A 69,775-nucleotide genomic window follows, 5' to 3' on the forward strand; every position below is an offset into this window, starting at 1 on the left:
GATGGGGGTGCTCCCGGATCCGGGATTGGGAGGAAGTAGAAGTTAACAGGCAATATTAACTAGGGAAATTGTGTTACTTCTCTTGCGTTCAGTGCAAGCAGAGTCAGGGTATATGCAACAGTTTGGGCCGCCTGTCTCGTTGCGAACTGTGTGACCGTAATTAATTTGCCAGAATTTTACATAATTATGACATAACATTGAAGGTTGTGCAATGTAACAGCAATATTTAGACTTAGGGTTGCCACCCGTTTGATAAAATACGGAAAGGTTCCGTATTTCACTGAAGGAATAAATGTTTTGTTTTCGAAATTATAGTTTCTGGATTTGACCATTTTAATGATCAAAGGCTCGTATTTCTGTGTTTATTATATTATAATTAAGTCTATGATTTGATATTTGATAGAGCAGTCTGACTGAGCGCTGGTAAGCAGCAGCAGGCTCGTAAGCATTCATTCAAACAGCACTTTACTGCGTTTGCCAGCAGCTCTTAGCAATGCTTGAAGCACAGCGCTATTTATGACTTAAAGCCTATCAAAGCCCGATATTAGGCTGGCAATACTAAAGTGCCTATAAGAACATCCAATATTCAAAGGTATATGAAATACAAATGGTATAGAGAGAAATAGTCGACGCGTCATAATTCCTATAATAACTACAACCTAAAACTTCTTAACTGGGAATATTGAAGAACTGGGAATATTGAACCACCAGCTTTCATATGTTCTCAGGAACTTAAACGTTAGCTTTTTTACATGGCACATATTGCACTTTTACTTTCTTCTCCAACACTGTGTTTTTGCATTATTTAAACCAAATTGAACATGTTTCATTATTTATTGCAGACTAAATAGATGTTATTTATGTATTATATTAAGTTAAAATAAAAGTGTTCATTGTTCATTCAGTATTGTTGTAATTGTCATTATTACAAATATATATAAAAATCAGCCGATTAATAGGTATCGGCTTTTTTTGGTCCTCCAATAATCTGTATCGGTATCGGCGTTGAAAAATCATAATCGGTCAACCTCTAATTTTTACCTGGAGTTTTGCCTTATTTTAGGCTACTACTTTCCACTGTAGTCTTGAAATCTTTGGTTGTTTCCTACAATACCTTACTCAGTATGTTTAGCACATGGCCTCATATGTAAATCCTTAAAGAGATGGGTGGGGCTAATGCTTAAGAGTGTGAATGATGCTGAATGGGTGTAGACAAAGAAGAGCTCTCCAGTAGGGCCATTTTCTAAAAAGTGCAGTTACAATTTTATCAACTTTCAAAGCAGAATTACTTTCCCATTGTTCCTCAACTGCAGTGTATCATACACCATTTTGTAGCTGAGTCTCTACTTTTATCCAATGTAAGAAACACCATTTCAAATGCTGCTATATAAGACGGAATCGAGGTGGTCAGTCACATTTCATCAATTGAATATCTAGCACCCAGCTTGTTGAGAGCTCCATAGAAGTCATGATCAGAGGCTTGTTCACCTCTAAACTGGCTGCTGCTTACACAGAGAACTGCAACAACACAGCAACATACACCTTGAGCGTCTGCTCAATCACATCTCCCCCTCCCAGCCACAGTCAATAAGACTAGGGCAGGTATTGTCTCCTTCTATTGTCTCCATGGCCTCGCTATGGCAACATCTGGAAGGCTACACAGATGTACGTTTATAGATAAAGTGTATGAGTGAGCACTGGCTATGGGTTGTGTGTGTGTGTGTGTGTGTGTGTGTGTGTGTGTGTGTGTGTGTGTGTGTGTGTGTGTGTGTGTGTGTGTGTGTGCGTGTGCATGAAAGAGCTGTGTGCAGCTTGTTGCCTGTTGCACTATAGGCCTGTGTGGATCCATGGAGAGACTCGCAGGCGTCTCGCTCTGTGGCGCAGGGGAAAGGCACACGTTGCCGCAGCGCCCGCCAACCCCACCGCCAGCCCGTCTGTGTTGCCATGGCGACCAACCCGTGCAGAGTCTGGAGCTCTCTCTCTCTTACCCTCTCTCTCTCTTACCCTCACTCTATAGCAGCAGCAGCCAATGAAACGGTGCCATCCAATCAGACACGTTTGCATAACGAGCTTGTTATGCAGAGGCCTGTGGTTGCAGAGCCTGTGTTCCAGCACCCGTCTAGACAAATCTCATTTATGCATACGGAGAAGGAGAGAGAATGAGTTTGGAGGGAGGTCCAAATTAAAAAGGGTGGGGGGGTGGTGGAAGTAGTAGAAGCAGAGAAGCAGAACCTCCGTTAATCTAGAGAGATAAACTGCAGAGAAGTGACTTAACCCAACCACTGACGGCACACACAGGGTTGAATGTTACACAAACACATCACAGGATACATAAGACCAGCGTGGAAAGAAAGAGGAGGACTCTTCTGGGAGATCATGAAAAATAAATAAAGTCCTAAAGCATAACCAAATTGTTTATTCCTATATATAATGCCTTCCCTTTGGTATCAACTTCATTTCTGTTCAGCATCTAGTTTCAGTACTAAATTAAATTAGTACATACTAATTGTATAATGTGCAACCATTATGAATGTCAGATTGAATACACAAACTTCACATCCTAACGATACCATAAACACCCAACGGCGTACAATTGTACAGTGCAACAGGGGGGAAAACACTGCTGACTATCAACACGCAGTCCCCCCTAAAGGGATTTCTCTCCTTAAAACTGATCTAGCCAGTCATCAGTACTAACAGCTCTCCTGTGGTGTGCTTGGGTCCTGCTAGAGGGAGTCTGAGCACTGCTTGCTTTCTCAGCTCTGAGACTGACCTGGGGGAGAGAGGCCCACTCACAGGGCTGTAACCTCCATTGATCCGTGGCCTATGTCTGACAGTAGACTTTGGGGAGAGATTGTAAGTGAATAACAGCTAGTAGTGGTTTCCCTTAACAGAGAGTGCTGCCTGATAAACACGTACAGTGTACTGTCTAGCAGAGCTTGTGAACTGAGCATGGAAAGAGAGCGGTATGGAGAGAAAGAGTGTGTGAGAGAGAGGAAAGAGACAGGGAGACCCCTCATTAGCACAGCGGGGTCCAATGCTCAGTGTTTATCGTGGCCAGCCAAAGGGCCGGTGACAGGCTAGCCACCAGAGCTCCTCACAGTGCAGCTGGCAGCCCTGGACAGGGACATCCCTGCTCTGTCACCGCCACAGTTCAGAACACTGATCAACCGCGAACACAAGCAGGGGACACACAAATGAGAAACAGGCACCGCAAAGCCAACACAAACTGTATAAAGAGCAAGGCCCTCAAATGGCAGAGGGATGTTTTACACACTTTCCTCTGGCTCACTGTCACTGTGTTGCACCAAACATTTTCCCCTGACTTCACTATGATGTCTTTCAAGGCACACTTGTGGTTAACCTCAAATAGCCAAGAATCTAAGGAGCAGTCATGGAAACAAATAAAATGCAGGAGTGGTTTGTTGTCTGTTTTGATATATGGTGGTGGTGTGGTAGATGGAGAGCCTCAGCTCAGTGCTGCTGTTTAAAGCCTGTTGTCTGAATGCCAGGAACTAATGCCTGGTAGAGTTCAGCTGTCAGAATAGCTCTGTCACAATGTTGTTGTTGGAACCTACTGGCACACGCTCTAGCACTCCTGAGCGACCGCCCATTTTGACTGCCACAGGGACAGGCGCTTCTCCTGATCCACAATCTACACTCGCACTCAAAGCCCACAGCTTACACTGGCACTCACGCTGGCACTGGTGCCAAGTGCCCCTAAGCCAAAGACACTACTGTTTCTCCTTGAAATTAGAGAATAGTCCAAGAAACCAAATGTACCCCAGTAAAGAAATAAAGAGTTCAATCCCAGCCAATATAAATGGCTGCTCAAGGACTACAGTATATGGGACAACATCTACTGTAGCTTTTTAGAGGTTCTGTGTTATTGTGCATGATTGTAATCTGATAGAGTTTACCTCCTTTTTCCTCTTCTTGACTTTGGGCATCTTCCCCTCCTTCATCTTTTTGAGTTTCTTCTTCTTCTGTTGTTTGAGGGAGTCGTTGTCAGTGAAAAAGCTGTCCAGAGGTGTGAGCGGGACAGTGTTATGTTGACCCTCCTCATCCTCATCTAGACACACACAAACACAAACATGGCCTTCAGAACCACATGATACAAGTATTCACAACTTTGACTCTTATTGTAACATATACAGATTTCATGGGGCTTCTGTTAGTCATCACTTTACCGTCCTCCCCTTTTACCTTATATCCTGTTGGCCAGGCAAGACTCAAACCTTAACCTAGTGGGCTGCTAGTTCTCTTTCAATTGTATTGTCTCAATATTGTTGTATACATATAAGCATGCTGACAACAGTGTATAACGGTGCTCCAGACTTCAATGCTGCCATAGTGGGTCACAGAGGAGTAAGAGAGACAGCAGGGCCAGGGAGACTGCCTTAGACAGTAGACAGTACATCACTATAAAGAGACACTCCCACGGTGCCTCCTCACACACAAACACACAGACTGGAGGGCATGAAATATGCAGCACATGTATCAGAGTCAATCAGCCAGCCAACACTAGACTAGCCCTGCAGCCTACCACTCCCAGAGGGACACCGAGTAGGGAGGAGGGGTTCCCCGTCTCCATAGCACAAACATTGGCTTGCAATGTACTTATCCTCCATTTAGCCAGGCTAGTCAAGAGGGGCCACACAGACACTAGGGGCTTCCAAGGTCCATTATCAATGAGAGACCCATAGAAATGTCTATCTATACATTCCCATTCACCACTGGATAAGCTGGATGCATCTTCCCACGTGTGTCCAGCAAACGGTACCGGAGCATTTGCTCTCAGACCAACAGGCTCCAAGACAGCTTCTACCCCCAAGACTGCTAAATAGTCAAACTGCTAAATAGTCAATAATGGCACCCAAACTATCTGCGCTGACTCTATCTTGCTCTGACCCTACACAAAGCAAAATATACACACACCATATACAGTACAATCAGACCCCTTGACTTTTTCCACATTTTGTTATGTTACAGCCTTATTCTAAAATTGATTAAATAAATGTTCCTCATCAATCTACACACAATACCCCATAATGACAAAGTGAAAACAGGTTTTTAGAATTTTTGGCAAATGTATTAAAAATTAAAAACAGACATACTTTATTTACGTAAGTATTCAGACTCTTTGCTATGAGACTCGAAATTTGAGCTCAGTTGCATCCTGTTTACACTGATCATCCTTAAGATATTTCTACAACTTGATCGGAGTCCACCTGTGGTAAATTCAAATGATTGGGCATGATTTGGAAAGGAACACATCTGTATATATAAGGTCCCACAGTTGACAGTACATGTCAGAGCAAAAACCAAGCCACGATGTCGAAAGAATGGTCCATAGAGCTCCGAGACAGGATTGTGTCGTGGCACAGATCGGTAGAAGGGTACAAAAACATTTCTGCGGAATTGAAGGTCCCAAGAACACAGTGGCCTCCATCATTCTTAAATGGAAGAAGTTTGGAACCACCAAGACTATTCCTAGAGCTGGCCGCCCGGCCAAATTGAGCAATCGGGGGAGAAGGGCCTTGGTCAGGGACGTGACCAAGTACCATATGGTCACTCTGACAGAGCTCCTCTGTAGAGATAGAGGAATCTTCCAGAAGGACAACCATCTCCAATCAGGCCTTTATGGTAGAGTGGCCAAACAGAAGCCACTCCTCAGTAAAAGGCACATGACAGCCAGCTTGGACTTTGCCAAAAGGCACCTAAAGGACACTCAGACCATGAGAAACAAGATTCTCTGGTCTGATGAAACCAAGCTTGAACTCTTTGGCCTGAATGCCAAGTGTCATGTCTGGAGGAAACCTGGCACCATCCCTAGGTTGAAGCATGGTGGTGGCAGCATCTTGCTGTGGGGATGTTTTTCAGCAGCAGGGACTGGGAGACTAGTCAGGATCGAAGGAAAGGTGAACAGAGCAAAGTACACAGAAATCCTTGATGAAAACCTGCTTCAGAGCGCTCACGACCTCAGACTAGGGCGAAGGTTCACCTTCCAACAGCACAATGACCCAAAGCACACAGCCAAGACAATGGAGGAGTGGCTTCAGGACATGTCTCTGAATGTCCTTGAGTGGCCCAGCCAGAGCCCAGACCTGAACCCAATCGAACATCTCTGGAGAGACCAGAAAATAGCTGTGCAGCGATGCTCCCCATCCAACCTGGGAGAAACTCCCCAAAAACAGGTATGCCAAGCTTGTAGCATCATACCCAAGAAGAGTCAAGGCTGTAATCGCTGCCAAAGGTGCTTCAACAAAGTACTAAGTAAATGGTCTGAATACTTATGTAAATGTGATATTTCAGTTTATATATATATACAGTGGGGCAAAAAAAGTATTTAGTCAGCCACCAATTGTGCAAGTTCTCCCACTTAAAAATATGAGAGAGGCCTGTAATTTTCATCATAGGTACACTTCAACTATGACAGACAAAATTAGAAAAAAAATCCAGAAAATCACATTGTAGGATTTTTAATGAATTTATTTGCAAATTATGGTGGAAAATAAGTATTTGGTTACCTACAAACAAGCAAGATTTCTGGCTCTCACAGACCTGTAACTTCTTCTTTAAGAGGCTCCTCTGTCCTCCACTCGTTACCTGTATTAATGGCACCTGTTTGAACTTGTTATCAGTATAAAAGACACCTGTCCACAACCTCAAACAGTCACACTCCAAACTCCACTATGGCCAAGACCAAAGAGCTGTCAAAGGACACCAGAAACAAAATTGTAGACCTGCACCAGGCTGGGAAGACTGAATCTGCAATAGGTAAGCAGCTTGGTTTGAAGAAATCAACTGTGGGAGCAATTATTAGGAAATGGAAGACATACAAGACCACTGATAATCTCCCTTGATCTGGGGCTCCACGCAAGATCTCACCCCGTGGGGTCAAAATGATCACAAGAACGGTGAGCAAAAATCCCAGAACCACACGGGTGGACCTAGTGAATGACCTGCAGAGAGCTGGAACCAAAGTAACAAAGCCTACCATCAGTAACACACTACGCCGCCAGGGACTCAAATCCTGCAGTGCCAGACGTGTCCCCCTGCTTAAGCCAGTACATGTCCAGGCCCGTCTGAAGTTTGCTAGAGAGCATTTGCATGATCCAGAAGAAGATTGGGAGAATGTCATATGGTCAGATGAAACCAAAATATAACTTTTTGGTAAAAACTCAACTCGTCGTGTTTGGAGGACAAAGAATGCTGAGTTGCATCCAAAGAACACCATACCTACTGTGAAGCATTGGGGTGGAAACATCATGCTTTGGGGCTGTTTTTCTGCAAAGGGACCAGGACGACTGATCCGTGTAAAGGACAGAATGAATGGGGCCATGTATCGTGAGATTTTGAGTGAAAACCTCCTTCCATCAGCAAGGGCATTGAAGATGAAACGTGGCTGGGTCTTCCAGCATGACAATGATCCCAAACACACCGCACGGGCAACGAAGGAGTGGCTTCGTAAGAAGCATTTCAAGGTCCTGGAGTGGCCTAGCCAGTCTCCAGATCTCAACCCCATAGAAAATCTTTGGAGGGAGTTGAAAGTCCGTGTTGCCCAGCAACAGCCCCAAAACACCACTGCTCTAGAGGAGATCTGCATGGAGGAATGGGCCAAAATACCAGCAACAGTGTGTGAAAACCTTGTGAAGACTTACAGAAAACGTTTGACCTCTGTCATTGCCAACAAAGGGTATATAACAAAGTATTGAGATGAACTTTTGTTATTGACCAAATACTTATTTTCCACCATAATTTGCAAATAAATTCATTAAAAATCCTACAATGTGATTTTCTGGATTTTTTTCTTCTCATTTTGTCTGTCATAGTTGAAGTGTACCTATGATGAAAATTACAGGCCTCTCTCATCTTTTTAAGTGGGAGAACTTGCACAATTGGTGGCTGACTAAATACTTTTTTGCCCCACTGTATATATTTGCACACACAAATAAAATATGATTTTGCTTTGTAATTATGGGGTATTTTATGTAGATTGATGAGGGGGATTTTTTTTTTTAAATACATTTTAGAATAAAATGTGGGAAAAGTAAAGGGGTCTGAAAACTTTACGAATGCACTGTACATACACATTACACACACACGCACAATCACACACTTTTACAGTAATTGTTTGCTGCTGCTACTCTGTTCTATATTTCACTCTTATTATCTACCCAGCCTAGTCACTTTACCCTGCCTTTATGTACATATCTACCTCAAATACCTCATACCTCTGCACAATGATCTGGTACTTGTACTCCCTGTACATAGTTCCATTCTCATGTATTTTATGGTATTATTCTTGTGTTACTATTTTATTTGTATTATTATTTATAAACTCTGCATCGTTGGGAAGGGCTCGTAAGCAAGCGTTTCAAGGTAAAACACCAGTTATATTTGGTGCATGTGACAAATAAAACTTGATTTGATTTAGATTGAGTCTTTCTCCTAAACATACATCATGGTAGCTACCCACTGGGCGCATTCAGTGCCAGTCAAAAGTTTGGACACACCTACTCATTCAAGGGTTTTTCTTTATTTTTACTATTTTCTACCTTGTAGAATAATAGTGAAGACATCAAAACTATGAAATAACACATATGGAATCATGTAGTAACCAAAAAAGTGTTAAACAAATCTAAATATATTTAATATTTGAGATTCTTCAAATTAGCGACCCTTTGCCTTGATGACAGCTTTGCACACCCTTGGCATTCTCTCAACCAGCTTGGGAAGTCACCTGGAATGCATTTCAATTAACAGGTGTGCCTTGTTAAAAGTTAATTTGTGGAATTTCTTTCCTTCTTGATGCGTTTGAGCCAGTTGTATTTACAAGGTAGGGGTGGTATAGAGAAAATAGCCCTATTTGGTAAAAGACCAAGTCCATATTATGGCAAGAACAGCTCAAATAAGCAAAGAGAAACAACAGTCCGTCATTACTTTAAGACATGAAGATCAAAGAACTTTGAAAGTTTCTTCAAGTGCAGTTGCAAAAACCATCAAGCGCTATGATGAAACTGGCTCTCATGAGGACCGCCACAGGAAAAAAGACCCAGAGTTACCTCTGCTGCAGAGGATAAGTTCAATAGAGTTACCAGCCTCAGAAATTGCAGCCCAAATAAATGCTTCACAGAGTTTAAGTAACAGACACATCTCAACATCAACTGTTCAGAGGAGACTGAGTGAATCAGGCCTTCATGGTCGAATTGCTGCAAAGAAACCACTACTAAAGGACACCAATAAAAAGATACTTGCTTGGGCCAAGAAACACTAGCAATTGACATTAGACCGGTGAAAATCTGTCCTTTTGTTTGATGAGTCCAAATTTGAGATATTTGGTTCCAACCGCTGTGTCTTTGTGAGACGCAGAGTAGGTGAACGGATGATCTTTGCATGTGTGGTTCCCATCGTGAAGCATGGAGGAGGAGGTGTTATGGTGTGGGGGTGCCTTGCTGGTGACACTGTCAGTGATTTATTTAGAATTCAAGGCACACTTAACCAGCATGGCTACCACAGCATTCTGCAGCAATACGCCATCCCATCTGGTTTGCGCTTAGTGGGACTATCATTTGTTTTTCAACAGGACAATGACCCAACACACCTCCAGGCTGTGTAAGGGCTATTTGACCAAGAAGGAGAGTGATGCAGTGCTGCATCAGATGACCTGGCCTCCACAATCACCCGACCTCAACTCAATTGGGATGGTTTGGGATGAGTTGGACCGCAGAGTGAAAGAAAATCAGCCAACAAGTGCTGAGCATATGTGGGAACTCCTTCAAGACTGTTGGAAAGCATTCCTCATGAAGCTGGTTGAGAGAATGCCAAGAGTGTGCAAAGTCATCAAGGCAAAGGGTGGCTACTAAAACCCTGGAATGAGTAGGTGTGTCCAAACTTTTGACTGGTACTGTATGTGTCACTCAAAGTCTATTCCACGTTGGTTCAACGTAATTTTATTTAAATGACGTGTGGTAAGTGCCAGCTCTATATTTATTAGGTCAACATGTCTGCAGTACCTCACACTGGGAGCTCTTTCATGTCTGAGCCACAGTCAGGTTCAAAATTATTGGCAGCCTTGATAAAGATGAGAAAAAAAGACTGTATAAACTTTATGAAAATAGAGCTCTTTGGCCATGCACACCAGTGTTGAGTGGCGTCATATAAGTATGCATAAGCAGGAAATTACCCCATACCTATTGTAAAATATGGTGGTGGATCTTTGATGTTATGGGGCTAGTTTGCTTCACTGGTCCTCGAGCCCTTGTTAAAGTCAACGGCATCATGAACTTTACCCAGTACCAGGACAATTTATCAAAAAACCCGGGTGCCTCTGCCAGTAGGCTGAAACTTGGCCGCAAATGGATCTTCCAGCAAGACAATAACCCCAAGCACACATCAAAATCCACAAAGAAATTGTTAATTGACCACAAAATCAACATGTAATGGCCATCTCAGTCTCCAGACTTGAACCCCATTGAAAACCTGTGTTTTGAATTAAAAGAGAGCAGGCCATAATCACAAACAAAGGATTTCAAGGATCTGGAAAGATTCTGCATGGAGGAATGGTCTCAGATCCCTCCCAATGTATTCTCCAACTCATAAAACATTTTAGAAAAAGGCTCAGTGCTGTTATCCTCGCAAAGTGAGGTATTGAAAGGTATTGAAAACAGAGGTGTCAATCATTTTAACCGCTATCTTTTTGAGAGAAAAAAATGAAGTGTTAAATAAAATCTATGTCTGCAGCCTGCCAGGCATGTCATAATTACGACAACTCAGCTAATGTTACAGCTCTTTCAAATGCACTCATGATAAAATTGGCTGAGATGACAAGAAATGCAGTTGTTTATTTAAGACCTACAGGAGGGTTGAGAGCGAAAATCTGCTGTTTCCATCTCAAGACATCTAATTCTCCTCCTTGCTGATATGTGACCCGCCATTATTTACCACCAAGTTGACCAGAAATGGCCACTACCATCAATGCAATTGAGACAAACACATTATGTCTGCACATGTAAAAATGTATTTAAGGCACCACATCTAAGTGTGTGATCCCAGAGAGAAGCCTCTGGCGTTCTGGCAGCTATTGTTCTAATGCTCTGTGATGTCTTCCAGAGGTGGCTGCTTCGTACCGGGTGATGAGGGGGATCACTGTGGCATGTGGCAAAGGACAGCTGGCACCAGGCCCAGTTTGAACTAGACTGCAGCCTCACTTGGCACACTGTGCCCACAATGAAGCGTGGACAGGGGGCAGGCAGCACCGCTCTGACCTTCATGCAAGGGCTTGGCCACCGGACCGCTCCATTAGAAGGGAAATTCATGACCCTCTCATTCCTGAGAAGTCCAGCATTTACAGGAACACGCATTAGGCCACTCTCTCTGACAGGCTCCTTATGGAAATACCCAGTTAATGGTGCCCTGACCGCCAATGTGAAGAGAGTGACTTCAGGCTTCTCCCATCATTGAGAGGGTGTTTATAGCTCACTCTACTTATGTCTTAGGACACACAAAGGCACCCTCACACGCATTTACTCCAAAGCTTGGAGTAAAAAAACTGCTTCTATCTCAAGGCCATCAGATCAGACCACTAGCACAGAGAGGCGGCTGCCTACCTACAGACTTGATATCATTGGCCACTTTAATAAATGGAACACTAGTCACCTTAATAATGCCACTTGAAGAATGTTTACATATCTCACATTACTCATCTCATATGTATATACTGTATACTGTATCCTTTTCTATCTATTCTTTACTATCTATTGCACCTTAGCTGCTCTGTCACTGCTCATCCATATATTTTATACTTAAATATTCTTATTCCATTCCTTTACTAGATTTTGTGTATTAGGTTTTGTTGTGGAATTTGTTAGATATTAGGTTTTGTTGTGGAATTGTTAGATATTACCTGTTAGATATTGCTGCACTGTCGAATCTAGAAGCATAAGCATTTCGCTACACTCACAGTAACATCTGCTAACCATGTGTGTGTAACCAATAACATTTGATTTGATGTTGGTCTTTCTAGTAGCGGATATGCTGTTATAGTGTAGCATTCTGAATAGTGGACTGTATTACTTCATGATAGAATCAGAGTTGTAGTCATTGACTGTGAGCTCACTTTCCTGCTCCTGGGTCTTGGGAGTTAGTGATAATAAATGGTGGCAGTGCAGTCAGGATCTAAGGGTACAGAGTGATGGTGTGTGAGTGAGTTAGATGTACTGTGGGTCAATTTAGGGAAAGTCAGCAGAAGCCTGATGGTGGCAGGGTATAATCTGGCAGCTGATGTAACATTACAGCTCCTTTGTGATTTGCTATTCTTTCGCATGCACCATAAATATTATGAGATCACAGTATATTATTATGACAGTGTAATTAGAACATACATGTGCAGTTGAACAAAAATGCAGTGGTAACAAGTGTGACAGAGTAAACACATAAAACACACATTTACTTGGATAAACATTACACACACGCGCACACACACACACAGATGGACAAAAATGGTGTCAGCTTTCACAGTGGAGTCTCCAGAAATAGCCCCCACCAATCAGGGATGACTTTAGTAGGCGCACAAAAGCCCATGCTAATCTTTCAATTTCATTGAAGGACGAAACAATTTCAAAAGGAAACAAGACAAAGAGAAATGTCAGAGGCAGTATCAAAAGGTAAAACTGAGACACAAGGACAGCGCTAGTGACATGACCAAGAACGGGACAATGGGAAGGACAACAATGAGTTTGAGGCAGTGAGTGGTGGAGTGTATGGCTGTGACAGCAAACAGTAGAAGCTACTGTACTGTGGGTCCTCAGCTCTCCCTCCATGGCTTGTGGAGGGCCCTTGCCAAACCTGAAGTTCATTAGACTGCTGTCAAGCTTGGCTGGGTCTATATGAAGAACATTCTCATCAAAGCATCAGGCACATGCATGGTTAGGGAGATGCTACATGCACAATTATAGAACAGAACTGATTGATACACTCAGGGAAAATAAATCTAAAACATATGAAGAACCAACTGGAACATAACAGGAGCAAGATTTCTTTATTAACACATTCCATAGCTATTTGTATGCAATTAACCTCCTTTTTAACCACTAGTTGTTGCTTATTGGGGATATGCATAGTGATTGCTTTATCCCTCAGGTTGCAGCTGTCAGACTGCATGTACAGAAATCACAGAGCACTCCCCCCTTCTAAAGATCTTCTAAAGACCAGTTCTTTACTAAATTGTACCAATACAAAAAAAGGTTATTTTGTGAGTCGGTTTGCTCCATAACACCCATGACTACATTCATTAACCTTTTCTGTATGTTCCAAAGTCAGAAATGTTGTTGGAAACTATTTTAAATGTAACATAATAATGTACATGTATTGATTCCATAGGCTACTATCAGAAAGAAGCTCAGACACGGGCATTTTGGTATCAATGACAGGCCAAATGCAAACCCCCAACTATCCACAGTGCATAAAACTCTTACAAGCAAACAGCATGAAATTCAAGCAAAATATTTAACATACAAAACAATACATTACAAAGGTGGGCCTAATGCGATGTCATTATTGCACCATGATAAACTGGTGCCATAACCAGCCAACCATGTCACACTAATAGGCTAATGCAAATGCTATGAGGGCAGGAGGGCATATTGGTCTGCCCTGGCTGCTAATCCAGGAGTAAATCATCTGGGGCCTGGCACTAGCTGGACGAGAAAACTATGAATGTATGATTCTATTTACTGAACTGACATGGTGGTATAAAAAGGCAGGCTCCTGACTTAGGCACTTGCTGTAGGGCACTTCATCACCTCACCCCTGGCTCAGCAACTGGCTCCCCAGAGATGTATGACCTGGTTGACAGCCATGGATGGAGAGATTTATGAACCAGGCTCAGGGGCCACATAGACACTCTCTTTGACTAGCAGTGTAAATAAGAGGCATGTCCTGTTGCAGATGACCACATGGGTTGGTGGGTTTACAGATTTCATCCACCATGCTCTCACCATTCTAACTTTGGAGGATTCACGTGGTCTTGAGTGCATTAAAATATGCAGGCCTATTAGTTTTGTTTCACAGTCATATTCTGTGAAAGACTAACACAGCAGTAGTCCTGCGTGGCTCAGTTGGCAGAGCATGGTGCTTGCAAAACCAGGGTTGTGGGTTTGAGTCCCACAGTGAACCAGTATGAAAAGGTATAAAACTGAATGCACTCACTACTGTAAATCGCTCTGGATAAGGGTATCTGCTAAATTACTCAAATATGCAGTAACAAAGACACCATTGTGGAAAATGGCATGTGCAATTAACTAGTATGATGGATGTGTGGAGAGTATCAACCCATTATGCTGGTTGACGGCCACAATCAGTTTGATTACACTTGACTTATCAACAGGACAGTTGCCCTAACCAGTGTTTTCCTGGTACACGTGGGTTCAGTCACAGCCCAGCACATTTGTGGCCACTACCGAATCAATTGGACAAGAGCTTCAAAACAATTGGGACACAGCTGTTCAATTTTGATGATGGGGCATCACCAGGGAGAGTTGGACAGTCTATGGACATTCATTTAGTAATAACGTATACCTTTTATTCAGTTGTCACAGCGTGTGAGGTGAAACTTCTGACATCAAATGGAAACACAAAAAAATATTATATTGTTGCCTAACAGCAAAATAAAAGGGCGCACCCTCAAAACAGCACGAATAAAATGGTGTGCATGTGCCTAATTCTAAAAAGAAAAATGTAGGATATATGCTGATCGCAATCAAAGTCAAATGGAGATCGGTGGCCTAACATCTGAGCTTTTAATTTTTAAAAAATCTCGAGAATGCACGGATTCTAGGCTGTCCCCCTTTTCTCGGACCGGCTCATTTCAGTACCACAGATGGTGGCTTTTCATTCGTCTATCTATATCATATTTGAAGATGACACAGTGGCGACAAGTGCAGACATGTGCCCCTGAGGAAAACAACGGGTTGTGCAAAAATTGAAACGCTTACTGCACCCCACCCCTCTTGTCTCCTATAACGTATAGTACGACAAGCCCTTTTCCCGCATTCAACTAGGCGTAGCAGCGCAAAATATCTGACGGGCAGAAACTCCCCCCACCTTACTTCGCTCGCTCACCTGGTATTTCGTCTTCAAAATCCATGTCCTCTTGTCCCTCGTCTTCATTGCTTAACGACCCAGGCATCTTTATCGCATACCAAAAACCTCTTGCCTGAGAATTAACTGAAAGTTAACCCTCTAAAAGCCACTGTTCACCTCGTATTGCTTCTCCGAAAATAATTATATGGGTCTTGTGTAAATAAAATGTATATATGTATATTTCCAAGAATGATGACTTCCCTCTTTTTGTAGGAAAACATGTATTTCCTTTTACACTCTTCTCTATCCAAGTCCTCCAGTCTGAAAATAAGAAAGAGACAAAACTGGAACACACATGCCCAGATTGTGACGTCTGGTCTGTTGCCATGACAATCCATCCCATAATTTTCACCACAACTAGTTAAGTCATGCTCCCCTAGTTACCACTTTTACTAGTCGTTTGCAGGGCTGCAAGTAGCAATGTCACTGTGTGCATCTCTTCCCGTCTGTCTCTTTGCCCGTTTTCCCAAGCAAGTCTGTAGAAATTGAGGTTACACCAGGATATGGGGAAAACACTTCACTCAATCCCCTCCTGAGCCCCCACTTCGCATTTCGTCTCAAATGGATTTGATGCAGTGTAATGTATCCAGTTGTAAAACAATCTAAGTCCAACTTGGTTTGAATAATCGCCAAAATTGCGTATTTTAATGAAACGTAGGCTATTATGACAATGGCAAGAATCATAAAGCCAAGTTAATCTATCTATTGGCATTATTAAACTTGAGGCAATGTGGGTAATTCGTCTTTAAACTTTTAAATATAGGATGCAAACAGCTCGCTGATGTAAGGGCAACGATAATATGTTTGTTACCATAGACATTAAAAGTGTTAGATGTAGCGGTCATTTCGGCTACATTGTATTGCATCTTGATTTGAAGGCGGCGCATGTTGAACAGTCAATGTTACAAAGTAATATTCTACAGAGAAGGTATTCGTTCGTGAAATTATTGCAACCTACACTAAACTTGTTTGAATTGGCAATTTCAAATATATTATTCCTTTTGTTTTAGCAATTATTTAGTCAAGGTATGCATGCATTCAACAAACTTACTTGCTTTTTCACCTACACGAAATTGCAAGTGCGCAGCCAGTGCTGTGTTGATTGCTTAGAACAGTTGTCAAGGTTACGCTGCAACCTGAACTCAGTGGTAGACATAACATAGTACATTTATATCCGAAACCACAAATTATTATGAAATGTTACGCTTTGTATTGGTATTTATTAACTTGTGGATGTCTATCATCCACCTTCGTATGATATGTTAATTTATTACATTTTTTAGGGGGTGGATCAGCTTTAATATTGAGGATAGATTGTTGCTTCCATCAATGTAATTGTATGCATCATTTCCAATCCCTCATATATGTTTTTGGTAAATATATATATCTATATATATATATATAAACATACATACACATACCCACATGTATATATATATATATATATATATATATATATATATATATATATATATATATATATATATATATATATAAACATACATACACATACCCACATGTATATATATATATATATATATATATATACAGTTGAAGTCGGAAGTTTACATACACTTAGGTTGGAGTCATTAAAACTCGTTTTTCAGCCACTCCACAAATTTCCTGTTAACAAACTATAGTTTTGGCAAGTCGGTAAGGACATCTACTTTGTGCATGACAAGTCATTTTTCCAACAATTGTATACAGACAGATTATTTAATCTTATAATTCACTGTATCACAATTACAGTGGGTCAGAAGTTTACATACACTAAGTTGACTGTGCCTTTAAACAGCTTGGAAAATCATTTGAGTCAATTGGAGGTGTACCTGTGGATGTATTTCAAGGCCTACCTTCAAACTCAGTGCCTCTTTGCTTGACATCATGGGAAAAACAAAAGAAATCAGCCAAGACCTCAGAAAAATAATTGTAGACCTCCACAAGTCTGGTTCATCCTTGTGCGCAATTTCCAAACACCTGAAGGTACCATGTTCATCTGTACAAACAATAGTATGCACGTATAAACACCATGGAACAACGCAGCTATCATACCACTCAGGAAGGAGATGCATTCTGTCTCCTAGAAATGAACGTACTTTGGTGCGAAAAGTGCAAATCAATCCCAGAACAACAGCAAAGGACCTTGTGAAGATGCTGGAGGAAACAGGTCCAAAAGTATCTATATCCACAGTAAAAACAAAAACTATATCGACATAACCTGAAAGGCCGCTCAGCAAGGAAGAAGCCACTGCTCCAAAACCGCCATAAAAAAGCCAGACTACGGTTTGCAACTGCACATGGGGACAAAGATCGTACTTTTTGGAGAAATGTCCTCTGGTCTGATGAAGCAAAAATAGAACTGTTTGGCCATAATGACCATCGTTATGTTTGGAGGAAAAAGGGGGAAGCTTGCAAGCTGAAGAACACCATTCTAACCGTGAAGCACGGGGTGGCAGCATCATGTTGTGGGGGTGCTTTGCTGCAGGAGGGACTGGTGCTCTTCACAAAATAGATGGCTATAACAATTATGTGGATATATTGAAGCAACATCTCAAGAAATCAGTCAGGAAGTTAAAGCTTGGTCGCAAATGGGTCTTCCAAATGGACAATGACCCCAAGCATACTTCCAAAGTTGTGGCAAAATGGCTTAAGGACAACAAAGTCAAGGTATTGGAGTGGCCATCACAAAACCCTGACCTCAATCCTATAGAAAATGTGTGGGCAGAACTGAAAAAGTGTGTGTGAGCAAGGAGGCCTACAAACCTGACTCAGTTACACCAGCTCTGTAGGAGGAATGGGCCAAAATTCACCCAACTTATTATGGGAATCTTGTGGAAGGCTACCTGAAACGTTTGACCCAAGTTAAAAAATTTAAAGGCAAGGCTACCAAATACTAATTGAGTGTATGTAAACTTCTGACCCACTGGGAATGTGATGAAAGAAATACAAGCTGAAAGAAATCATTCTCTCTACTATTATTCTGACATTTCACATTCTTAAAATAAAGTGGTGATCCTAACTGACCTAAGACAGGGACATTTTTACTAGGATTAAAAGTCAGGAATTGTGAAAAACTGAGTTTAAATGTATTTGGCTAAGGTGTATGTAAACTTCCGACTTCGGCTGTATATATATATATATACACACATATATATATATAAACATTCATAAATATACACACATACAGTGGGGCAAAAAAGTATTTAGTCAGCCACCAATTGTGCAAGTTCTCCCACTTAAAAAGATGAGAGAGGCCTGTAATTTTCATCATAGGTACACTTCAACTATGACAGACAAAATTAGAAAAAAAATCCAGAAAATCACATTGTAGGATTTTTAATGAATTTATTTGCAAATTATGGTGGAAAATAAGTATTTGGTTACCTACAAACAAGCAAGATTTCTGGCTCTCACAGACCTGTAACTTCTTCTTTCAGAGGCTCCTCTGTCCTCCACTCGTTACCTGTATTAATGGCACCTGTTTGAACTTGTTATCAGTATAAAAGACACCTGTCCACAACCTCAAACAGTCACACTCCAAACTCCACTATGGCCAAGACCAAAGAGCTGTCAAAGGACACCAGAAACAAAATTGTAGACCTGCACCAGGCTGGGAAGACTGAATCTGCAATAGGTAAGCAGCTTGGTTTGAAGAAATCAACTGTGGGAGCAATTATTAGGAAATGGAAGACATACAAGACCACTGATAATCTCCCTCGATCTGGGGCTCCACGCAAGATCTCACCCCGTGGGGTCAAAATGATCACAAGAACGGTGAGCAAAAATCCCAGAACCACACGGGTGGACCTAGTGAATGACCTGCAGAGAGCTGGAACCAAAGTAACAAAGCCTACCATCAGTAACACACTACGCCGCCAGGGACTCAAATCCTGCAGTGCCAGACGTGTCCCCCTGCTTAAGCCAGTACATGTCCAGGCCCGTCTGAAGTTTGCTAGAGAGCATTTGCATGATCCAGAAGAAGATTGGGAGAATGTCATATGGTCAGATGAAACCAAAATATAACTTTTTGGTAAAAACTCAACTCATCGTGTTTGGAGGACAAAGAATGCTGAGTTGCATCCAAAGAACACCATACCTACTGTGAAGCATTGGGGTGGAAACATCATGCTTTGGGGCTGTTTTTCTGCAAAGGGACCAGGACGACTGATCCGTGTAAAGGACAGAATGAATGGGGCCATGTATCGTGAGATTTTGAGTGAAAACCTCCTTCCATCAGCAAGGGCATTGAAGATGAAACGTGGCTGGGTCTTCCAGCATGACAATGATCCCAAACACACCGCACGGGCAACGAAGGAGTGGCTTCGTAAGAAGCATTTCAAGGTCCTGGAGTGGCCTAGCCAGTCTCCAGATCTCAACCCCATAGAAAATCTTTGGAGGGAGTTGAAAGTCCGTGTTGCCCAGCAACAGCCCCAAAACACCACTGCTCTAGAGGAGATCTGCATGGAGGAATGGGCCAAAATACCAGCAACAGTGTGTGAAAACCTTGTGAAGACTTACAGAAAACGTTTGACCTCTGTCATTGCCAACAAAGGGTATATAACAAAGTATTGAGATGAACTTTTGTTATTGACCAAATACTTATTTTCCACCATAATTTGCAAATAAATTCATTAAAAATCCTACAATGTGATTTTCTGGATTTTTTTCTTCTCATTTTGTCTGTCATAGTTGAAGTGTACCTATGATGAAAATTACAGGCCTCTCTCATCTTTGTAAGTGGGAGAACTTGCACAATTGGTGGCTGACTAAATACTATTTTGCCCCACTGTACATATATACACATACACTTTTAAAAAATATATACCTTCCTTTTTTATTCCTGCAAACTCTACCACCCCTCCCCCAATTGGATAAAACTAATAAACAATAACACTTAGGCTTCTACTTCCAGTTTATACATACTATACACAATTTACAGACAATCCATTTTACAATAGTTATATTTAGTTTGTTTTGTAACGGCTGTCCTCCTCCCCTTCGGAAGAAGAGGAGGAGTAGGGATTGGACCAAAGCGCAGCGTGGAATGTAGACATAATTAAGTTTATTAAAGTAAATACGAAAACCGAAAACACTTCAACAAACTACAAAATAACAAACGCACGTAGACTGACCTAAAACATGAGAACTTACATATAACACGAAGAACGCACAAACAGGTACAGACTACAACAAACGAATGAACAAACCGAAACAGTCCCGTGTGGTGCAACATACACAGACACGGAAGACAATCACCCACAAACAAACAGTGTGAACAGCCTACCTTTATATGGTTCTCAATCAGAGGAAACGTCAAACACCTGTCCCTGATTGAGAACCATATAAGGCTAATTACACCTGACCTAAACATAGAAACACAAAACATAGAATGCCCACCCCAACTCACGCCCTGACCAACTAAACACATACAAAATTAACAGAAAACAGGTCAGGAACGTGACATGTTTTTAGTACTGGCCTTCCTCTATTTCTGATGTCTATCCAGTTTGATTTCTCCTTCGTATGATATGTTACCAATTACAATTAGTCTCTTACTGAGTATACACCTTCGTAATATTGAGTTCACTCCAAAGCTTCCCACAGTTGTGTCAAGTTGGCTGGATGTCCTTTGGACCATTCTACTCACGGAAAACTGCTAAGTGTGAAAAACCCAGTAGCGTTGCAGTTCTTGACACAAACTGGTGCGCATGACACCTACTACCATACCCTGTTTCATATTATTCTGTATGTAAATCCGAGACACTCCATTTAGTATGATACGCTACGTCGCGTATGGTATGTAAAGGTTAATTTGTGGATGTCCATCAACCATTTTGTGTGATATGTTACAAATTACAACTCATATGTTACGAATTGCAATTCGAACAATATGTTAATAATTCACAAAATGTACAATATGATACGAATTTCCAAAACGTATGATATATTAGGAATTCCAATTTGTTGTGGATAATGCTATCATTAGCTAGCTGGCTAACATTAGCTAGACTAGGGGTTAGGGTTAATGTTAGGAGTTAGGTTAAAGGGTTTAAGGTTAGATTTAGCTAAAATGCCAAGTAGTTGCAAAGTAGCTAACAAGTAGTAAGTCGTTGAAAAGTTGCTAAAATGCTAGTTGTCTTGATGAGATTTGAACATGCAACTTTTGGTTGCTAGGCATTCGTGTTATATGCCCGCTCACCTATCCACCCCCGACTAACCACCCTCCTTTAGTTTTTGCCTTAAGTAACCTTCTGTTTTATATAACCACACCAAATGTAACATATTATACTAATTCCAGTGTCTCGGATTTACTTTTACTATGTTATGTCTAGTCTATGAGACCAGGCTGGAATGGCACACACAATCCATGTCTCAATTGTCTCAGGGATAAAAAAAAAAAAAAATCCTTCTTTAAGCTGTCTTCTCCCCTTCATCTCGATTGCAGAGGATTTAACAGGTGACATCAATAGGGGATCAAAACTTTTACCGGGATTCACCTGGTCAGTCTGTCATGGAAAGAGTAGGTGTCCTTAATGTTTTGTACACTTAGTGTATGTTACGAATTGCAATTCCTACTGAAAGCAGGTCCTACCTGCTCTACATACTTTAGTGGTTTGTGACCTACTGACACCGCCCCCAGATAGAGGGGAATAAAGCAGCCAAAGAGTGAACACACACAGGGAACTTTATTCACACACAGGAGAAGATGAATATGGGGATGCATATGAGAATGTACATGGGGATGGTTCTGTAGGAAAGGTAATGGTTCTGTAATGGACAGAAACCGAGGTAATGAATACACACATACTGAATGAATATACCAGGGCACCAATCAAGATACAGAATAGAGCAGTAATAAATGGCAAAGGACTGTTTAGATTGTATATGCTATCTGCAGAGTATTATACAAAACAGTAAACACAGAGGGGCAACATAAAATACGCAATAGTAGTAACTAACTATGAAGAACAATATACAAATGTCAATACAACTCACTTTGGGCACCCATCCCATCTCACAAGTTCAGAGATATGAATGAGTCCAGTTGTTGATGGGCAGAGACAGAGATGTTGCTCTCTGCCACTGCTTGAGGGAGACTGGAGGTATTGTGTTGCCTGTATAGTCAATCTAGTAACCTACCTAGCAACCTATCAGGGCACAGGTCACAAAGGTCAGAAAGAGTTGGAGAGGCAGGTTTATGGTACCCCGTAGACGCTCAGGCTACAAAGTGTAGTGCAGCTAAGTGTAACGGTTTTCCTCCTCCTCTTCGTCCGAAGAGGAGGAGTAGGGATTCGACCAAAACGCAGCGTTGTGATACGACATGAATGTTTATTGAAACAAGACGAAAACTAAACAAACTTGAGAATTTACAAAATAACCAAAACCGAGGTAGACAGACCTGAACATGGAACTTACATAAATGCACGAAGAACTCACGAACAGGAACGGACTACATCAAACGAACGAACAAACGAAACAGTCCCGTGTGGTGCACAGACACAGACACGGAAGACAATCACCCACAAACCAACAGTGTGAACAGCCAACCTATATATGGTTCTCAATCAGAGGAAAACGTCAAACACCTGTCCCTGATTGAGAACCATATAAGGCTAATTACAAGAGACCTAAACATAGAAACACAAAACATAGAATGCCCACCCCAACTCACGCCCTGACCAACTAAACACATACAAAAATAACATAAAACAGGTCAGGAACGTGACACTAAGGGGCTGTGAGGTGCTGATAAGTCACCGGCAGGGAATTCCTAACAGCCACCCCTAAATATGAGCAGCATATTTACGCCACCCCATCAGAGGCAGGCAAGGAGCAGCCAGGGGACAGAGTGCTGAGGTTGTCCATATTGATGGCACTTCAGAGTAGGGCCAGCCCACTGCAGCAAGTCAGGTGCTGGGGGGGCTCCCCCACAGAGGCGGCCCAGGAGTGCCCCCATGTCCAGGGAGGAGAGCAGGCCCAGCAGCAGCGACTCCCCAACTGAGGCAGGTCCCAGCAGCGGAGAGCAAGCGCGGTTGTGTTCCCCCACAGGGGCTTGCTGTGCCCCAGTAGAGGAGAGAAGGCCTGGCTGTGACGGTTCCCAAACTGAGGCAGGCAAGTCGCCCAGGGCAGGCCCCAGAGCAAGGCCCCCGATCAGAAGGCAGTGCTGGTGAGTCCAGGGCAGATGGTGGATCAGCTCGGACCCCAGGAGCAGGAATATATAGTGCCTCTGAGACAGGACACTGGGGAGTGAAGTCTGGGTAGTAGTCCGCGATTAGGTCTGGTGTGTCTCACACAGTCACGTCGGGGGTTGAGTCCAGCAGCAGCAGGACCAGGACTGGAGATCGGACAGAGGCATCCTGGACACCCCAAATGGGACCCAGGGCTGTGGATGGGTCAGGTGAAGCAGTACTGTCAGTACCTGGCGATAGTGGTGTGGCTAGGTCTTCCCATGGGCCCAGGTCAGGGCTGGACCGCTCATCAGAGGTAGCAGCAGACAGGTCTGGTGCTGCTGGAGGGTCCCCTAGTTCAGGGACAGGCTGAGAGTCAGAGGCAGGCATGATCTGGTGGCGGTGAGGAATTGGGTCCTGTCAGCAACATAGGCTCACTACCGCGTGGCGATTCTGCTGGAGTCGCATAGACTGCCTGAGCCAGGGAGAGGGTTCCCCCAGAATCCACAGCAGTGGAGGGGGGATCGGGAATGACATCTGTAATAGACTCAGTCACTGAAGCAGGCAACTCCAGAGGAATGTGATTGACCACATGAAACAAAGGAAACGTGCAATATTTATTTTTTAGAAGCGCTGCATTTGAAAGCAGATTCGAAAAGTCATTGCAACCATAGAGATCCTATTGAATTACTTGAGGGGCTGTCATAAAACTTCAAAGTTCTAGAATTGGGTGAAAATGGCAGCCAGGGAGAAATCCAAACCAGTCTAATTGGAATGAATGGCAGAGGCATAATCCAGATTGTTCTGGATTATGTAAAAGGAATGTGTATCAGAAATTGTGTAACACAATTGTCAACCTAAAATATTTTAATATAATTATAAATACAGTTTATACCGGTTTTATACACATGTTCTGTATAAATAGCCTCTAAAATATATGTAAACAGACCATAAATGTCTAAATTGTTTTCTTTGTGCTGTGTGCTATTATTTTTTATTTATTTAACCTTTATTTAACCAGGTAGACCAGTTGAGAACAAGTTCTCATTTACAACTGCGACCTGGCCAAGATAAAGCAAAGCAGTATGACAAAAACAACAACAGACTTACACATGGGATTAACAAACGTACAGTAAATAACACAATAGAAAAATCTATATACAGTGTGTGCAAATGTAGTAAGATTAGGGAGGCAAGGCAATAAATAGGCCATAGTGGCAAAATAATTACAATTCAGCATTAACACTGGAGTGATAGATGTGCAGATGATGATGTGCAAGTAGAGATACTGGGGTGCAAAAGAGCAAAAAATAAATAACAATATGGGGATGAGGTAGTTGGGTGGGCTATTTACAGATGGGCAGTGTACAGGTGCAATGATCGGTAAGCTGCTCTGACAGCTGATGCTTAAATTTAGTAAGGGAGAAATGTCTCCAGCTTCAGTGATTTTTGCAATTCGTTCCAGTCATTGGCAGCAGAGAACTGAAAGGAAACGAGGCCAAAGGAGGAGCTTGCTTTGGGGATGAGCAGTGAAATATACCTGCTGGAGCGAGTGGTACAGGTGGGTGTTGCTATGGTGACCAGTGAGCTGAGATAAGGCGGGGCTTTACATAGCAAAGACTTATAGATGACCTGGAGCCAGTGGGTTTGGCAACGAATATGAAGCGAGGGCCAGCCAACGAGCGCATACAGGTCGCAGTGGTGGGTAGTATATGGGGCTTTGGTGACAAAACGGATGGCACTGTGATAGACGACATCCAACTTGCTGAGTAGAGTGTTGGAGGCTATTTTGTAAATGACATCGCCGAAGTCAAGGATCGGTAGGATAGTCAGTTTTACGAGGGTATGTTAGCAGCATAAGTGAAGGAGGCTTTGTTGCGAAATAGGAAGCCGATTCTAGATTCAATTTTGGATTGGAGATGTTTAATGTGAGTCTGGAATGAGAGTTTACAGTCTAACCAGACACCTAGGTATTTGTAGTTGTCCACATATTCTAAGTCAGAACCGTCCAGAGTAGTGATGCTAGTCGGGTGGGCAGGTGCAGGCAGCAATCGGTTAAAGAGCATGCATTTAGTTTTACTAGCATTTAAGAGCAGTTGGAGGCCACGGAAGGAGTGTTGCATGGCATTGAAGCTCGTCTGGAGGTTTGTTAACAAGGTGTCCAAAGAAGGGCCAGAAGTATACAGAATGGAGTCGTTTGCATAGAGGTGGATCAGAGAATCACCAGCAGCGAGAGCGACATCATTGATATATGCAGAGAAAAGAGTCAGCCTGAGAATTGAACCCTGTGGCACCCCAATAGACTCTGCCAGAGGTCCGGACAACAGGCCCTCCGATTTGACACACTAAACTCTATCTGAGAAGTAGTTGGTGAACCAGACGAGGCAGTTATTTGAGAAACCAAGGCTGTTGAGTCTGCTGATAAGAAGCCTTGGCCGGGTCGATGTAGACGTCTGCACAGTACTCTTTTATCGATGCCGGTTTTATCGTTTAGGACCTTATAAGACACAATATCAGTACTTGTTGCATTTACAGTGCCTTCAGAAAGTATTCATGCCCCTTGACTTTTTCCACATTTTGTTGTCTTACAGACCGGATTTAAAATTGTATTAAATTTATTTTTTCACACAATACCCAATAATGTCAGTGGAATTGTTTTTCAAAATGTTCACAAATAAAAAATGAAATGCTGAAATGTCATTAGTCAATAAGTATTAAACCCCTTTGTTATGGCAAGCCTAAATAAGTTCAGGAGTAAAAATGTGCTTAAGTCTCATACGTTGCATGAATTTACTGTGTGTAACAATGATTTTTTTAATGACTACCTCACTGTACCCCACACATACAATTATCTTTAAGGTCCCTTAGATGAGAACTTAATTTCAAACACAGATTTAACCACAAAGAGAAGGGAGGTTTTCCAATGTCTCGCAAAGGGCACAAAAAAAGCAAACATTGAATATCCCTTTTAGCAGAATGAAGTTATAACACTTTGGATGGTATATTATTATACCTAGCCACTACAAAGACACAGGTGTCCTTCACCATGAGTCCAATGGTGACTAAAATAGTTTAATGGCTGTGACAGAAAACTTAGGATGGATCAATCACATTGTAGTTACTCCACAATACTAGCCTATATATAATTGACAGAGTGAAAAGAAGGAAGCCTGTATAAAGGAGAGCTTCAAGTTCCTCATCCACACACGCACAGTAGTGAAGAAGCCATGACTCTTCCCCCTCAGGTTGTAAAGGTTTGACATGGGCCTAGAGTGGTGCGGACATCCCAGTACATCACCGGGGCCGAGTTCCCTGCCATCCAAGACCTCTATATCAGGCGGCATGAAATGAAAGGCCGGAAAATCCTTAGACTCCAGACACAGACTGTGCTCTCCACTTCATCACAGCAAGCGGTACCATTGCAAGTCTGACACCAACAGGCTACTGAACAGCTTCTATCCCCAAGCCATGACTGCTCAAAATGGCTAGACAATTTTATTTTTGCATCGTCTCTACGAACACTCAAAAGGGCCCTACACACTCCATTTGCTCACACATAATATGCATATTTATACTGACTACACACACACACACCCAATCACATAAGCTGCTGGTACTCTGTTTATCAAATCCTGTTGCCTAATCACCTTACCCATATCTACCTCTATCACTGCAGTATCCCTGCACATTGTAAATATGGTACTAGAAGTGACTGACCCTGTATATAGTATGCGTGCTTACTTTATGGGTGTTCTTATACATCTTGTGTTTTTCCTACATTGTTATTTTTACTACTACATTGTTATTTTTACTACTACATTGTTATTTTTACTACTACATTGTTATTGATTACTGCATTGTTGGGTTTAGATTTTGTAAGAATGGCATCACTGTACTTGTGCACATGACATTAACTTGTAAGCACAGAACTCATCCTCACATTATAAAGAATACAGGTTTTAAAGTCTAACCAGCTCATTGCAAGAGTAGTTACAATGATCTCCAAACATTATGCAGATTTAGTCCCAAATCAGCAAATAAAATCCATGGGAGAAGCTTTTGTTCTTTAGACATTTTATTGACAAAAGAAAGCATGGATTTAATCTTCGTCCTCCTCCTCTTCCTCATCCTGGTTGATCTGGAAGTATCGCAGTTCATAACTCTCCTTGGTGTTGGCCACCACACGCAGCCAGTCCCTCAGGTTGTTCTTCTTCAGGTACTTCTTGGTCAGATATTTCAAGTACCTGGCACATAGAAGGGCAGTGTCAGCAATTTAAAACACCATTGAAATTACATTTTGAGGACTTATCAGGCTAGGCCTGTGGTTTATTTTGGAGGGTGCAACATTACAGAACGTTCAGATAGAACAGACAATATAACTTGCAGAACATCAAATCATCAGCTCCATATTTAACCGTTCAATCTGCAATGTACACCCCCCCCCCCAAAAAATGCACTCTCCGGGTTCAACTTAGAGCAGGTCTTGGCACCCCCATAACAAATCAGGGATCCCACCTAAGAATTTAACATTTCTATGTGAGACACCCCCAACAACTGTCAGAGATAGACGTCAGGCACCCCCCAGACACTTCAGTCATCTACAAGAGTCAATGTATAACTTAAACCCTGACCCCCCCATTACATAAAGCCTAGATGTACTAAATCACCACGCATTAATGCAAGTCAAATGGCATTCACATCTTAAGTCAACTGTGTAAACCTGACCAACAAAGTGAATCTGTTCAAAATACTGAACCTATCCATATCAGAAGAAAAGGATCAGGGATACATCCAGGGATCTATGTGGAGGGTACAGATGTAAAAAGGCTTGTTTTAAAAAGAGCCCCGTTTGCTTCCCTGCCTGTACTGCAACATCTATATTATAATACCGTAAAGACAAATTCACACGGGGAGACGTCCGTCAACGGCGTGAAATGTGTGTGCGAGAGTTGCGAGTGTTAATTTACAGACCGCGTAGCATAACCAGCATAATTGTCATGAAAATCTATAATAAACAGTTGTATTATCTTAAAATCGTAGTAGCCTAAAAGGCACTAAGTAGACCAACTATACATTTCTTTTCTGTAAATGTATCCTGTTAGTTTAACAGCATTGTTCCGCGTAGACGCAAGAACAATAGACTGGCGTCATACTTTGACAAGCTTTACGCGCGTGATGCCGTTGACGCTCACAGCCCGTCTGTTTTATCTCATTTAGTCCTGTGCATTCCATTTCAAACACGCTCGTTCTCGTGCATAAAAGAACATTATTAAAAACACTGCTTGCCATGTGATTCGGGGCTTAAGCCACAAAATTACGACGGGATTTGCTCCTACAATTTTGTGCTGATTTTCTTCATTTTAGGCTCACAAGTGCCGTCAAGAGACATGCCAATGGCCACTTCATATTCAGCTGTGTTTTGTATTTTTGTTTATTTTCTATTTTTTTGTTTTTCCCCTGCCCCATTATTCCCCAACATGCCCTCCAATCTAACCCTCAAACCCTTACAAAATAAAGGTTCATAATGAATCAATTAAGCACTAGGCCCACACTGGAGGGGGAAATTTGATTATAAACATTGCATTTCAGAGAAAGCAAGTGCCACGATCCAACGGGAAATACAAAAAGAGTTTTATATATATATATATATTAAAAACTACGAAGTTAAAATATAAAATGGCATATCCAGAGACTGAAAAGCTCAACAACAAAAAAACATTGAGGGGGAAGAGATTGCACTGAATCAAATGATTAGGGTGTTGCTAGTGTTCCAGAATTTCCTGCCATGTAGGCCCAAATATTGCTTCAGTAGGTGCTTAAGAATCCATGAATGTCTAAGAGGGTACATGGTGACTTGGAAACAACAATGTTACATTGAGACTGATTAAAGACCTGCTGGAGACCTCGATCAGATCACAGCATCTCATCCCCTTGTGGAAATAAAGCTGACTGAAGTCAAAAATAAAAACACTGTGCGTTCTCTTAACTTGTTCTACTCATATTGATCTGTCTGTCTAATGATAGTATTTTATGTGAAACACCAATTATCACTTCAAAGCACTCCTTCAAACAATGAATTAGACTTTGGATTTTCTCCAGATTGTCCATCAGGTAAGACAACAGAAAGCCAATCAAAGCCCAACATCGATGGCAAAACTGCAATGAGCAGATAACTATTTGTGCCATGTTACTTGCTGCCTTCTTAAATGCAATACCACAACAACTGAAAGCAAAGGACAGTTCCACCTTCCTAATAAAAACAGGTGAAAATGCAATACATGCATAACTGTGGACACAAACCAAGTACCACCATCAGACAACACAACATAAAAAATGGAAGATGTTGCTCACCACATCACAAGGGCAATTCATAAGCTAAATCATGATTTAATTCAAACATACCTTTTGGAGAATGGCACCTCAGAATTCACAGAGATTTTGCTCTTGCTCCTTTCAATGGACACCACGCCACCACCCAGGTTCCCAGCTTTACCGTTGACCTTGATGCGCTCCTGCAGGAACTGTTCCTGTAGAAGACGAGGCCAAAGGTGGATTTTAGGACAAACATGGAACCATCCCAACTGAATACTACCTGTAATGAATGCTACATACTGCTGCAAATATTCTGTCAATATGAGAACCATAAGTTGAATATAATTTACATTTGAAACATTTTCATTTAGCTGACTCTAGTAGCAATTTACAGTTTGTGAATTTTAATTAAGGTAGTTATGTATGATAACCACATAGTTATAGTAGCCTAGTCTAGAATCAGGCTTCCCTAATCGGAAAGCCTCCTGAATTCAATGGCAGAAAGTAGCTACAATGGGGTGGAAACCCAGTGTAAATCATTAACACCTCACAACATGTTAAACCAATCAAATCCCTTGCTTGTGCAGATCTCTAAAAAGGTGCCCACTAGATTAGTGCCATAGGCGCAACAGTGCGTGAGGATGGCCAGGAGTACAAAAGAATTGAGTACAAAACAGAATTACGTTTTTCTCCAGGTTTTCTGCAACGTTGCAAACTAGCATACGCAACAACTCTGCAAAATGTGTCCTACCCGGTCGGAAAACAGTGACAAACATTACACGCAGCACCCCTTCTACAGGCATGTGGGGGTATGGGTCTTGAAATGTAACATCTGCTGGAAGCTGGCAGACCATTCGAGCAGTCGACTTACACAAAATTCTACAGACTTCCAGAGGCATAACAACTGACTTGGAGGTATGGCTACACGAGACTAAGGTCACAGTCACTAAAACTTCAATACAGCAGCAATCATCAAAAGCAGTGCTAGTAAGAAAAAAAACAAGTGCAAATGTCATTGCAACTTTCAGGATGACTTAATTTACTAATTCCTTTTTTTTCTCTTCCTGAAATCTGGTGTGTGTGTGTGCTGTGTGACACCAACTGCAAAATATCAGTAGTATGAAGCACACTAACCATTACACTTGTACTAAATTGAAGACATAGCCTAGTAATAATGCATAATATATGCATAATGCAGATAAGGGACATCTGGATTAGGAATCATGTGCCTAGCCCCTTTGCTCCCGGAGACATGTACACATTGGGCTCCAGTCACTCAAGGTTACATCCCGTATGCCTGAAAACCTGGATACCGCCCAACCCTAATGTTTTCATATCGTCCTTCTCTTACCCCAGGATTTACGGTATTACCGGTTTAGTACATAAGTGGGCGCAAAAAAAGTCCATTGGGCGTCTTACCAGAATTTGAACAAAATTAGCGCTAGTAATAGTGAATTTGCATGAAGGCTGCTAGATAATGTATTCAACTGAAATGTGTCTTCCGCATTTAACCGAACCCCTCAATCAGAGAGTTGCGGGGGGCTGCCTTAATTGACATCCACGTCATCGGCGCCCGGGGAACAGTGGGTTAACTGCCTTGCTCAGGGGCAGAAAGACAGATTTTTACCTTGTCAGCTCGGGGATGTGATCCAGCAACCTTCCGGTTACTGGCCCAACGCTCTAAAAATAAATAGGCCAACGAGCTCAAGCGAATTGCAAAGACAGGCAATCCCGCTCAAAGTTATACATATATAGGAGCTACCGAATGTCATTTTTGGTTAGTTTCGACATTTACAAGCTAATGTGAACGAGAGACATTGTGCAAATGAACAACGTTTTGACGCATGCCGTACTGGCTCTCCAGCAGCATGTCTACACACTGTGTCTGTGTGGAGTCACTAGGGCAACGGGCTCAGAGAGGGGAGGAGCAGATGGGCTGAAAACAGAGAGGACAAAAAAACAAAAAAAGGAAATCAAGTTAGCAGCAGCAGCTGTACAAATAAATTAACCAAAAGGGCTTTGCCTTCTCAAACACTGCAGAAAGCTAACACAGTATGACACCGTCACCTTAAATTCAGCCACTTATAAACTCAGCAAAAAAAGAAACGTACCCTTTTTCAGGACCCTGTCTTTCAAAGATAATTCGTAAAAATCCAAATAACTTCACAGATCTTCAATGTAAAGGGTTTAAACACCGTTTCCAATGCTTGTTCAATGAACCACAAAACAATTAATGAACATGCACCTGTGGAACGGTCATTAAGACACTAACAGCTTGCAGACGGTAGGCAATTAAGGTCACAGTTATGAAAACTTAGGACACTAAAGAGGCCTTTCTACTGACTCTGAAAAACACCAAAAGAAAGATGCCCAGGGTCCCTGCTCATCTGCGTGAACGTGCCTTAGGCATGCTGCAAGGAGGCATGCAGATGTGGCCAGGGCAATAAATTGCAATGTCCGTACTGTGAGACACCTAAGACAGCGAGACAGGACGGACAGCTGATCGTCCTCGCAGTGGCAGACCACATGTAACAACACCTGCACAGGATCGGTACATCCGAACATCACATCTGTGGGACAGGTACAGGATGGCAACAACAACTGCCCGAGTTACACCAGGAACGCACAATCCCTCCATCAGTGCTCAGACTGTCCACAATAGGCTGAGAGAGACTGGACTGAGGGCTTGTAGGCCTGTTGTAAGGCAGGTCCTCACCAGACATCCCCTGCAACAACGTCGCATATGGACACAAACCCACCGTCGCTGGACCAGACAGGACTGGCAAAAAGTGCTCTTCACTGACGAGTCGAGGTTTTTGCTCACCAGGGGTCGGATTCACGTTTATCGTAGAAGGAATGAGCGTTACACCGAGGCCTGTACTCTGGAGCGGGATCGATTTGGGGGTGGAGGGTCTGTCATGGTCTGGGGTGGTGTGTCACAGCATCATCGGACTGAGCTTGTCATTGCAGGCAATCTCAACGCTGTGCGTTACAGGGAAGACATCCTCCTCCCTCATGTGGTAGCCTTCCTGCAGGCTCATCCTGACATGACCCTCCAGCATGACAATGCCACCAGCCATAGTGCTTGTTCTGTGCGTGATTTCCTGCAAGACAGGAATGTCAGTGTTCTGCCATGGCCAGCGAAGAGCCTGGATCGCAATCCCATTGAGCACGTCTGGGACTAGAGGGCTACAGCCATTCCCCCCAGAAATGTCCGGGAACTTGCAGGTGCCTCGGTGGAAGAGTGGGGTAACATCTCACAGCAAGAACGGGCAAATATGGTGCAGTCCATGAGGAGGAGATGCACTGCAGTACTTAATGCAGCTGGTGGCCACACCAGACACTGACTGTTACTTTTGATTTTGACCCCACCCTTTGTTCAGGGACACATTATTCCATTTATGTTAGTCACATGTCTGTGGAACTTGTTCAGTTTGTCTCAGTAGTGTAAATATGTGTATGAACATCACAAGATTCAACGTGTTAAAACTTCTTCGGGCTAGGGTCCTTTTTTCTCAATTTCCGCCTGACTGACGTGCCCAAAGTAAACTGCCTGTTACTTTAAATGCCCTGAAGCCAGAATATGCATATCATTTGTACCATTGGAAAGAAGACACTTTGAAGTTTGTAGAAATGTTAAAATAATGTAGGAGACTATAACACAATAGATATGGTAGGAGAAAATCCAAAGAAAAACCAAACAGAATAAAAGAGCCCATGCTCTTACAATGGAAAGTATAGGGAAATAATTAAATCTAGCTCCCAGTATGCAATTCCTATGGCTTCCACTGGGTGTCAGCACACAATGTTCAAGGTTTCAGGCTGGTTTCTTCCAAAACGAGTAAGAATAATGAGTTTTACTACAGGGACAGTCTTGGAAATTCGTGTATGGGCGAGCGATGAAGAGAAAACGCACCGTTTTCCTATTGAACATACTTCATTCCGAATGAAATATTATAGTTTGATTACATTTTAGGGTATCTGAGGAGTCAATAGAAACGTATTTTGACTTGTTTTAACAAAGTTTAGCGGTAGATTTTTGGATTCCTTTCTCTGCATGTTGAGCGAGTAGATTACTCAAATCGATGGCACCATCTAAACAGACTTTTTGGGATATAAAGAAGGATTTTATCTAACAAAACAACACTACATGTTATAGCTGGGACGCTATAATTAACAATTAACAATTATTAACAATTTAACAAGAATTTAAGCTTTCAACCGATATAAGACACTTGTATGTACATAAATGTTTAATATCCATAATTTTTATGATTATTCATTTGAATTGCGCACCCTCCAGTTTCACTGGAAGTTGTCCCACTAGCTGGAACCCTATCCCAGAGGTTTTAAGTTTGCTGAAAATAAACGCAGTTGACAGTGAGAGGACGTTTCTTTTTTTGCTGAGTTGATAAAGTTAAACTAGAGGTCGTATTATCGCATGAATCTGTATTTTTCACGCAGGAATTAGTTAGTTAAAACCAATAAGAAACATCATGCTGTGTTTTGTAAACACAGATGTAAAATGCTTCTTATTGTAATTTCTGCTCGGCATCAGACTAAGTTTGTGCTTCAGTTGCACTTCTAAATAAGCCTATTTTTCTCCGGTAAAATGCAAGATCAACTTTAAGCAAAACATTAGGACATGTAGCTGTCTACATTCTTTCTATGACAGGCATAAATATTAGGAAAATGATGACCATGCATCATTTTTTGCAAATAAGACCTTTCTTTTTCATTGTGAGCTCATTTACCTGTGGTTGCCAGTTATTTCATTTTCGTCTGATGAAAATTAAGCTATTTTATGCCGAATGTGTTTTCCGTGAAGGAAAACTATACTTGCACGTCCCTGATCACTCAATCGAAGCAAAAACAAAACAAAAAAACACTTGACTTTCAATATAAAAACGCAACCCCTGGACTCTGATGATCCTGCTCCCGCTTTCTACTGATGTGCTATTTACAAACACGTGACTGGCTCAACTTTACTGGGGAACTAAGCTTCACAATGTAAAATAATATAACAGGTGAAATAACAACGCACTCTGCTTTATCTCCTAACGCATTGCACAAGTTGACTGCAGGTACATTTTGTTAAATAGCTGAAAATATTAAAACGTATTGAAAAACCACCCCGTATATACAGTATACTGCCCAAGCCTAGAAAACATAATTACCAGCCCTCTAGCTTACCCATTTCCGAGAAACTTTCCTCCCCACTTAAGGAAAATCTATAATACCTTATCAGTCGGTAAGGGTTATAAAATGTTTAAACTATGGTAAAACAAACATTTAAATAAAATTGTTACGAAGTACACTCACTCCATACTAGATCCCAGATGGAAGCGCACCTTTATGGAGATAAGAGTGTATTCGGTAAACTCAGGAAGTGGGATATAAATGTTTCTTTTCACACAATTTATAACCCGTACTGACTGGTAAGGCATCCCGGATGATAAATTTGTCTTCGGTGGTCGGAAAAGTTTATTAGAAATAGGTCAACCAGAGGGCTGGTAAATATGCTTTCGGGGATATGGGACGTAGCCTACAGCGACGGTTGCCCATGTGTACAGGTCTCCTGGAACTAAGAGGCTAATTTGTGACATGCAATGGGCACATTGCAGCTAGTGACTGGAACGAGCTGCAAAAAAAACTCACACTGGACCGTTTTATCTCCATCTTTTCATTCAAAGACTCAATCATGGACACACTTACTGACAGTTGTGGCTGCTTCATGTGATGTATTGATGTCTCTAACTTCGTGCCCTTTGTGCTGTTGTCTGTGCCTAATAATGTTTGTACCATGTTTTGTGCTTCTACCATGTTGCTACCATGCTGTGTTGTCATGTGTTGCTGTCTTATGTCTCTCTTTATGTAGCGTTGCGTTGTCTCTTGTCCTGATGTGTGTTTTGTCCAATATTATTACTTTTAATCCCAGCACCCGTCCCCGCAGGAGGCCCTTTGCCTTCTGGTAGGCCATCATTTTAAATAAGAATTTGTTCTTATCTGACTTGCCTAATTAAATAAAGGTTAAATTTAAAAAATATGTAACATGTCTAGTAATAAAGTTAGACATTTAATAGGATATTGCATGTTTTTTCTCTAACATAGGCTACTTACAAAGTTGGCAGCATCCATGATGCCATCCTCCACTGGGTGAGTGCAGTCCAGGGTGAACTTCAGGGCCTGCTTCTTCTTCTTGCCACCCGTCTTGGTCTTTTTGACGACCTGCTTCTTCTGTCAGGACATTGCAGAGGGTCTAACGTTATTAACTACAACATGATAAATACTGAATGGGACACCATACTGTGTCATTTTAGTATCGAACGTGCTAGATTCTTTTGAAATGAGCTAACTTGATTGATTTGTGTTATCAAACTGGTCCGGAAATGTTTGCTCGTGATGTGTGTAAACTAACGATGGGACTAGACTTTAGCATATCAATTTGGTAAAACATTTGATTAAACATATTTTCAAACGGTCACTAATGGGACTATAATTTTCACGCTAACTTCTAGCTAGTGTATTTCCCGCTGGCTAGCCACCCATCGTTCACGGTTACTACTAGCATTTGCCAACTAGCTAGCTGTGTTAGCTACTATAGCTAAATTGCTACAACGTGGTTCAATGGGTGCAGGCCCAACTGGTAAACAAAGCAATCGATTGGTGCTACAATTCTTCTTTGGAAACACAGTTCAATGTGGATTTATTACGTGAACATTAACTACAATAAACGACAGACAAAAAGTGATATACTTAGCTATACAACCTATTTCAACGTGAGTACTCACAATCGGAGCCATGTTGGCCGGCGATTCTTGTCCAGAAAGGAAGAGGCAGGGTTTTGAGGCAGGGTTTGCTAAGTCCTATATCCGGTCTACATAAATATATGAAATCCATGAATCTGTGATAGATTCATCCAGGAGATATTCTATGCCCAGTTTGAGGTATACGTATTTGGGCAAAAACAGTTTAATAATTGTTCTACACTTTGGCTACAGACCATTTTGAAGGTAGTCCAATTCAACAATTATTATTGACAATTAGTATAACTTCAACAGGCCTAACAGGCCTAGGCTACAGGTATCCTCTAAATCCTGTTGTTGCCCAAAAGAAAATAGCTTCTCTCTACAATTGAGTCAAAAAGCCTGCCCTCATTTCAATATTTCTGAGACTGCAGCATAGGTGTTGGTGGTGATACCCATTCAATCCCTGATTCCTGGTTAACTAAGGGGAGAATATTCTATATTGGGGGGATTTTTCCCCTGCTGACAAGGCAACAATATCTGATTTCCCTTTTGTCATCTGTGACAGTATGGTTGCACCGTTGGCCCATCCCCAGTCCCCCACTCTGTGAGCAGAATGGCTGCTGGCTAGGGGAGCAGTCAGCTGCCTGGCGTCAGGGCTCAACCAGGCCACTCCAGAAGAGTTTCTGCATTGCTGTCATTCCTGCTGGGGGTAGTTGATAGTACCACTGAAAGGTAAGACAGTAGCGCTCCGTGCTGTCCATATGTAGGAACAGACTCCATCCACTACACTTTTACAGTGAGCTCTTCTGTTGGGGGTGCCTTGTGTTTGGTTGGACATATAGAGCAGTAGGCTACAATAGAAGTACTAATATGACAAAACAATAGAACTTTCATGTGACATCATGTGTGTTTTTTCATCACAGCACTGAGGACTTCTACCATGGCTGGCAAGGTAAGTGAAAGAGGGAAGTTCTCTCTAACCTAACTGTTCCAACTAAATTAGACTAAAGTTATGGGAGTATTATGTACTGCATTAGCCTGGTACCAGTGTGTTAATGCTAATGTTCCAGTTCCACTTCTTGTACTCTGAGTCATTGGCATTGACACGGGGTACAAGGAGTGGAATGTTAGCAGAAAGTGACTGGTACCCAGGCTAGTCCTGCATCACATTATTCCATTTGAAAAATTATCTATATGATCTCAAACTCTATATGTGAAGTCAAACATGATGTCCTACTTACATTGTGGCTGATTTTAAATGTCAGTTTAGTTTTTTTAAAAAGGCTAATCCTAAGGGATTCACTGTCACTACACTCTCTCTGTAGATGGCAGGGGGTGTCCTCTCTCCTTTGGATAATCTGTGTGGAGTGGACTGTGCCAATGTCCATCCCCTGTTTTGTCACCTGTGCCATGAGCAGTACCAGCACCCATGCCTCTTAGACTGTTACCACATCTTCTGTGCGGGCTGCCTACAAGGCAGAGCCAATGAAAGCCGTCTCAACTGCCCCCTCTGCGGGTAAGGGACTGAACTTAACTTACTGAAAGAAGCTTTCTGAATACACAAGCTGTGCATTTGATTTGATACTATTGTTAGTCCAAGACTAACTAAATGCCACCAACCACATTTGTATCTTTGTGGTGACCTATAGTTACTTGTTTAAACATTGGGTTTGAGCATAAGGCATTGCATCTCAGTCTTGGCTATGAAATAGGAGGAATCCCCTTAAGAATCTGTGTAACTCTCCAGTTCTACAGGGCGCTTAGAGCATGCATACTGCACAGCCAACTCTGATCTACACATGAATGGAAAACATGACAGGGACTCACCTATCCTTACAATCAATACCAGCCTTAGTGGATGAAGTCAAGCAGTCTGCTAAGGACTATGGCTCAGAGTGACCTGGTCCAGCCCGACCAGGGCAGGATGGTTTTGAGTGGCTGGGACAGCTGCAGGGTCAGCCCTGGCTCTGAGTTAGCACCATGTTAAGGCCACAATGCAGTCACACTACAACAAAACCTACACAGGCATCTTGGCAATGGAGCCGGGAGCTCAGGGCAATTAAATGTGACCTCACAGTGCCCTATCCATTTTATCCCCTACTGGAGAATGAGTCATGGCCAACAGTATTACCTAAAGGCCCTCTGGATTAGCTCTCACTGATCAAAGAGCACACGGCTATGTGGAACAAAACTTCTCCAGGAAAAAGATTATACTGGAAATAAAACTGATCTTAGATTAGGCCTTTTCTATCACTAAAGAGTTTTCAGCATATGAACTTATCACTTATCTTTGATTATCTTCAAACCCAAAAACACAAGCAGATACACAAAGAAAAGTGGTGGCAACCCCATTTAGATCACTGGATCAAGTAGTGATGAGCAACACATTGGGGATGATGTTACAGCCAAACTGATACACTGCATTGTACAGATACCCCAATGTGCACACACTGGTTGAACCAATGTTGTTTCCATGTAATTTCAATGAAATTACATTGAAACAATGTGGAGTAGATGTTGAATTGTCTGTTCCCAGTGGGACAGTATGCAGCTGACATGATCAGTCATTTCAGTCCCTTTCCTGAATAGATCCTGAGGTCCCCTGATCAACTCCCCAACGTGATGCCAAACAAACAGCAGATTGCTGAAATCATTTCTGTCTAAATCGTTCCTCTGACATTGGGTAATTTTGAAACATCCTGGGTTAAGTTGGATTTTATTTGTAGGGGAGAAAGGGGATGACCGCAGGTCATCAGACTGTAAAATCATCTTACAACTCGCTGTAAGATTATCGCTTCTGCGGGTTCTGATAGTATCAAAGCCTACAGCTAAATCTGTCCCGGTAGATCTCTAGTGGTCCAGAGGGGCTTTGTTGCCCTGCCTGCCCGAGCCCACAACTGCTATGGTTGCTGCTTTGTTCTGCAGTTGCATTGTCCCCCCAGAACCCGAGGTCTCCTTGTGTGCTCTGTGATTACATATCTGGGATGAAACCAAACACTGGATCACATCCGATCATGCAAGATGATAAGTTAAATAAAACATAGTTGGTACGAGTACGACTACTATGGGGCGGTTTCCCTATTTAAAAATGGCTCCCTGTGGCTCTCGACCAGGCATAATTTATACCAGAGTTCCTCTCATTGCAGGTATTGAAGAGCTTGCAGGAGTGAGCAGATGGATCTATGGAGTGGACCATTGTGTAGTAGAGTGAAGTGTGTTCCGAGGGGAGATAACCCAGTGGGCACACTGTCTCCCTGCAGGTCCCCATGGCCCTGTGGCCTGTGCATGGGCAATACGGAAGTGCTGTTTGTTGCTATTTTCATCAGTACTTCCAACCATCAGCGGTGGGAAAAGTACCCAATTGTCATACTTGAGTAAAAAAAAAAAAAATACTATTAAAGATACCTTAATAGTAAATTACTGAAGTAAAAGTGAAAGTCACCCAGTAAAATGCTACTTGAGTAAAAGTTTAAAAGTATTTGGTTTTAAATATACCTAAGTATCAAAAGTAAAAGTACAAGTATAAATAATTTCAAATTCCTTATATTAAGCAAACCAAATGGCCACTTTTCCTATTTTTATTTACGGATAGCAAGGGGCACGCTCCAACTCTCTGACATCATTTACATAGCAGTATTACAGGGGTGACCAGGGATGTTCTCTTAATAGGTGTGTGAATTAGATAATTCTCCTGTCCAGCTAAGCATTAAAAATGTAATGAGTACTTTTGGGTGTGACGGAAAATGTATGGAGTAAAAAGTACATAATTTTCTTTAAGAATGTAGTGAAGTAAAAGTTGTCAAAAGTATTAATAGTAAAGTACAGATGCCCAAAAAAAAGTCATTTTACTTAAGTACTTTACACCACTGCCATCCACTCACTCAAGAACCATGTAATCTCGGGAATTTGCTACACTGCTATTAGTAGCACACAATAGACCCTGTTGCTATGCAAACTATAGAACCAGGTCAATGTTAGAGCTTGCATATTGGAACTCTAAAATGAATTATTGTTTGACATGTTTATGACATGCCATTTGTCCTACCTGTAGTAAAAAAGTACTGCCACGTACTGAATTCAGAATATGTTAGCAAAGCTTCTGCGATTAGATATGTTGCACCATCTGCTGGAGAGCCTTGGGAATGCAACTCACTACTTTTTTATGATCAGTGTAGCGAGAAATAAAAATTTGAACGAAGCACTGCATAAAACATTTGTACTGTGCTTTTGTTGCTGGATCCATCTGTGTCACAGATACCCATCAGTTGTAAAAGGAATGAATGCACTCCCACCAGAGGACCGTCTGCTGAAGTTCCTGGTTGATAACGCTACTGATGACTGTGAAGAGACAGTCCAGTGTGCCAACTGTGATCAGCAGAGCAACAACCAGGTACCTCACAACAGAAATAACTCTAACAAACCATGCTATAGATCTTAATAGAGAGCATTTATTATCATGGATCATATTGTGTGTGTGTGTGTGTGTGTGTGTTTTATAGGACACAGGGCCAATGTACTACTGTAACACGTGTAGCCAGCCCCTGTGTGGAGCTTGCAGGGATTCCACACACAAGGCAAAGATGTTCTCCCACCATGAGATTGTGTTCCTGGCCAAACGCACCAAAGTGTGCCACCGGATGTGCTGTGAGTACCACCTGTATTATGTTCACACTACAACAAGTGCTCAGCGACTTCTAGCTATAATTACATTGTTATCTAATAATAACCTATGGTAACACTTTACATTAAGTTTCCCCTATTACTACGTAACTAACACAGTAATAACTGTTAACATAGATTTTACTAGGCTAACCAGGAGAAATTAAGAGACAGGAAAACATTAGGTATAACCCTTTTAGTTACATTATACAATGTAACAATCTTTGAGAAAGAACTGTGTACTTACACTTTACATTAAGTTGCTTGCTCCTGGGTATGTGCATTGTAAATACATGTATATCCCTTGTAACAACATTGTAATTACAGAGTTGGTTGTTAAAGATGGTTATATTATAAAAGGGTTCATCCTAATGTTCTCCTGTCTCCTAATTTATCCTGGTTAGCCTATTGTCTGCAAAGGTTATTACATTGTAACTGCATAGTAACTATAAAGATTATACCCTACTGGGCTACACTTTACATTCAGTTGCTTGCTCCTGGGTAGGTACATGATAACTACAAGTATATCCTATGTAACTACAATGTTCTTGCATTACACTTGATTCAGTATAGCCTTTGTGCCAGGTCATAACATAGAAATAAACTAATTGAAAATGGCCAGTAGTTAATGTGCCTTGTTACAATTGTTGTTACCAGGTCCTAGGCTATTTATCAACCCTGGTATTACATGTGGATTCAATGGTAGTGGAACCGTGTAGTTATATGTACCAAGATCAGATTTTGGTTTGAGTTATTAACATGGTAATTCACAGGTGACTTTCAAATGTGTAATTACAAAACATTAGTTATATAGTGGAACAAGAGAATGTGTAATAATAACATCATTAGTTACACATGTAGAATAACCTTCATCAAGTGAATGTGTAATTAAGTGTTACCTAACCTATTGACACAATTGTCAACATGTTCATGGGATGATTATCTTATTGTAAGGAAACAGTGATGTGATAGTGATGGTCTAACATAATGTTTGTCTCCACAGCTCTCCACGATGAGCCCTACATCATGTTCTCCACAGAGAAGAGGTCGATGCTCTGCATCAAGTGTTTCAGAGACATGCAAGTGTGAGTGAAGCTCCTACTACAGTGACGCCACAGATTCAGACAGGAACACTGTGAGTAAAGCTAATTGATGTTTCTGCTAAATTCCACAGAGAGAGCCGGATACACTGCATTGATATTGAGACAGCATACATGCAAGGCTGTGAGATACTAGACCAGGCAGTGCTGGTAGGTGAATTGTGACTTTTGTTTTCTAGATACATTGTGTGTTATCCCAGCTAGAAAAACAAAGAGAGTTGCACATTCTATGTATAAGCTCCAGGTATTTATTGGGTAAACCATCAATGTTTCGGCATCACTGTGCCTTCTTCAGGGTGATGTCATGAATGCTTGAACCAGGTTATGTAGACAAAACAGTGCAATTAGTGCAACCAATTACAATAGTGAGGGGTGTGTCATAATTATCAGGTTAATTATAATTAATTTTGTGAAACTGTTAAAAGACAATAGTTTACAGCATATTGAATATATTAGGCTATTGTTATCATTAGCATAAGATTATCATCAACATACATGATTGTTTCATTGAATTTCACATATATATTTAATTGTTTCCAATTTCATTCAATTTTTGTTACATGTAATATTTTGGTTCAACCATAATGCATAATAAGCATCATCAACAGGGGGAACATATTGGATGTACGTGGATAAGCTGTAGAAATAATATATTAATTTATAAGACTTGTTCATAGAAAATATAATTGTTCATTAGAAGGGCCTGAGATCCAGTGGTGTAAAGTACTTAAGTAAAAATACTTCAAAGTACTACTTAAGTATGTTTTTGGGGTATCTGTACTTTGCTTTACTATTTATTTTTTGGACAACTTTTACTTTTACTTCACTACATTCCTAAAGAAAATAATGTACTTTTTCTTCTATACATTTTCCCTCACATGCAAAAGTACTTGTTAAATTTTGAACGCTTAACAGGACAGGAAAATTGTCCAATTCACGCACTTATCAAGAGAACACGTGGGCATCCCTACTGCCTCTGATTTGGCGGACTCACTAAACACAAATGCATAATTTGTCAATTATGTCTGAGTGTTGGAGTGTGCCCCTGGCTATCTGTACAATTTAAAAACAAGAAAGTGTCATCTGCTTTGCTTAATATAAGGAATTTGAAATTATTTATACTTTTACTTTTGATACTTAAATTTATTTTAGCAATTCCATTTATTTTTTATACTTAAGTATATTTAAATTCAAATACGTTTAGACTTTTACTCAAGTAGTATTTTACTGGCTAACTAACTTTTACTTGAGTAACTTTCTATTAAGGTATATATACTTTTACTCAAGTATCACAACTGGGTACTTTTCCCACCACTGCTGAAATCAAAGTCAATATTCAGACCACTAGAGGTCAATGTTTTTAAACAGGATATCCAGTAGGCATCCTTCCGTAGTAGTAGGATCTCGATGTTACATACTCTCCTTTCTAGAGCAACATGCTCAATGCCTGTGTACATTCTGAGAACTACATGTTTCTTAGAGCTTGGTGAGAGCGTGGTTGTCCTATGGTTATTTTGCATACAACCTTCCACAACTTTCTGGGAATGGTGCAGGGTAGTTGCTTGGTTTTGAAACATTCTCAGCATATTTAATGAATTTGACAAAAAAACATAATTTTCTTAGAATTTCATTACTTTAACAGAACATTTCCTAAAAGTTCAAACATGGTCTTTCAATTTTGGTAATGCTCTTGGAATGTTCTCAAACTGGTATGACATTGGGAATGTTCTCAAATAGTTCAGAGAAAGTTAAGAAACAATGTTCTTCTGTGGGAATTTCAGTACTTCAGCATAATGTTTCCTACAGGTTTCCTCATGGTTCTATTCAAGCTAATGTTCTCAAATTGTTCCGAAAACGTAAAGAAAACTTTAGTAACATTCAGAGAACGTTCTAAGAATGTTATTTAAAGAGTAACTTTCATGATTATTTTTTTTACACCGAAAACCAGATGTTTTAGTTATCGTGAAACACGTCAATTCTGGTCTTCATTTTGATATTTTGTATATATTTATTTTGTCTATTAGTAGTAAATCTAGCTGCACCTTGAGAAGGTACCTCTACGTTATCTCAAGGGAGGGCTTCTGTATGAAATCCACTCCCTTCTAGATGTTCTGGGTGGTACCACCTCAAGGCTTACTAAAAAAGCAGATGACAGCGCGCCTTATTTGGCAATGGTATTGGTACTCTCAGTGGAGTTTGCCAATATATTTTGCATGATGCTTCCTTGACTTGACTACTGACATTACACAAAATTCAAAAGGCAGTAAGACACATTTACGTTTTTGACAGTTTTTGCTTATCTTTTCATACACATTTATGTGCTTTTACAAAGAAAAATAAAACATGTCGGCTATCAGAATTATACGTTTATATTCGTAGCTACATCGATCAAAACAAGAAATAGATGACAATGGTATTCTTGTCAATTATTTTTATATTTTCACTACCATAATGTCTGATTGGTGGCGCAGTCTTCTAAAACAGTTGGCTCATATTTAGTCGTTATGAGTTCTAATCCCACATGGAGCAGTTGTCTTTTATTTATTTTTAATAATGTAATTTACAATATTTATCCCATGCCCACACACTTCTAATTCTGAAAAGTGAAAGCATACCTGTGAGAGGGGTCGCCCTTGTACTGTAGTAGTTGTAGGTTTTTATGCAGTTCCCAAGACCAGTCTGTGAGTTACTTTGACCACTGGAAAAATAGTTACTTCGTAAATACTGCAATGAGGGTTGGATTGAATTGAGCCCCTAATCCTTCATTTGCAAGGTGATGATTGCACTTTTCTTCCCAACACAATACCTGTAACGGCTGTCTTTGGGTGAAAGAGAGGAGGACCAAAATGCAGCGTGATGATAATCCATATTTTAATTAGGATATTTAAACGACAAACAAAAACAACAAACTGACAGAAGGAACCGAAAACGCTACAGTCCTGAACATGGGAACACAGAACAGATGAACACACGAACATGAACAATCACCCACAAACAAACAGTGAAAACAGGCTACCTTAATATGGTTCCCAATCAGAGACAATGACAAACACCTGCCTCTGATTGAGAACCATATTAGGCCAAACAACAAACCCAACATAGAAACACAAAACATAGAATGCCCACCCAGCTCACGTCCTGACCAACTAAACAAAGACTAAACAAAGGAACTAAGGTCAGGAACGTGACAATACCGCAATAAATGTGAGCCCACATTTCCAAAAAAGAATTTGCCCCCATGGGGTATTCAAATTTACACCGCAAGTGGCAATAGATGTCAGGAACTCGGCGTTGTGCCACTGTGAGCTAACTGTCCAGAGCCGTTTTGTATGCAATGCACATAATTGTATTTTCAGAACGTGCCAGTGGACTTCTGGTAAGTATGCTTTAGTGATAAAGTGTTGGGATCAGGTACAACTAGGTTTACCCACCCCCAAAATTAATATTTATAAGCAATTTCCCCCACCAACAACTTCTCACCAGAATGCATTTTTAATTTTATTTAAAGGTATTGGGCAAAGGCTGAAATTGGGGGTGAGAGTTACTCTTTAAAAACATACATTCCATTCTGAGAACGTGAAGAAAATGTTCCATAAAAACAATCTTAAGTGTGTTCATGTGTGTTGGCCGCAGTCACTAATTGACTACACCTGATCTTAATGAGTGCTTGTTTCCTTTGAAATGGGGTCTATTTGGATAGACTGAAATGAACAGCTTTGTATGTGTAAAAAAATACAGTATGCTAGCTCCATTCTGGTGGCACAGTGGACTAATTCCATGGATAGAGAATAGAAGATTATATGTTCGAAGCTCATTGATCCCATGTCAAAATAAAATGTGTTTGCATGATTAATGCCTAAGGAAATTATATTCCATATGTTCAAACAAGTTAACTGAAAGTAAGTTAGCAATGTTATTGAATGTCTTATTGAAACATTCAATGAAAGTTTTAAGAAGGTTATTCAAAAACCTTGAAATAACCTATAATTTCCGTTCTCAGTGTTAATAAAACCTCTCAAGGAACCAGAGTAAAATGTTCTCACAACCTCCCTGCAACCTAAAAATAAAGTTCCTAGAACATGCAAAATTGTAACTACTACAGTATGTCAGGAATCATATTGCTTTGTTCCCATAACAAATGTGAAACCAAAAAGATACATTCCCACAACTTCCAAGGACAAATGTGCGCTAGCTGGGATTACATTGATATGTCACAGTCACCACCTCTGAAAATCACAGTTTTCCTCTGTAGGGGAGATATTGAGCCATTTTTTACGTTCAGCATCAGTATTCTTTCTAACAAAGATACACTACATGACCAAAAGGTTGTGGACACCTGCTCGTCGAACATCTCATTCCAAAATCATGGGCAGTAATATGGAGTTGGTCCCCCCTTTGCTGCTATAACAGCCTCCATTCTTCTGGGAAGGCTTTCCACTAAATGTTGGAACAATGCTGCGGGGACTTGCTTCCATTCAGCCACAAGAGCATTAGTGATGTCGGGCACGGATGTTGGACACTGATGTTGGGCGATTAGGCCTGGCTCGCAGTCTACCTTCCATTCATCCCAAAGGTGTTTGATGGGATTGAGGTCAGGGCTCTGTGCAGGCCAGTCAAGTTCTTCCACATCAACAAACCATTTCTGTATGGACCTCGCTTTGCACAGGGGCATTGTCATGCTGAAACAGGAAAGGGCCTTCCCCAAACTTTTGCCACAAAGTTGGAAGCAGTGAATAGTCTAGAATGCCATTGTATGCTGTAGTGTTAAGATTTCCCTTCACTGGAACTCAGGTGCCTAGCCCAAACCATGAAAAACAGTCCCAGACCATTATTCTTTCTCCACCAAACTTTACAGTTGGCACTATGTTTTAGGGCAGGTAGCGTTTCTCCTGGCATCCGACCAAACCCAGATTCGTCCGTCAGACTGCCAGATGGTGAAGTGTGATTCATCACTCCAGAGAATGAGGCTCCAGAGTCCAATGGCGGCAAGCTTCACAACACTCCAGCTGACGCTTGGCATTGTGCATAATGATCGTACTCTTGTGTGCGGCTGCTCGGCCATGGAAACACATTTCATTAAGCTCCCGACGAACAGTTATTCTGCTGACATTGCTTCAGAGGCAGATTGAAACTCGGTATTGAGTGTTGCAACCGAGGACAGACGATTTTTCGGCGGTCCCATTCTGTGAGCTAGTGTGGCTTACCACTTTGCATTGTAGCCGTTGTTTCTCTTAGACATTTCCATTTCACAAAAACAGCATTTACAGTTGACAGGGGCACCTCTAGCAGGGAAGAAATTTGATGAACTGACTTGTTGGAAATGCGGCATCCTATGACGGTGCCACTTGGTATTTTGGTATTTTATTAGGATCCCCATTAGCTGTTGCAAAAGCAGCGGCTACTCTTCCTGGGGTCCACACAAAACATGAAACATAATACAGAATGACATAATACAGAACATCATTAGATAACAACAGCTCAAGGACAGAACTACATAGATTTTTTAAAAGGCACACGTAGCCTACATATCAATGTGTATACACACAAACTATCTAGGTCAAATAGCGGAGAGGCGTTGTGCTGCGAGGTTTTGCTTTATCTGTTTTTTGAAACCAGGTTTGCTGTTTTATTTGAGCAATATGAGATGGAAGGAAGTTCCATGCAATAAGGGCTCTATATAATACTGTACGCTTTCTTGAATTTGTTCTGGATTTGGGGACTATGAAAAGACCCCTGGTGGCATGTCTGGTGGGATAAGTGTGTGTGTCAGAGCTGTGTGTAAGTTGACTATGCAAACAATTTGGGATTTCCAACACATTAATGTTTCTTATAAAAAGAAGTGATGCAGTCAGTCTCTCCTCAACTCTTAGCCAAGAGAGACTGGCAAGCATAGTATTTATATCAGCCCTCTGATTGAACCACACGACTGGACAATAATCAAGATTAGACTAAACTAGAGCCTGCAGAACTTGCTTTTTGGAGTGTGATATCAAAAAAGCAGAGCATCTCTTTATGACCATCTTTGCAACCACTGAATCTATATGTTTTGACCGTGACAGTTTACAATGTAAGGTAACGCTAAGTAATTTAGTCTCCTCAACTTGTTCAACAGCCACACCATTCATTACCAGATTCAGCTGAGGTCTAGCACTTAAGGAATGATTTGTACCAAATACAATGCTCTTAGTTTTAGAGATATTCAGGACCAGTTTATTACTGGCCACCCATTCCAAAACAGACTGCAACTCTTTGTTAAGGGTTTCATTGACTACATTAGTTGTGGTTGTGTCATGCCCTGACCATAGAGAGCCTTTTTATTCTCTATTTTGGTTAGGTCGGGGTGTGACTAGGGTGGGTAATCTAGGTTGTTTTATTTCTATGTTGGCCTGGTATGGTTCCCAATCAGAGGCAGCTGTTTATCGTTGTCTCTGATTGGGGATCATATTTAGGCAGCCATTTCCCCACTGTGTTTTGTGGGATCTTGGTTATGTGTAGTTGCCTGTGAGCACTCCATAGCTTCACGTATCGTTTGCTTTTTTCTTGTTTTGTGCGTTTCACAAATAAAAAGATGTGGAACCCATATCACGCTGCGCCTTGGTCCGAATGTTATTTCGACGATCGTGACAGGTTGCTGATGCGTATATGGTTGAATCATCAGCATACATGGACAAACATGCTTTGTTTAATGGCAGTGGCAGGTCATTGGTAAAAATAGAAAAGAGTAGAGGGCCTAGAGAGCTGCCCTGCGGTACACCATTTGTATCAGTGTAATACATGTTGAGTGCCCTTCTCTATAAGCATGCTGAAAGTCTGTTGTTAATTTATTTACAGAAAAAGAGCATTGTATTTGGTCAAACACAATTTTTTCCAACAGTTTGCTAAGAGCTGGCAGCAAGCTTATAGGTTTGCTGTTAGAACCAGTAAAGGCCGCTTTACCGCTGTTGGGTAGCAGAATTACTTTGGGTTCCCTCCAGGCCTGAGGACAAAGACTGTCCTCTAGGCTCAGATTAAAAATATGCCAGATAGGAGTGGCTATAGAGTCAGCCACCAACCTCAGTAGCTTTCCATCTAAATTGCCAGGTTTGTCATTATTGATCGTTAACAATAATTTTCCCACCTCTCCCACACTAACTTTACAAAATTCATACTTGCACTGCTTTTCTTTCATAATTTTTTTTTTATGCATGAATATAATTGCTCACTCTTTGTCGTGGGCATTTCCTACCTAAGTTTGCCCACTTTGCCAATGAAATAATCATTAAAATAATTGGCAACATCAAATGGTTTTGCGATGATTAAGCCATCTGATTCGATGAAAGATGGGAGTTGAATTTGTCTTTCTTCCCATAATTTAATTTACTCAAGTTTTTTTCCATCATTGTTTATATCATTGATCTTATCTTCATAATAAAGTTCCTTCTTTTTGTTGAGTTTAGTCACATAATTTCTAAATTTGCAGTAAGTAAGCCAGTCAGATGTCCAGCCAGACTTATTAGCCATTCCTTTTGCCCCATCTCTTTCAACCAAACAGTTTTTCAATTCCTCATCAATCCATGGAGCCGTAAAAGTTCTAACAGTCAGTGTCTTAAAAGGTGCATGTTTATCAATAATTGGAAGAAGCAATTTCATCATTTCATCAAGTGCAGCATCTGGATGCTCCTCATTAATCACATCAGACCAACAAATATTTTTAACATCATCAACATAAGAGTCACAAACAAAATCTTTTGTATGATCTCTTATACACCATTTTAGGCCCAGCTGTTGGAACTTTGACTTTCCTGGATATAGCCACTATATTGTGATCACTGCATCCAATGGGTACGGATACAGCTTTAGAACAAAGTTCTACAGCATTAGTAAAAATGTGATCGATACATGTGGATGATCTTTGTCCTGTAGTGTTTGTAAACACCCTGGTAGGTTGATTAATAACCTGAACCAGATTACAGGCACTGGTTACAGTAAGAAGCTTCCTCTTGAGCGGACAGCTTGATGAAAACCAGTCAATATTCTGGTCCCCAAGAAAGTAGACCTCTCTGTTTACGTCACATACACTATCAAGCGTTTCACACATATTATTTAGATACTGACTGTTAGCACTTGGTGGCCTATAGCAACACCCCAAAAGAAAAGGCTTTAGAAGTGCCAAGTGAACCTGCAACCACAACACCTCAATAACACTTGACATAAGATCTTCTCTAAGCATTACAGGGATATGGCTCTGAACATATACAGCAACACCTCCCCCATAAGCATTTATGTCTCTTCTATAAATGTTATATCCTTGTATTGCTACTGATGTATTAAATGAATTATCTAAGTGAGTCTCAGAAATGGCTAATATATGAATGTTATATTATGTTAGCAAGTTATTGATTTCATTAACCTTATTTCTAAGGCTACATATATTAATATGGGCTATTTTCAGCCCTTTCCTGGGTAGCTTATCAGAAATAGACATAATATTGAAAAGAGCAAAGCAAGAGAAAAAAATATACATTCAGCAGTCCATTAATCAATTGGTGTGTGTGTGTACTGTGGGGTTGAGGCTACGAACCCATAGGCTTGGCTCTCTCATCCCTTCCAGGCTTCTGGGAGAGAGGGTGGACAATGAGTCTGGTGGTGGATTTTCCAATCCTGTGGGTGCGCTCCACCTCAATCTTCCTGTGGTCCATCTTCAATTTCTCAGAGATAATTTCCCTCACTTTGTCCTCAGACTCCATCCAGGTCTCATGTGGAGATTCTGCAATTCCGTCCACAACCATGTTGTTTCGCCTTGATTGTCCCTCGAGATAGTCTAATTTATCTGTCATTGTTATCATGGATTCACACACAGAACTGATGTCCTCTCTCAATGACTTACAGATTGCTGTCATCTTGCCGTTCTACTGTTTCAACTCGTCGAGCTGACCCTGGGAGAACTGCAGGTCCTGGACCTCTCTGGTCAAGTCACCATTATTTTATTAGTTGAATTCACCAGTATTTGGACAAAACACTTTAAACTATTTTCTTGTTGTTGTAACAACTGCTTATAGGTATCTTTTTGTTAGTTTAAAAGATCCTTCACGTGTGATAGAGAGACACCACTGGCACTGTCAACGGTACTCCCGCCGGCTTTGGTCTTTGTCATGGTAGCTAGCAACGTATGTTAGGCTGTTACTCCTCGCAGTTCCAGACAGGGCAGGTCATGTGGAAAATTGAAAACAACAAACAGCAGGGATCTAGACAACCAGAAACTCAGGACAATCCACGGTCCCAGCCACAATGGCTAACCGCGTCGCGGGCTGAGTTCAAGAACACCTCGCTAGCTTGATGTCCTGCTAGCTAGCAGGTTCGCTAGCTGTGACGCCAAATAGCTCCTCAGACCCGTCCTTGATCGGCAAGATCACTGGGAAGTTGAAAGTCACTGAGCTCTTCAGTAAGGTCATTCTACTGCCAATGTTTGACTATGGAGATTGCATGGCTGTGTGCTCGATTTTATACACCTGTCAGCAACGGGTGTGGCTAAGATAGCCAATTCCACTAATTTGTGTATATATGGTGTATCTGCATATATGTCAGGATGTGCTGTATGCCTGGAAATAATCAGAATTAATGTAAACATTACAGTTTATAAAACATAGCTTGTCCCAAAAAAAAGTGGTCCCGGGTATGAGGTAAGTTGAGCTGCGGGACAGGGTAAATTATGCTGCGTTCACAAACTAGTAGGAACTAGGAAAGTCCGAAATTTCCAACTTCCTAACTGGTTGAACGCGGCACATGTATCGGCACATGTATAACTACAACCAGTTAGCAAGCCACAAATTTCAGTTTCATAGTTCATCTAGCACATGAACGTGGCAATAAGCCCCCTACAAATTGCTGTATTGAATGAAATATTACCACTACATTTTAAACCCATTCAAACACAAAATTCAAAATAAAATAAAAACAGTTAGTGTCTGGTGTGGCCACCAGCTGCATTAAGTACTACAGTGCATCTCCTCATGGACTGCACCAGATTTGCCAGTTCTTGCTGTGATATGTTACCCCACTCTTCCACCAAGGCACTTGCAAGTTCCTGGACATTTCTGGGGGGAATGGCCCTAGCCCTCAACCTCCGATCCAACAGGTCCCAGACGTGCTCAATGGCATTGAGATCCGGGCTCTTCACTGGCCATGGCAGAACACTCACATTCCTGTCTTGCAGGAAATCACGCACAGAACGAGCAGTATGGTTGGTGGCATTGTCATGCTGGAGGGTCATGTCAGGATGAGCCTGCAGGAAGGGTACCACATGAGGGAGGAGGATGTCTTCCCTGTAACGCACAGTGTTGAGATTGCCTGCAATGACAACAAGCTCAGTCCGATGATGCTATGACACACCGCCCCAGACCATGACGGACCCTCCACCTCCAAATCAATCCCGCTCCAGAGTACAGGCCTCGGTGTAACGCTCAAACGCGAATCTGACCATCAACCCCGGTGAGACAAAACCGCGATTCGTCAGTGAAGAGCACTTTTTGCCAGTCCTGTCTGGTCCAGCGATGGTGGGTTTGTGCCCATAGGCGACGTTGTTGCCGGTGATGTCTGGTGAGGACCTGCCTTACAACAGGCCTACAAGTCTCAGTCCAGTCTCTCTCAGCCTATTGCGGACAGTCTGAGCACTGGTGGTGTAACTCGGGCAGTTGTTGCCATACAGTACCTGTCCCGTAGGTGTGATGTTCAGATGTACCGATCCTGTGCAGGTGTTGTTACACGTGGTCTGCCACTGGGAGGGCGATCAGCTGTCCGTCCTGTCTCCCTGTAGTGCTGTCTTAGGCGTCTCACAGTACGGATATTGGAATTTATTGCCCTGGCCACATCTGCAGTCCTCATGCCTCCTTGCAGCATGCATAAGGCTTCTTTAGTGACCTAAGTTTTCATAACTGTGACCTTAATTGCCTACCGTCTGTAAACTGTTAGTGTCTTAACGACCATTCCACGGGTGCATGTTCATTAATTGTTTATGGTTCATTGAACAAGCATTGGAAACAGTGTTTAAACCCTTTACAATGAAGATCTGTGAAGTTATTGGATTTTTACGAATTATCTTTGAAAGATAGGGTCCTGAAAAAGGGACGTTTCTTTTTTTGCTGAGTTTATATTAGCCCACACAGCTACAGCATGCTAGGTTTAGGACCTCATATTGAAGCTTTTAGAGAACCCAAGTCCCCAACTGATGTATACAACAATCTTTAAATGATCTACTTTGTTTTAGATACAAGCATCATGAAACCTCATTTGACATGGTGAAAATACATTTTTGGGGACCTAAGTTTGCTTACCACTTTTTCAATGTGGTTTCTTCCTTCACAGACTCCATGAAATGATGACCTCTTCCTAAATATTTGGTCAAATTATACATTTTGTGTATGGTCACATATAAACAAGGGTGGCTCAACATTCCCCACTCCCCTAACGCACTCACAACTCCATGGCCTAGTATGAATCTCCCTCGGCAACTCTGTTTCCATGCTATATTTTACTTGACATAATATAGGATGCTTATGTTGTCGATTTTGAAAAGATACCGGGTGGGTCTTGAGTTTGAGATAAAGCATATGATCATGTGTGTGGTTTAGCTACAGGTGAGTGAGAATATATACCATGACCAAGTGTGAGCCCTGCTTTCTCTGTAGGCAGTGAAGGAGCTGCAGACATTGGCCCGTGAGGCTATTATCATGCTGAGGGCCATGATAGGGGCAGTGGGCTCCAATATGGAGGAAGAGGAGAATGCAATCTGCAACATCTTCACCAGTATGCAGGTAAGACATCACTACAGGACTCTTTTCAGGTCACCTGAAGAAAAAAAAGATGATGTTGTTATTGAGATTTGAATGTATTAAATAAACATTGTGAAGTTTAACTATCTAAGTGCAACACAATAAATTTGATTCCACATTTGAATATGTGATATGCCCTTTACATGGAATATATAACTTTGAAGATGCTATGATGGTGCCTCACCACTGGGTGACTCTCTTGCTCTTTTTGTTAAAAGATTGCAAGGGTATTCAGCTCTCAACAAAAACTCCATGAATGGACCAAACCCATACTGGTACAATTACAAGACAATGTGTACCACAAAATTACATTTTAGAGGAAATAAATTAGAAGTTAAATCCCCAGACAGTTATTTTCAAAAATGGAGGGTGGCAAACAAGGCCAACAGTCTTTTTCACAGTAGACCTACTACTAGCAGACGTTTTCATATCCATTTTCCTTTTGGTTAACTTTTTCTCTGCTCTCATCTGACAGGAAAGACTGGCTGAGAGGAAGAAAATTCTGTTGCGAGCGGCTCAAAGGTACTGCATTACTTTGCTATGAAACTGTTGCTTTGATGCCAGAAAAACTATGGATAGGCAATCTGATAGGCATGGATTGAATTTAGCAATTTCCCCTAGGCCTCAATGTGCTTTACATTGTACAGTTGTACATAGTTAGCAAATCTCATTTACCAATACGAGTGTATTGCAGCGGTTATATGTCACACCCTGGTGTAGGCTAGTTTCTATTTGGCCCCATGAGATAGACTTCACAGTAAACAATTCAAACAATAATGACTAGGCAAACAGAGTAAGGACTGCTTCAACACAACTACTCATCATTCCATGTCCACAGCTGCAGTTCACGGTTACATTTAATCAATGAAAATGTGTAGATAACCTCTGGTATTGATATTTACTCTCTGGTAGTAGTCCATCACAACTAGTGGAGCAGGAAGCTAGATCCTGGGGGCCACTGGACTGCAACATTACTGCCTCTGAAGTCTGTATGGGAGAGAGTGTATCAAGTTGCATTGTGTAGAGATCTTCATTGAGATTTTTGTGCCCCGTGTTCTCCATCTTTCTCGGCTCGCTGCCTGGAAGCGGCCCAGTGACTGTCTGGATTCCCAGAAGGGAGTTAAAGGCTATTTATGGCAGGCTGTGTGTTTCCATCTCAGTGTCTGTCGGTGTGTATGTGTTTGTTACGGAGAGCAGAACATAGATAAAGATCTGGATACATGAAGTATGGGTTTCTGTATTGCATAACCCTCTGCATCGAGGTGATAGATGTGTAGTGGAAATGTTGTGTGTGTGTTTGTAGCCAACATGAAGAAAAGGAGAAGGCGCTAAAGGAGCAGCTCTCACACCTTGCTGCCCTCCTGCCAACCCTGCAGGTTAGATCATCATATCTCTATATCCCCAGGCCTGTAATTAACAGTGTAGGCCAATAACTAGTTGTTACCTAGTTGCTACCAATAAATACATTTGACAGTGGTATAGATTGTTCATTATTACCTGAACAGTTTATTATTCACGAGCCCTCCAGTGTGGTTGACCTATGACCCTCTCTGATGCCCTCTCCAAGGGCCACCTGGTCACCTGCTCAGCCTTTCTCAGCTCAGCCAACAAGTTTGAGTTTCTGGACATGGGATATGTGAGTACTGGCACTTTATATTCTGAAGAGAATCAAAGATAGAATGGGTAAATTAACCAGAGGTTTGCATCAAATATGGTGGCTCTCTCCTCCACAGCAACTAATGGAAAGGCTGAGGAGGATTGTGAAGCTCCCTCATCAACTGCGACCAGTGCAAAGCAGCAAAGTGAGTGTGGCTTGTCTACGCTGTTCTTACAAAACAATGTTACTTCAATCCACACTGCCCTTACAAAAAATTATTGCCGTTTTGAAACTGCAGTAAAAGTGCAGTAACTGCAGTCGACTGTGGTATTTTGGACGCAGTAATTGCAGAATAACTGCAGTGTACTGCAGTTTAACTGCACTGTAACTAACTGCAGTAAAAAAAAAAAAGAGTTATTTTGGATGCAGTATTTGCAACATACTGCAGTTATACTGCACACTGACTGAAATCTTTTTTTGTAAGGGTGTCATGTAGAATTTGCATTTAATACTATACACACAGTAAATGTGTTGTCTCTTCCTTCAAAGAAAGGTGCTAGGTGCTCTGACCCAGATGATCTCTCTCTCCCCTCAGATTAACACAGACTACAGGGTTGAGTTTGCTCGCTGTCTGGAGCCCCTACTGCTGCTGGGACAGCGCCGCCCAGCCTCCATTACCGGAGAAACTAGTATTGCAGCCCTGTGAGTCTGCTTGGCCTTTAACTCTTGTGCAAAATATTCTTCCCTAATCTCTGTCTTTCAGTGTACAAGTGGGGCTTTTTAATGAGACCAAATCTCTGGACCCAAATGTTTGCACATATAAAATATGAGATATGAAAATCTCCTTAGATTAAAACATGAGATATAATATAAACCATTCTTGGAAGCACAACTGGCAGATGGTGATAACCACAGAGAGAGGGAAGGAGACGCCATTATGAGCCCCACTATGTCACTTATCCTGTCTGCCTGTAAACTCTGGCCACAGACATGCTTAGGCTACGTAACTCACCTTTTTGGTGGCGGTCTTCCTGTTATAGCGGGCGCTAGTCCCGTCCTTTCCGTGCCAGAAATACGGGTGATTACAGTGGGCTGGGTCAGAGTGACCAGCGCAAAGCCAGGGTTCCAGGAAACAGCTTTTTCCAGCAAGGCTCCGTGTCTGTCTGGATATCACAACACAGTCTGGATCCCAAGCAAACCTTGACACACATGACAGTATGTCTCTCAATACACACACATACTGGGGTGTCAATGTATTTGGCTGAAGTATAAGATACAGTGAGGATGACTGGACCCAAATTCAAGGACTGCCCTTGCACTGAGCATAGCTGTTACCAGAGTTTTAACAGAATCAAAATGTCCTCTTCCAGAGCCTTGATTCCTAGTTGGTGTAAGCTATAGTTGTAGGTATTTGACACAGACATAGAGATTTATTTGTTTTCAAAATGGAGCCATTTGTTCTCACAAACTCATTCAGATGCAGACTCTGTCCCTGTCCATGTGGACACAAGGGACGCATGCTCCCTGACCAATTTTCCACATCAATCACTCCCAACTGTTCACAGGTCTGTAACTCCCCCTTTTCCCAAACCCCCAACATACTGACAGTCCACCCTCCCAACCAGTGCCCCTCCATGTAGGATACGGAGTGGGTGGGGACGGCACTGAGCAGGCTGGCACTATTTTTATCAGAATTTCACAGAACTCTCCAGGATTCATCTGGTAGCTAGGCACACAGGAGTGGCGGGGCCAATTTGTTCCATGCCACTGATGTCACTGCTTTTGCCAATGTCTTAAATTGGTATCAGTGGTGGGGGCAGCAAGTGGATGCTCAGAGGACTAAATGCGTATGGCAGGGTGAGAAAGAGACACTCACAGCAAACAATCAGAGACTCACTCTCGGGATAGTTCTACTGCTGTATCAGGGCATGTGCCAGGCAAGAAATCAGGACTGAAAGCATTCCAGAGCCCAGGTAAGCTGCATGTCTTCCCCAGTTGTGTGCCGATAAACTTTTCCGTAATTATAGAATATCTGTCTTTACCAACTGGCTCATGATATTTCCACCTGTTATATATTCCAGAGTTTATTCCGTGTTTCATTGGTAACATACATAGCCCTCCCTCATTCATGGACAATTATAAACTATGGCAAACATTTGGTTAAAATTGTAATATTGAGTGTTAGGAAAGTCTGTTAAAGTGGTCTACAGTATACATGAATAGCTATCTATTACTCCAGTGGTAGTTGTGGTGGTAAGGAGTGAGAGAAAGCCAGGTCAGGGCCCGCTGTCTGTCTGTCCTGGTTGTCTCTTTGTCTTAAAGCTCACTGGAGACGGGGAGAATTTTATGTTTCCACTTCAGCCAGGTCTCAAAAGCGACTCAAGTACAGTCTACAATATTTCTAATTTCCATTTGTTGCAAATACAGTATATGAAGCAATGGTTCTATTGTTCAAAATTGTATAGCAAAGTAATTTTCTGAACTAGAACTCGGCAAGCAAATGTTTTACATTGTTAGTTGTAAACATGGTCTTCAGAATGCCATTATCTGAATAGCCTGTGTTGAGTTATGGTTTTGAGGTGCACGCTTCAACTATGAATCACTCCCTCTGGAACATTAGCAGTGAGAAGACCTGAATATAATATTGAACTTAAGGGACAATATATTTATATAAAATGGGATAGATAGGCTGTAAAACGTACTCTCTGATTCATTCTTTATGTAAGTATATAATTAGAGCCTTAAATAAATAACTGTTACTTAGAACGAGGCTTCCCAATGAATGATGCCCTGTGGTTTAATCTCCCCACCATCAGGCTCCATTCCCCCCTCTCCATGTCGTGCCGCTCCCCGTCCCTCAGTGACATGCCCCTGGGCTCGGCCGCGGGGAGAAAGTCCACGTCCCACCGCTACATCTGCACCAAGGTCCTCCTGGCAGAGGGGGGCGACACACCCTTCACTGAGCACTGCCGCAACTATGAGAACAGTTACAGGGTGAGTGACATGACCACAATGACAACAACTATGGGTAGAGTGACTTGGCCACTTCACTTGTGATAGGGTGTCTGTGACAGTGTTGGTGCGTGCATGCGTACATTCATATGTGTGTTTGACCCAGACCCTCCAGACTGAGATCCAGAACATGAAGGACCAGGTACAGGAGCTACACAGGGACCTGACCAAACACCACTCCCTCATCAACACAGACACCATGGGGGAGATCCTGGACCGCTCCCTGCACATCGACGGACAGATCTCCTCCCAGTACTCCTCTGTGGAGACCATGAGGGCTCTGTTTGAAGAGGTACATCCACAGGCCCCATATCTAACACCAGAAATATGTTAAGGAGGTCAAGCAGCTTATAGATCCTTTAATATATCCTATGTTTTGTACACATGAATGACTTGGCCTTGTGAATGTTTTGACCTTATTAAAGGAAGTAAACATTATTTCCCTTTAGATTTGGGAGGAGACCTTTCAGAGGGTCACTAATGAGCAGGAGATCTATGAAGGTAAGGTTTACCCATAAACTAAACATCCATCTGTTGTATGTATGTACATGTGGACTTGGTAACATGCATCATGATCTAATCCCATCTTTGGATGTGATGCATGTGCTTTGTTCTGTACTTTGACATGGCATTTGTGTTCGACCACATTCTAGCACAACTCCACGACCTGCAGCAGCTGAAGCAGGAGAACTTGTACCTGACCACCATCGCCCGACAGATTGGACCATACATCCTGTCTATCGCCAAGGTTAAAGAGCGCCTAGAACCAAGGTAATAATGATATACGGTTCCCTTACAAACCACATCCATCGATACAAAATACAGAAATTCAATGTCAAATATATAACTAAGTAAAATACTGGTCAATCCAGATTTCAGGAGCCCAAAGAGCTTCATGATGACCGCACAGAAACCATGCTGAAAATCTATGAGGACACCTCTATGGCCATGGACGCACAACACAGGTACCTCGCAACACATAACTGTGGTTAGTCTGTATACTGCAGAGAATATAAATAATGATCGGAAACTGGGACAGATTCCATTTTATAATCATGAAGGTGTTGAATGCACTATCCGAGCTATGTACCCTCTCTTTGTTTTCCTTGGCAGTGAAGACCACACCTGTCCCACTGACAGTGACTGGGAAAGGAACATGGACAACCGCTCCCTTATCATACAGTCTGATGAGGCTTCCATCAAGACCAATGACTACCATTGGCCAGGAAGGCAGACAGCCAATTACAATGAGATGCCATTATAAAGCAGAATGTTACACTTTCCCCTCCCCCCTGTTTCCTGTGTGGCTTCCAGCTCAACACAACAGGACAGGGACAGCATGTGACATTCTCCTCTGTTCAGATAGCCGCTCCTGACATTTCATGGTGACATTTCTTGGCAGGGAGGTGTTGTCATCAGCTCAGAGGTGAGTCCTTAGACAAACAGGTGTCAGAGGACCCCACTGACACTCACTGGACTCAATGACTACCAAACTGGAGTCAATGGACTCACTGAGAGGGTGGTGAATCCCCTCCAATCTCACTTGTCAATGTGAAAAGATAAATCTGATGGACCAGTAGAACACCTCATTATGGACTGATTGGATGGAGGATCTGGAGTTTTATGCTGAGGTACATAGTACATAGTGTAATGTGTGTAATGTGTATCTGGTGATGTATGGCTTGTTGGTCCTCATCCTCAGGTCATAGATATTGCTTGTGTGACCTCAGTAAATACAACAGTCAAATGTAATGATGCACATCAACTTGTGCATTAATCATGGAGAAACTGGGTGAGTATTGTCAGTGTGGTTTCCTTAAATTACCCAAGAATATGCAGCAAATTGGTGAAGCCGAGCTTGTGTGAGGGAAGCAATGGCAAAAATGTTGTGTCAGGCGCTGCTCCAGAATCTCCCATGTGTTCAATTGGGTTGAGAGCTGGTGACTGAGACGGCCATGGCATATGGTTTACATCGTTGTCATCCTCATCAAACCATTCAGTGACCACTCGTGCCCTGTGGATGGAGGAATTGTCATCCTATGGGGGCATAGCCATGGTAGCCACAATACCCCATAATGACAAAAGCAAAAAACTGTTTTTTAGAAATGTTTGCAAATGTATAAAAAACAGAAATACCTTATTTACATAAGTATTCAGACCCCTTGCTATGAGTCTCGAAATTGAGCTCAGGTGCATCCTGTTTCCATTGATCATCCTTGAGATATTTCTACAACTTGATTAGAGTCCACCTGTGTTAACTTAAATTGATTGGACACGATTTGGAAAGGCACACACCTGTCTATATTAGGTCCCACAGTTGACCGTGCATGTCAGAGCAAAAACCAAGCCATGAGGTTGAAGGAATTGCACGTAGAGCTCTGAGACAGGATTGTGTCGAGGCACAGATCTGGGGAAGTGTACAAAAACATTTCTGCAGCATTGAAGGTCCGCAAGAACACAGTGGCCTCCATTTTTCTTAAATGGAAAAAGTTTGGAAACCAGCAAGACTCTTCCTAGAGCTGGCCGCCCGGACAAACCGAGCAATCGGGGGGAAAGGGCCTTGGTCAGGGAGGTGACCAAGAACCCAATGGTCACTCTGACAGAGCTCTAGAGTTCCTCTGTTGGGATGGGAGAACCTTCCAGAAGGACAACCATCTCTGCAGCACTCCACCAATCAGGACTTTATGGTAGAGTGGCCAGACAGAAGTCACTCCTCAGTAAAGGCACATGACAGCCCACTTGGAGTTTGCCAAAAGGCAACTAAAGTCTCTCAGACCTGGAGAAACAAGAGTCTCCGTTCTGATGAAACCAAGCTTGAATTCTTTGGCCTGAATGCCAAGCATCTCGTCTGGAGGAAACCTGGCACAATCCCTACGGTGAAGCATGGTGGTGGCAGCATCATGCTGTGGGGGTATTTTTCAGCGTCAGGGACTGGAAGACTAGTCAGGATTGAGGCAAAGATGAATGGAGCAGATAACAGAGATCCTTGATGAAAACCTGCTCCAGAGCGCTCAGGCCCTCAGAGTGGGGTGAAGGTTCACCTTACAACAGGACAACGACCCAAAGCACACAGCCAAGATAATGCAGGAGTGGCTTCGGGACAAGTCTCGAATGTCCGTGAGGGGCCCAGCCAGACCCCGGACTTGAGCCCGATCGAACATCTCTGGAGAGACCTGAAAATAGCTGTGCAGCAATGCTCCCCATCCAACCTGACAGAGCTTGAGAGGATCTGCAGAAAAGAATGGGAGAAACTCCCCAAATACAGGTGTTCCAAGCCTGTAGCGTCATACCCAAGAAGACTCAAGGCTGTAATTGCTGCCAAAGGTGCTTCAACAAAGTACAGGGTCTGAATACTTATGTAAATGTGATATGTTTTTTATTATTTAATAAATTAGCAAACTTTTCTGAAAAACTGTTTTTTCTTCGTCATTATGGGGTAATGTGTGCAGATTGATGAGGATAAAAAAAAATCTATTTTAGAATAAGGCTGTTACCTAACAAAATTTTGAAAAAGTCAAGGGGAATGTGGAAGTATCTGCTGTCAATATACTTTGAATCCCTCATTAAGTGTTTTCATTATTTTGTCAGTTACCTATAAATATTTATCTGGTGTAAATACTATTCTTTATTTGTCCTTTCCCATTTTCTTGTATGTTTCTTTTTTTTTGTCTGTTGAAGACATGTCCATACAAAAACGTATTCCCATATTATAAGAAAGTCGTTGCTTCACCAGTAATTAATATCCCCCTTTGTATTGTGGATAGAAGCAGGAATGACCTCTATGCAGGAAAACCAGGCTTACATACAGATGGATGATGTAGAGCAGAGGGTGAAGGTTATTTACGTTACAGTATGTGATTTTAGGTCTGTTCAGCCCCGCTGCTTCTCAGAAAATATTGAGGTCAGGCTGAACCTACAGAACAGGGCTGTCTCTCCTCTGCAGAGGAGTCAGGGGTGCACACTCATTAAAAACATATTTGTGACAGCAGAGTAAAAACTGAGTTTGCAACTGCTCTGGCCATCCACTGCCTCCCCGTGGTCGTATATCATCTCATTGAACATCTAAACCTTGTTTCATCCCCTGTCCACTATAGAGGATATTGATGATCTGTGACTGATCCCAGCCAGGTGTTGAACAGTAATTGGAATCAATGTTGATCCCCTTATCACCACGGTGACAGGTGCTGGGGCAGCCATAGAAAAATGTCAGAGGGCAAGAGAGTAGTCCCATGGGATTGTGGATCCTCAAGGAAAAAACACATCTCACTAGCACCAACCAAACCTCTTCACATACACACATACGCTCACGTGCGCACGCACAAACTAACACACAGGCTCACTGACAATGTTAATGCAAGTCAATTTCCTTCACTATTCCCTGTCTCTCAGCTGTATAATTGAAGGCTGTCTCTCAGCCTAGGGTTTCTAATCTGATCCCTGTCTCTCTGAAGGTCACATTGTCCTCGGTCTCCACGGCTACAACAGGGAGCTCAGATGCTGATGGAACAGAGTGACAAGAACACACTGCCCAGTCCACACAGGAGAACCACACACTCACTGGATCCACTGAAACTAGGGCAGTGACACACACAGTATGGGTCACACACACACCAGCTGGAGTGATAGGTCTTTTTCCAGCTCCCGCCGTTAACATGCGTCATTCGTCCTGATCTTGACCTGATCTGATCTTTTAAGTGTAAACAGACAAGATCACAATGCGTCCTTTAATCGACTACACTTGTATAAAAATGTGGGCACAATTAGAATGTGTTCAAGATCAGGACAAAGACTGCATGTTAGAACCAGGTATAAACAGTCTAGGTAATTTGTAAAGTGACTATACATACTGTAGATAATAAATAGCGAGTAGCAGCAGTGTAAAAACAAAGGGGGGGGGGGGGTGTCTCACCTTGCTACTTTAAGATGAATGCACTAATTGTAAATCGCTCTGGATAAGAGTGTCTGCTAAATTACAAAATTGCAAATGTAAAATGTAATCACACTCCTGTGGAGACAAGATAAAGACAATGTACAATAGCAGTGTGGTAGCCTCTCAAAGCCGCCTGATCCCGAGAGCTTACATTAATGTTGCTGCGCAGCGTGAATCAGTATGGTACAGCTCTAGATGATACACTGGAACCGTGGCCTTTTCTTGATTTCCTTCTATCTGCCTTTGAGTGTCGCAGTACAGAAGGAAGTAGGAGAAAACAGAGAACTGTTGACCCTTCCTATCAATGACCTCACATAGTGGTAAATACTGTATGTCTTGTATGTGAGGCTGACAAGGTGTGCAAAGTGAGAAATGTTCTATAGGGAACAGCCTTATTGTTATTCCTTCTTCTTTTACACAGAATCCTTGCAAAATTCCAAAGTAATGCTAAAACAAACAAAGGAGAAATTGCCTGTTCCACTTATGTATGCGCACGGTGTTGTTCCATGTAATATAACAATAAAAGCCAAATCCCTGCAAAATCCTTCACCATTGGATGTCATTTTGGATTTGGTGATCAGTCCAATACTGATGAGGCATTTCTTACAATGCTTAAAATCCATATTCTTATGGCTTCGGAATTCACTCACAGAAAACCTCTGGAGGATCGTTGCTAACGCAATGAAAGACCTGACAAACAGAGCTCTTTTTATTGCTCAGAACAAATGCAGTCACTGTGTCCTTGACTGGGAGGGATCACAGGTGTGTGTGTCAGAGGATGTGTCAACCCAGTAGCACACCATGCAGGACTCAGGAGACAAAGCCCAGCAGTCCCTGTATTAATCATCAGCTGGTTGGGGCTGACAGCTCCTGCTCTACTCCACCTCCTCTTCCCCCTCCTCCAGCCTCCGTTCTCATTAGGAGCTCAGCAGGAATGAATCATTAACAGATCAGTTACTCGTTAATTAAGACCTCTCCCAGATGCTCTCACAGGGGGAGAGAGAAAAGAAAGAAAGGGAGAAAGAGGAAGGAGAAAGGCACTCAACACTGAAGCCTGCATGTGGTGTGATATGGGTATTTCAGAGATGGGGAGCAATCATATAATTCCTATAGAGGCTCTTCTTCCTCAGAGATGCAGTGGAAGCTACATGAACAAAAACAAGGCTTATGCAGCCTTAGCCAACCTGATGACAATGAACCATACAAGGGTTAGCACACAGCAGGTACCAGGTACTTTAAATTCCAGGAGGCGTAGATTATCACTCCAACTACATCGGGTTCATACAGGAGAGGTGGTAGACTATCAAACAACACTACTGATGTGTGATGATCACAGGACAATTTTATGTCACATGCCGCTTCTCTTCTCCCATGTGAAAAGTGCACTCCACACAAGTGTCAGGAGAAGAACTGCATACCAGAGTGATTTCTCCCCTAATAGCCAAATCCTGAATTCTTAGATTCCTTAGATTTTCTGTTCAAATCTACTTTCACAATGTATAACATATAATACCAACAAAATAAATACAGTTGAGTGTGAAAAGGGCAGGGCTGTAAACCAATGTAGACCTGTGTCCTGTCCAGTCTATTCTGATAAATCAAAGCAGTGGTGGGGCTGTGGAGCGGCCGCTCCTGACAGGGAAGATCAGGGCCAAGGTTAACAGAGACATGTCTGAGAGGAGAGAGACAGAAACAAAGAGAGAGAAGAAGAAAGAGAGGGGGAGAGGGAGAAATTAAAAGGAAGGGGCATGGTAGGAACATTATTAGGGAGATGGTACCGCCTGTTTTGTGGGGGGGTACCCTAATAAAAACGACTTCATACTGCACTATAAAAATGTTCAAGAAGAGTTCAAGTGGATTCTATTATAATGCCTGTCAGACAGGCTCTCTGATAAAGAGTCAATGCAAACAATTTAGCCAACGGTAGGCTTGTTGTGTTGTGTTGTGCACTGTGAAAGAAACAGTGATCTGTGCTGTTCTGACTACGTCTTATATAGAGGCAAGTGTAAAACATCCATTGTTTGAGCTAGAAAATTGTTTAATTGTCTAGTGTTTTCATAGACAAGTGTAAGGGGTATAGCATTTGCCTAAGGAACATAGCATTTGCAAGGAGCGTAGCATACTTTTTTTTAAAGTACATTATGCATGCATTTCTGTCTACCCTGGATAATAATTCAATTAAACACTCCATGCCCATGAACAATGTAAATGATATGTCAGAGGTGTCGTGTTTTTATTAACATGTAGATAGAATTTCAAGGTGGTGAATGTTTGGTATTCACCCATGTTACTCAAATCAATGTGGCTGGTAACTCAGATCAATAAAGAGTTTGTGTTTTATCAAGAGAACAACTCAACACTGCTGGGACATACACATTGGTTTTTCGAGTAAATTCCCTCACAGTCATTGTAAGACTAAGAGTAGTGTTCTTTGACAAAGGCTTAATTGCATTTACATATGAAAGACAAAAATGATTTATTTCAGGTTTTATTTCTTTCATCACATTCCCAGTGGGTCAGAAGTTTACATACACTCAGTTAGTATTTGGTAGCATTGCCTTTAAATTGTTTAACTTGGGTCAAACATTTCAGGTAGCCTTCCACAAGCGTCCCACAATAAGTTGGGTGAATTTTGGCCCATTCCTCCTGACAGAGCTGGTGTAACTGAGTCAGGTTTGTAGGCCTCCTTGCTCGCACACGCTTTTTCAGTTCTGCCCACAAATGCTCTATGGGATTGAGGTTAGGGTTTTGTGATGGCCACTCCAATACCTTGACTTTGTTGTCCTTAAGCCATTTTGCCACAACTTTGGAAGTATGCTTCGGGTCACTGACCATTTGGAAGACCCATTTGCGACCAAGCTTTAACTTCCTGACTGATGTCTTGAGATGTTGCTTCAATATAGCCACATCCTTTTTCTTCCTCATGATGCCATCTATTTTGTGAAGTGCACCAGTCCCTCCTGCATCAAAGCACCCCAGAACATGATGCTGCCACCCCGGTGCTTCACGGTTGGGATGGTGTTCTTCGGCTTGCAAGCTTCCCCCTTTTTCCTCCAAACATAACGATGGTCATTATGGCCAAACAGTTCTATTTTTGTTTCATCAGACCAGAGGACATTTCTCCAAATAGTACGATCTTTGTCCCCATGTGCAGTTGCAAACCGTAGTCTGGCTTTTTTATGGCGGTTTTTTCGAGCAGTGGCTTCTTCCTTACTAAGCGGCCTTTCAGGTTATGTTGACATAGGACTCGTTTTACTGTGGATATAGATACTTTTGGACCTGTTTCCTCCAGCATCTTCACAAGGTCCTTTGCTGTTGTTCTGGGATTGATTTGCATACCAAAGTACATTCATCTCTAGGAGACAGAACGTGTCTCCTTCCTGAGCGGTATGACGGCTGCGTGGTCCCATGGTGTTTATACTTGCGTACTATTGTTTGTATAGATGAACGTGGTACCTTCAGGCATTTGGAAATTGCTCCAAAGGATGAACCAGACTTGTGGAGGTCTACAATTTTTCTTCTGAGGTCTTGGCTGATTTCTTTGATTTTCCCATGATGTCAAGCAAAGAGGCACTGAGTTTGAAGGTAGGCCTTGAAATGCATCCACAGGTACACCTCCAACTGACTCAAATTATGTCAATTAGCCTATCAGAAGCTTCTAAAGCCATGACATCACTTTCTGGAAATGTCCAAGCTGTTTAAAGGCACAGTCAATTTAGTGTATGTAAACTTCTGACCCACTGGCATTGTGATAGAGTGAATTATAAGTGAAATAATCTGTCTGTAAACAATTGTTGGAAAAATGACTTGTGTCATGCACAAAGTAGATGTTCTAACCGACTTGCCACAATTATAGTTTGTTAACAGGAAATTTGTGGAGTGGTTGAAAAACAAGTTTTAATGACTCCAACCTAAGTGTATGTATACTTCCGACTTCAACTGTATCTGTTAATTTCCCAGTTTAAAGGTATGACTTGCCCTTAAAAGCTAGAATCCTTAGTTGCTACATACATTTTACTTATAAATGAATAATAAATACCCACTGATTATTGAAAAATATAACTTATGAATGCCTCAAGCATAGTTCAACTGTCGTACCCCATCAGAACCGAAAATAAGTTTGTTTTACTCCAATGTTTGTAAACAATGTAAACAAATAGCTGCAAAACATGGTTAAAACTATAATTTTTATATAACGCATGGTCATTCCTTGCATCCATAGCTCTGTCTATAATTTGAGAGTGGTTACATTTCTCCTGGCCCATCCCTCAGCTTTTTACCAAATCAGAGGCAGGGTGGTGCTTTGCTATTGTTTCAACTGCAGATTATAGCTTTAACCCAGACGGTATGGAAGGCACCAATCCACTGGGCACACACACTGGTTGAGTCAACGTTGTTTCCACGTCATTTCAATGAAATTTCGTTGCACCAACATGGAAAAGACATTGAATTAACATCTATGCCCAGTGGGAAGCATCTCATACTGTGTGTTCAGACAGAGATACAAGTCTGATTTCAAAAAGTACACTCACAGTGAAAGGATGTCACAGTACCATTGCAAAACAAATGACTCGCATGTGACTACATGTTGACCTTCTCAATACACTCCTAATCCTGAAACAGGAACTACCCTTAGAGGGTTATGTTCAGTTTCACAACAAATAGAACAAATTATTTAAGTCCTTCCTGAAAGCTGCAATGCGTGTCATGTACAGTCAAATGGGGAAGTAAAACTAGAAACATTGAGGAGATGGTGGTGCTGAGAATAGCTTATGGATAGCTTACAGTAACATAAGGCTTACTAAAATAACACAAAACCAGAGCACTGGTTATTCCAAACACTGACAATAATACTATTGGAAACATGTCATGTCCATCTTTCAGGGTTACGACCAATGTTCCCCCTGAGGTTTTTCGTCACTGAGCAAATTTCAGGTCTGCTGAGTGCAAACTTGAACATTGTGAGAATTCTGTGGAACACAGTAGCAGTCAAAGTATGGTGTTCAATGTAGGCCTACAGTTGAAATAATTTTGGAGAAAACAAAAACATGAAGGTCTTGACAGTAACCTGTTGATCTACTTGTCTTTCAGACAATTGACTTACATTTAGTTGTTTGCTTGATGCAAGAAGCCACTTAACAAAATAAAATGCACCATTATTACCATATAAGAGAATCAGACAAATGATGCTACCTTCTGTCTATTGGCAATTTAGCTTATTCAAGCCTGTCTCAAAATACAACACTGCCCTTTTAAGACTAAAAAAAGCTATTTACCGGGCTCTCTTTTTCAAAGATGTCTAGAAATGCACACATTTTGTGCTCTTGTAGGAAGCAATCACTCCCCCATTGCGGACTACAAATGATCTATAACTGGGCTAATAACTCACTGCAAAGGATATGAACAAACTTGTACACTGCGCTACATGTAGCTCTCGCTTTGATCTCAAGACAAGCTAATTCTGTAAAAACAGTCCAGTTCAAAGTGAATGGCACTGATCCATATATGGCAATGGTCTATTTGCATATAGGCCTACTGCAGCTCTGATTGGTTATGGTGCACCGGTCTGTGTAGAGTACAGGCCTGAGTCTTGCCTGTCAATGCAACAGAATCCTATTCTGACGCATACTGACTACAACAGTTTTGCATAGTTTGTTTTGCTTCATTATGTTGCATTGAAAGTAGATAATATTGCGTTGATTCGATCACAGTTTCTACTGTAAAGGGAAACATTGACAGGTATTAACGGGAAAACTCTATAGATAGTTCAGTGAAGTTTAATCTCGTGCTTTTCTGCGCAGGGCGAGTTGATATTTCTTCTGTGAGGCAGTCCCGGAGGAGTTGCGTGCGCACACATACTTGCGGAGCTTAGAGGGAACATTGGTTATGACAACAAAGATCTTTCTTCAGACATCTTTTTAAAAATGGCACAAAGTAAGAAATATAGTAGCATTAAGGCCAGGGAAGATATTGGTAAGAGGTGGCGGAAACGTGGCTGTATAATTTTGTCCAACTGTGTTCTCTACATTATTATCCCATTAGCTAGGTTTCCATCCAATTGGGGACAGATTTTCATGCGAATATTCAAAAATCGCGAATGAAGAAAAATATGTGCATTTTCCCCACCAGTGGTGTTTCTCCAACATACCGTAGCGACCAGCACAGACAGCTGTGTGTTATGTGTTAGGCTAGTAGGTGGTTGTGTTGTACTTACCAGTATCCAGTGTTCGCGGGGTCCGACATGCCAATCAACCTGCTATCTGCCAATCACGGGAATGCCTGGAATGTTCTGATGCC

The 69,775-nt window shown here is 41.8% G+C and overlaps 3 protein-coding genes across 3 annotated transcripts in view; 1 reads left to right on the top strand and 2 right to left on the bottom strand.

Moving 5' to 3' along the window:
- LOC120065718 (chromodomain-helicase-DNA-binding protein 5-like) overlaps window positions 1-3,980 on the bottom strand; it is a 23,568-nt gene extending 19,588 nt beyond the window's left edge. The window contains 1 exon segment of the mRNA XM_039016802.1: window positions 3,921-3,980. Within this exon segment, the coding sequence (XP_038872730.1) occupies window positions 3,921-3,965 (45 nt within the window). The 5' untranslated portion in view covers window positions 3,966-3,980.
- Window positions 3,981-27,369: 23,389 nt separating this feature from the next.
- LOC120065131 (60S ribosomal protein L22-like) lies at window positions 27,370-36,518 on the bottom strand. The gene is made up of 4 exons (XM_039015891.1): window positions 36,416-36,518; window positions 35,745-35,861; window positions 29,715-29,839; window positions 27,370-27,556 (listed from the first exon to the last, which is right to left on the bottom strand). Exons 1-4 carry the CDS (start codon window positions 36,425-36,427, stop codon window positions 27,412-27,414), a joined length of 399 nt encoding a protein of 132 aa, XP_038871819.1. The 5' UTR covers window positions 36,428-36,518; the 3' UTR covers window positions 27,370-27,411.
- Window positions 36,519-37,698: 1,180 nt separating this feature from the next.
- Window positions 37,699-59,812, top strand: LOC120064703 (RING finger protein 207-like). Its single transcript, XM_039015324.1, has 17 exons — window positions 37,699-37,889; window positions 40,628-40,763; window positions 40,873-41,017; window positions 42,036-42,117; window positions 42,207-42,282; window positions 53,796-53,921; window positions 54,415-54,461; window positions 55,243-55,315; window positions 55,507-55,575; window positions 55,673-55,741; window positions 56,132-56,238; window positions 58,353-58,530; window positions 58,655-58,840; window positions 58,998-59,049; window positions 59,202-59,319; window positions 59,421-59,513; window positions 59,662-59,812. The coding sequence occupies exons 1-17, from the start codon at window positions 37,699-37,701 to the stop codon at window positions 59,810-59,812; spliced, it is 1,899 nt and encodes a 632-aa protein (XP_038871252.1).
- The last annotated feature ends 9,963 nt before the right edge of the window (window positions 59,813-69,775 follow it).

The sequence above is a fragment of the Salvelinus namaycush genome, chromosome 20, assembly GCF_016432855.1.
Source record: "Salvelinus namaycush isolate Seneca chromosome 20, SaNama_1.0, whole genome shotgun sequence".
Taxonomy (NCBI): domain Eukaryota; kingdom Metazoa; phylum Chordata; class Actinopteri; order Salmoniformes; family Salmonidae; genus Salvelinus; species Salvelinus namaycush.

Excerpts from the sequence above, each read along its gene's own strand:
- LOC120064703 (XM_039015324.1), top strand. The coding sequence starts at position 37,699 with ATGGCAGGGGGTGTCCTCTCTCCTTTGGATAATCTGTGTGGAGTGGAC. Across the intron at positions 55,742-56,131 it reads GACCAGTGCAAAGCAGCAAA|ATTAACACAGACTACAGGGT; the intron begins GTGAGTGTGGCT and ends CTCTCCCCTCAG. Across the intron at positions 56,239-58,352 it reads GAAACTAGTATTGCAGCCCT|GCTCCATTCCCCCCTCTCCA; the intron begins GTGAGTCTGCTT and ends CCCCACCATCAG.
- LOC120065131 (XM_039015891.1), bottom strand. Across the intron at positions 29,840-35,744 it reads TCATGGATGCTGCCAACTTT|GAACAGTTCCTGCAGGAGCG; the intron begins GTAAGTAGCCTA and ends CGTCTTCTACAG. Across the intron at positions 27,557-29,714 it reads GAGGTGCCATTCTCCAAAAG|GTACTTGAAATATCTGACCA; the intron begins GTATGTTTGAAT and ends TCTATGTGCCAG.